Genomic DNA, 72089 nt, shown 5'->3' on the forward strand with positions numbered 1-72089 from the left:
TCACACACCTTTTTAGCCCCTAGGACTCCCCAACAAAACGGTGTAGTTGAAAGGAAAAACAGATCATTAGAGGAACTAGCTAGAACTATGTTAAATGAATCTAAGCTTCCTAAGTATTTTTGGGCAACTGCAGTCTATATTGCAGCTTATGTGTTAAATAGAACCTTAAGTAGACCCATCCTTAAGAAAACTCCATATGAATTGTATAAGGGCAGAAAACCTAGTGTGAGCCACCTTAGAGTTTTTGGGTGTAAATGCTTTGTATTGAATAATGGCAAAGAAAATCTGGGTAAGTTTGATGCTAAATGTGATGAAGGTGTGCACATTGGTTAATGCTTTGAATGGTCATGCATATAGAGTCTTCAATAAAAGGTTGCTCATAGTAGAAGAATCAATGCATGTTGTTTTTGATGAAACTGATCATAGCATATCTAAAACTGCTGCTGATGACCTTGACAGTAATGAATTTAAATCTGTTTTAAATCAATATGAATCGATTCATTTTGATACTGCTGATACACATGCTATGCAAGAATCTACTGTGTCTGCAGGTTTGCCAAAAGAGTGGAAAACCCCTAGAGACCTAACCCTTGACAATGTCATTGGGAACATTGAGAAAGGAGTGCCAACTAGAAAATCCTTGACTAACTTCTGTGAAACAATGGCCTTTGTATCTCAAGTGGAACCCAAGAATCTGAATGAAGCTCTTAAAGACATCAACTGGATTTTAGACATGCAAGAGGAACTGAATCAATTTGCTCTTAATGAGGTCTGGACTCTTGTTCCTAGAATACCTGAGATGAATATAATTGGAACAAAATGCGTATTCAGAAACAAGATGGATGAGCATGGAGTGATTACCAAAAACAAGGCTAGGCTAGTAGCTAAAGGGTACAATCAAGAAGAAGGGATAAACTACGATGAGACATATGCACCAGTGGCTCGGCTAGAAGCTGTTAGATTGCTGCTTGCCTTCTCCTGCATCAAAGGGTTCAAGCTATTTCAAATGGATGTGAAGAGTGCCTTCTTGAATGGTTATATAAATGAAGAGGTATTTGTTTCACAACCACCAGGTTTTGAAGACCATCAACATCCAGAATACGTGTTCAAACTCAAAAAGGCTCTCTATGGGCTCAAGCAAGTTCCTAGGCAATGGTATGAGAGGCTAAGTGATTTCCTCACCTCACAAGGCTATGACAGAGGCCCATCAGATAAGACCTTGTTCATCAAGAAGAAAGGGGATGACACAATTCTAGTACAAGTATATGTGGATGATATCATTTTTGGATCAAACAATGAAGAATTGTGTGAAACTTTTGTTGAAATCATGAAGAGTGAGTTTGAAATGTCAATGATGGGTGAGTTGAACTATTTTCTAGGCTTACAGGTCAAACAACTCAAGGATGGCATTTTCTTGAATCAAGCTAAGTATTGCAAGGATCTGCTGAGGAAATTTGAAATGGACAAGTGCAAACCAATCATCACACCCTTCTCAACTAGCTGTCACTTGGATCATGATGAAGCTGGAATTTTTGTTGATGAAACCAAATACAGAGGACTCATAGGATCTCTATTGTATCTCACTGTCAGCAGGCCAGACATAATGTTTGCAGTGTGCATGTGTGCTCGGTTTCAATCTGCTCCTAAAGAATCACACTACAATGCTGCCAAAAGGATTTTGAAGTATTTGCAAGGAACGAAAGTTGGCTTATGGTATCCAGGTAACATTTCAGTAAGTTTAACTGGATATTCTGATTCAGATTTTGCAGGTTGCAAAATTGATAGGAAGAGCACAAGTGGAACCTGTCACTTGCTTGGATCAAGCTTCATCTCATGGCAATGCAAAAAGCAGGCTTGTGTAACTCTCTCCACGGCTGAAGCAAAGTACATTGCAACAGGGAGTTGTTGTGCTCAAACTATATGGCTAAGACAACAATTAAATGATTTTGGTATCTTACTTAACCATATACCTCTGCTGTGTGATAACACAAGTGCAATCAACTTAACCAAAAATCCTATCATGCATTCAAGAACCAAACACATTGAAATTAGGCATCATTTCCTAAGGGAACACATTTCAAATGGAACATGTGATATTAAATTCATTGGTACAGATTTACAGCTTGCTGATTTGTTCACAAAACCATTGGCTAAAGATAGGTTTAATTTTCTGCTTAATGAATTGGGTATTATAAATGTCAATTGTGCGTAGCAGTGAAAAATTAAATTTGTTTATTCGTAATTGAATGTGTTTATTTTTGGTACCGATATGCATTGATGATTAGGAAAGAGAAATTCTGATCTTTGACTACTTGACTGACTTAGTGGGCATTAACCTCTGTACCTTTGACGGTTTTGGTCATGGTTATGTAATTGATTTGATGGTTTGGGTGCTCAATGAAGGTATGAGTTGTGTGCATCGTGACCGTAAATATTTGCTGCATATTTTCAAAGATTCTCTGCACAATTTCGGAGCATAAAATCTTCATGCATATCCATTCATAACTGCCATATCAACCTATTCATTTCTCAATATAAATCTGTGTGAAAATCTGCTACCCACATTGGCTATCCATTTTCGGTTCTCACCATTTGAAACAAGAGAAAATTCTGGTTCAACCATGGCTTCTTCTTCAAGACAGAAACAGAAAAATAAGGGCAAGCAAAGCACCTTTCAAGGTGTGCTAGAAGGTTGGTTCGCTGGAAATGAAGAAGGTATCAATGCCTACATCCACGAGACAAGCAGAAAGCAGATTAATATACCCAAGGTGCTTGATTTCAACTGGCTGAAATCAAAAAAATTGGCAGAAACAAGGGCTGTATTGAAGCACCAGAAACTGAAAAACCTGCTGGATTTAACGGGTAATGTATATCCTGATTTAGTTAAGGTGTTTTATACTAATCTAACCTTGGATGGAAAGAACATTGTCTCCTATGTGAAAGGGATCAAAATGAAGATCACAAGTGATGTTTGGAATTCTGTGGCTGGAATCAAGTATGCTGGACTGAAAGTGGGAAAAGGAAACACCAGTGGGATTCAAGAATTCAATAAACTGCAATACTACAAGAGCTGTATGAGGAACCCTACCCAGAGCATAAGCAGATTCCATGCAGGTCATTTGAATCTTACACCACGTCTTGTTGCCTACATTATAGCATGGCAACTCATCTCAAGAGGTACAAATCATGTTGTTTTACATGAAGAGGATTTAATCCTTTTATATTGCATCATGAACCAGATTAAGGTAAACTGGGTTTTTATCATCAATGAACATATGCTGAAATCCAAAAGGTTGGCTGATTATCACTTTCCTTATGCTATACTTGTTTCAAAATTGATTGATTTCTTTGGTGTTGATGCTTCAAATGAGAGAAACGAACCCATCAAGGCTGTAAGTGAGATTGACAATTCAACTCTCACAAAAATGGGATTTCACAAAATAGAGGACAATTAGGTGGTTCTCAAAGGCAAGAATCCTCAAGAAGAACATGGAGCCTCAAATCTCAACAATGAAGATGAGGATGAAGCTGTTCTCATGGAGGATGACACAGTTCAAGCAGTAGAACACTCGTGTTATGTTATCCATCACTCCTATGGGAAAGAGCAATCTGCTGGTCATGCTGGAAGTCATAGGACAAGCTCTCCATCTGCAGAAGTCAAAGGAGACTCACCTGCTCCCCAATCAGTGCATGAAGAGGCTGCTGCAACTCATCAGAATGCCATTGTTGCCTATCAAACTCCAGAATACTGAGGTGAACCATTATCCATGTTTGAAAGGCAAGTTTTGTATCGCCTTGATGTCATGACTGCAGAACAGAGGGCATATTTTGAGACCACTCAAGCAAGGTTTCAGCACCTTGATGATCAAATTGAAGGAGTTCAGGCGCAGCTTGCAGAACTATACTACAAGGATTAGAAGTATCTTGCTTTCCATGCTTTCTTTTATTAGTGTTTTAAAATTCTGTAATGCTGAACAATTTGTCTTTATTTTCTAGATTGTTATGGTTATGTTTTTGTTTTATCCTCTCTATGCTTATATGATGTTGGATGAATCCAAAGGGGGAGAAAAATAGCTCACCATGCTAGGTGAAGCTAGATGAAACAGGAAGTTAAATTCTGCACCTTAAAACCATTTCACATGTTATGCAATGTTCTGTTTTTTCTGGTTTAGTATTTGGTGCAGTACAGGTTCTTAAAGCAATAGAGCTATGGAGATTTGTCTCCATCAAACAAGGGGAGATTGTTGAAGATGGTTGCTGCCCCTTCAAGACATGTGTTTGTGTAGTGTTTAGAGGTTGTTTAAGAGTAGGCTTTTTGCTGAGTAACTCACCTCCTAACCCCTGGCCATGTGATAAGAGCAAGCACAAAATTTCTTAAACTGTTTTCCACATGTTTTACGAAAAAACACGTTTACTGCATAAAAATAAATATGTTCTTTTCTAAATAAACAGATTCTTTTTTAAACTGATGCTTTGGCTAAGTCTTGTGAAAAGTAGATTTTGTGCATCAAGTATTTTGACTAAGTCTTCTACCTTTCAAAACGACTGTGTTCTAATAGTTAAGCTTTTTCTGTTATAGTTCTGAAAAATAAATTTGTTCATCTGTAAATGAATGGATTCTTTTTGACTCTGGTGCCATGTCTATCTTAAACGATTTTCAGTTTGTTCCTGCACCAGAATGGCTGACTAAGTCTCCTCACATAACAGATTCTGTAACTGCTTTTGAAAATAAATCTGTTCATTTTATTTTCAATCGGTTCTTTTTATAACAACTTTAACTATTTTTCAAAAATCTGTTATAAGTTGGTTTTCTATAAAAAGAAAACTTGTTTCTGTGCTTAACAATCAATCATACAATTGAGAAAACAAGTTTTGCATCAGAGAATTAAGGTTTTACAAAGAATTAGCATTTGTTCTTGAAAGATTTCGAAAATCAAAAGTGTGCTTGTTCTTGTTTGGTTTCAAAGCTTGGTGAGAGGTGCTGCTACTGTTTAAGCGATCTGTTCTACTGGTTTAAGGCAGATTTCTGCATCCTCTATCAGGTGTATTCGTTTCACATTTCATTTCTTGTAAAAGTGTGGTTGTAAACTCTTCTTGATAGGGTTTCTTGAAGAGTGTGTATGCTGAAATAGGGTTTTTCAGCAAGTGTACCAAAGTTCTTTAGGGTTCAAGAACAGTGGTGTTTGTGTTTGTTTGAATTGTGATTTAGTGAATTTCACCTTGGTTTAGGTGAAGACTGGATGTAGCTCATTGGAGTGAACAAGTATAATTGCCTTGTGTTCATTCTCCCTTAATCTCTGCACTTAAATTTCTGCATATTTGTTAAACTGTCAAGAAATAAATATGTTCAATTAATAATAAATCTGTTCTTTCTGGGCTTGTTTCATACTGTTCTTAATTTCTAGAAAAACTGTTTGATTTTGAAGAGAACATCTATAATCTGTTAAAAGCCACTGGAACAGATTGATTGTGATAGGTTACTCAATTAATTGTCAAGCTATCAATTGAACCTTAATCACTTGCTTAAAATTTAATCTTGTTATTTTGTGATTCATTGTTTTTCTTCCTAATATCAGTGTGTGTGTATCTGGAAAATCAATCTGCATAATCTCGTGATTAACTTGGCTGTATAAACATTTTCAAACACAAACAGTGCCAAAATAAATCTGTTCATTTCCAAATAAATCGATTTATTTTCTGTAAACTGTGATAAATACTGATTCTGCGAGAAACTTTTAAAAGGTCAATTCACCCCCCTCTTGAACTTTGGCACTATTAAACCCAACACTAGTGACTCACCTCTCTTTCCTGGAAAGCTACCTTCACTACTTTCCTTTTCTTTTTTGAGGTAAAATACTTTTAAACACAAAGCTTTAGTCATGTCAACTCACTCTTCTAAATCTAGTGAAAGTGATATAAAGTCCATCAAATCTCTTATAAAACAATTAGGCAAGGACTTTCAATCACTCTCATATAGACAATTGGAGCATGAGGCCCAAATCAAGGAGTTGAAAATGGCTAAAGAGAAGGGTGAAAGCTCTCAAAAATCTAAAAAAATTCGTTCACATGCATCTAGTTCTCAAAATCATGATTCTTTTGGGGAAGAAAGCCATAGGATAAATGAATATTATCAACCACCCCCTAGGAGAATTAGAAGAGATAAAAGAGAACAAGAGAGCCCAAGAGAGGTTAGGGTAGATCTACCCAATTTCCATGAAAAAGAAAATGTAGAAGTCTATCTAGATTGGGAAATGAAGGTAGAACAATTATTTGCTTGCCATAGAGTAAGTGAAGAGAGAAAAGTACCCTTAGCCACTCTTAGTTTCCAAGGGAATGCTATGTATTGGTGGACATCCATAAAAAGAGAGAGACATCTTCATAGGGAACCTCCTATTAGTATTGGAATGATCTTAGGGGAGCTCTAAGACGCCGCCATATACTCTCCTATTATAATAGGGAGTTGATGAACAAGCTCCAAAGACTCCAATTGTTCCGGACGGTTGACCTGGGTCGTCTTTATGAGTGGCTTGTCCCCACGAGCTAGAGCACCTTCGTTCTGCCTTGTCTACGAGTACCTGAAAAAGAAGAACAAAGGGGCGCCCTCGCGGCCGTTTGCACTCCGACGATCAAGTCAGCTAGCGAGAAACACCAAAGTGACTAGAGGCTGTATGATTATCTCAATGACTGGAACTGTGTTGCCCTAATTGCCTTGTGCTCACAGCTGGGTGTGCCGTCAAGAACAACTAGGGTTTAGTGCTTTGTATAACTATGAAAGCGTACCTTACTAGGGCTCTTCGTGCCCTTTATATAGGTGAAAACTAGGTTTTACCTCTGCGTTGCTTGCTATTATCTAGGGTTCCTTGGAGAAGGTCCTTGCGCCGCTATCTTTAGGATCTTAGCATATCCGGCCCATGGACTTCCCTTATCTGGAGTGCAATGTATAACCTTGCGGCCACTTGGGCTTTAACTTAAGCGTCGTATCTCTTGCGCTATGTTGACTATGTTGACTATATGGCGACTATGTTGACTTCTTGACCACCTACCTTTCTCTTGTCCACGTCATCACACCCGATGACCTGGACGGTACACAAGCCCCCCAGTCTTGAGCTGATAACTTGTTTTCAGCAAAAAGACTAAGAAGTTCACTGTTCCATTTTCTTCTTCAATACATATAAATGTGCGCATGGTTTCGCTTTTATCTGCTGTGTAATCATCTGATATAACTGACTAACTCTTGCTTTAAAGAAATCGACTTAGCGCCAACTGGTGCTTAGCTTTGTGAAAATCAACTTAACTGGACAAACTATTAGTTTATAACAATAACATTTAACGCAAAATCACTTACTGTGCAGTAGGCGTGGGTCAGTCTTAGTATCTGAAATCTAGCTCGCCTGATCTGCCAAGTGACATGCGCATTTCTATGTCATCGCCTCAAACTCTGCTAACTTAGTTCTCGCCGTGTACTTCTTCTTTCGAGCTTCAATCACAAAGCCGTGGGCTTCTTTGGATGCTATTTTCCTTTTTATCTGCTAAGGCGTCCTCTGGGGAGCGGCCTCATACCTTGAGCTATCAATTCTGCTCATTCTGGGAGGAGAGCTGCCTTTAACGGACCCCCCTCTTCCTTCCCTGAGCCTTTAATCTGAAACAACTTGATCTGAGTAGTGAGGTGTCTTTTACGAACCTACCTCAGCCACCCTGTGACTTCTTCCACCCTGATAACTTATCTGTTGTGCGATCACCTGATAACTTGGTTGGTTTTTACTCAACCTAATTAACTTAGCACAAACTGATGCTTAATTTCCTGGAAATCAACTTATCTTGAACAAACGGTTAGTCTATAGCAATAACATTTGACACGAAATTACTTACTGAGCAGTAGGCGGGAGTCATTTTTAGTATCTGAAATCTCGCTTGCCTGATCTGCCAAGTGACATGTGTATTTCTAGGTCATCGCCTAAAACTTTGTTGGCCTGGTTCTGTACTAAGGACTTTCGAACTTGCCTCAATTTGCTTAAGCAAAGAGGTCTTGTATTCTGTTCTTGCCTAGCAAATAGGTCTTGTATTCTGTTCTTGTCTGAACTCACTCGAGGGTGAGGCGGACTCTTTCTGGTGCCTCAATTTGCTTAAGCAAAGAGGTCTTGTATTCTGTTCTGGCCTGCACCCGCTCTAGGCGAGGAGAATTTATCTCATAACTATTTAACTGACCTCAGCTTCGCTCGAGGGCGAGGAGGATTTATCTGATATCTGACCTTAGCTTCGCTCGAGGGCGAGGAGGATTTAACTGATAACTATTAACTGACCTCAACTTTGCTCGAGGGCGAGGAGGATTTAACTGATAACTGACCTCAGCTTCGCTCGAGGGCGAGGAGGATTTAACTGATAACTATTAACTGACCTCAACTTCGCTCGAGGGCGAGGAGGATTTAACTGATAACTGACCTCAACTTTGCTCGAGGGCGAGGAGGATTTAACTGATAACTATTAACTGACCTTAACTTTGCTCGAGGGCGAGGAGGATTTAATTGATAACTGACCTCAGCTTCGCTCGAGGGCGAGGAGGATTTTCTCTGGTGCCTCAACTTGCCCAGGGGCTACCTTTTCCCTGGATGCACTGAGGACTTTTAATCTCATCTTGCCTGAACTCACTCGAGGGTGAGGAGGACTTTCTCTGGTGCCTCAACTTGCCCAGGGGCTACCTTTTCCCTGGATGCACTGAGGACTTTTAATCTCATCTTGCCTGAACTCACTCGAGGGTGAGGAGGACTTTCTCTGGTGCCTCAACTTGCCCAGGGGCTACCTTTTCCCTGGATGCACTGAGGACTTTTAATCTCATCTTGCCTGAACTCACTCGAGGGTGAAGAGGACTTTCTCTGGTACCGGGGCTAGCTATTCCTACTTGAGGAGGGGGCGTCCCTAAGGAATCCCTTAACCCCTGCTCAAGGGCTAGGCGCCCGGATTTTAACTCATACTGGACATACCCGTCATCTTGCTCTGAACTCTCGCCTATACTCGTTCTTGGCGAGTAGGACTGCCTAAACTCGTTCTTGGCGAGTAGGACTTCTGATCTGCTCTCGCCTAAACTCGTTCTTGGCGAGTAGGACTTCTGATCTGTTCTCGCCTAAACTCGTTCTTGGCGAGTAGGACTTCTGATCTGTTCTCGCCTAAACTCGTTCTTGGTGAGTATGACTTAAAACTTAACTTTCACCTCTGATTTCCAGGTGGTGACAAGGACTTAAAAACTTTATACTTGTGCCTCTGATCGCTAGGTGGCGATGAGGACTTAAAAACTTCATACTCGTTTGCCTCCGATCGCCAGGTGGCGATGAGGTCTTAAAACTTTATACTTTAAAACTTTGGACTGAATGCATGCGATCTGAATCTGCCCCAAATTACACAAGGACGACAAAGTCTTCTCTTCGAAAACTTAAAATGACAAACATGCAAACTCAATAACTGGGAAACTTTGATAAATTGGATATTGACTTATGATGAACATACATGTTATCTGATTGATTATCTGGCTGCAACGCCTACTTCTGGCGATACTTTGTTCTAGTGATACCTGTTCTTGGCATCGCTATCTCAGCGACGCCTTGTCTTGGCAGTGCCTTGTTCTGGTGACGTCATCTTGGTTCTCTTCTTTGATCTTTGATTTTACATGGAAGGGGAAAACTAAGGAAAATGTATCTTAATCTCTTCTCGCCTACACCCGCTCACGGCGAGGAAGGTCTTTTTAAACTCTTCTCGCCTACACTTGCTTACGGCGAGGAAGGTCTTTCTCAACTTTTCTCGCCTACCCTCGCTTACGGCGAGGAGGACTAAAAAACTTCACACTTGTGCCTCCGATCGCCATATGGCGATGAGGAGTTTAAAACATTATGCTTTAAAACCTTGTACTGAATGCATGCCATAATCTTTAAACTGTTGCCTTAAATCTCATAAAAGCGATAAGGTCTTTTTTCTGAAAACGATAAGCATGCGAACTTAAATAACTTGGAAACTTTGATAAAACTGTTTTAACTGAAACTACTTCTTAAAGAGTGCCCCTTGAAAAACTGCTTTAACTAAAACTACTTCTAATTATTACCTTGGCGATCTGGTCTTGTGTCTCGCCGTCTAAAGTTTTCCCCAGCTTAAACGTCTTGCCGTTGATCTTCTTCTCAAACCACTCCTCGACTGGCTGAGGCCTCTTCTCGTTGGTTAACTCCAACGGTAGACTTTAGCCCTTCTATCTCCGTCTGAGAATCGTATTTCCTTGATCAAGAAACCTCTCACCTGCAAAGACAAAGGGGCAAACAAAAACGGTGGCGAGCGGCGACTTGAGAGTCGCTACGGACCTGTTCAAAGGCTCGAACCACAACGGTGGCGAGCTGCGATCAAGGGTGCCCATGTCCAGATTGTCTCTGAGCCAAGGGTCAGTGCACATGAGTCGTAATGTACCTGTTAGAGGAGTTGTCCTGATGGCTTGACTTTTCACCGACAGGCTTTGTCGTCCAACACTTCTATGACCCTGCATGGTGTAAAAGTTTGATGTTGTACTGCCCTTTACCGTCGAGCTACGGTAGGACATAATAATTTGTCATTCTCGACACACGAGTTCTGCAAAATTTGTCAAAGTTGATCTTTTTTGCATGTTGTAGATCGTGAACTAGTACACCAGGTATGTTCCCAGGAAAGAGAGGTGGGTCACCAACGGACATGCTTAAATACCAAGTCTTTCCTCGCCAGAACTTTCCTAGACATGTACTTTTTCACTACTATGCTCTATGACAAGCAACAAGAATAACTTCTCTACTGTGAGAGATCATGATCATGATAACAATATCACAACAAATTTAAATGATAATTAATTGTTCACGTCATCTTCAGAATAACATGATAAAAATAATAATCATCTATCTTTGGGAATAACATTACAACAGATAAAATATTTATTTATCTTTTATCTCCAGAATAATATCACAATATCTTCATAATAATATCACAAAAGATAAAATATCTTTTTATCTTTTATCTCCAGCATAATATCACAACAGATAAAATATCATTTTATCTCTTATCTCCAGCATAATATCACAATAGATAAAATATCCTTTTATCTTTTATCTCCAAAATAATATTCAACAAATAAAATATTTATTTATCTTTTATCTCCAAAATAATATCTCAACAGATAAAATATTTCCTTATCTTTTATCTCTAGAATAATATATTTCTTTATCTTTTATCTCTAGAATAATATATTTTTTTTATCTTTTATCTCTAAAATAATATATTTCTTTATCTTTTATTTCTAGAATAATATCTCAACAGATAAAATATTTCTTTATCTTTTATCTCTAAAATAATATATTTCTTTATCTTTTATTTCTAGAATAATATCTCAACAGATAAAATATTTCTTTATCTTTTATCTCTAGAACAATATGTTTCTTTATCTTTTATCTCTAGAATAATATATTGCTTTATCTTTTATCTCTAGAATAATATATTTCTTTATCTTTTATCTCTAGAATAATATCACAATAGATAAAATATTTCTTTATCTTTTATCTCCAAAATAATATCTCAACAGATAAAATATCTCTTTATCTTTTATCTCTAAAATAATATATTTCTTTATCTTTTATTTCTAGAATAATATCACAACAAATATAATATCACAACAAATAAAATATTTCTTTATCTTTTATCTCTAGATTATCTTTTATCTTTGGAATAATATCGCAACAGATAAAATATCTTTTTTTTATCTTTGTTACCTTTTCTGGGCTGACCAACATCTGAGTTGAGCTCACGACTCACCTCTTGTGCCCAATCACCGATGACCTCCCCCGAACCCTTGGGTCGAGCTGACGGGCTCTCCTGCATGGTGCTCATGCCCCTGTCTTACTTGGCACTAGGTAACCATTTACTCACGGGGCGGCTATACTCGAGTGGTTACACTGACACCGAGCTAGGTTGACTTTACCTGTGTTGTGCTTAAACAAATCAACAAACATATTAATTCCACAGAGCGCCTATGCTCGTACTTCTACCGAGCTAGGTCAACTTATCATGTGCCAATTCAGATAAATCAACAAAGTTAAATGCATCATCTTCCAAGAACAGATTTATCACACATTGTTCAAAGAGAAAGCATTAAGCACGAATATCTTAGCTGAAATACAACTAAGGTTTGCCACATTCCACGCTCAAGGAATGGCCTTAACTGGTCAGCCTTGGCTTCTTCATTCACTGATTGGAGGGCTTCTCCACGATTTGTTGTATGGTCATCTCTTCGCTCCTAGTGCGTGCGGGTCTCATGTTCGTGGTTTCTGGAAGCCCCCCTTGACTATCTGCGATTTGAGGGCTGGAACTAGGTTGGAAACTGTAACTGGAACTGAAAAACTTGTGTGGTGGGACTGATGTTTTATATCGAGCCCCATAGTGGGCGCCAAATGTTCCGGCCGGTTGACCTGGGTCGTCTTTATGAGTGGCTTGTCCCCACGAGCTAGAGCACCTTCGTTCTGCCTTGTCTACGAGTACCTGAAAAAGAAGAACAAAGGGGCGCCCTCGCGGCCGTTTGCACTCCGACGATCAAGTCAGCTAGCGAGAAACACCAAAGTGACTAGAGACTGTATGATTATCTCAATGACTGGAACTGTGTTGCCCTAATTGCCTTGTGCTCACAGCTGGGTGTGCCGTCAAGAACAACCAGGGTTTAGTGCTCTGTATAACTATGAAAGCGTACCTTACTAGGGCTCTTCGTGCCCTTTATATAGGTGAAAAATAGGGTTTACCTCTGCGTTGCTTGCTATTATCTAGGGTTCCTTGGAGAAGGTCCTTGCGCCGCTATCTTTGGGATCTTAGCGTATCCGGCCCATGGACTTCCCTTATCTGGAGTGCAATGTATAACCTTGCGGCCACTTGGGCTTTAACTTAAGCGTCGTATCTCTTGCGCTATGTTGACTATGTTGACTTCTTGACCACCTACCTTTCTCTTGTCCACGTCATCACACCCGATGACCTGGACGGTACACCAATAAAGAACCATGAGTGTAGAGGAGTATAGGCAAAAGATGGAACTTTATATGATGAGAGCCTCCATTAGGGAGAATGAGTCCACCACCATAGCTAGATTCTTAAGTGGGCTAAACCTTGACATTAGAGATAGAGTTGAACTTCTACCCTACCAAGACTTGAATGATTTGGTTCAACTATGTATTAAAGTTGAACAACAAAATTTGAGGAAAACTTCAAGTCGTAGGGAAGGTTCATACTCTAACTCCTATCCAAGGAAAGACTTTAAAAGGGAAGGTAGTACATCCAAAGAAAAACCAAAAGAAACTCCCAAACCCATAGGAAAAGATATGCTCACTCCACCCATTCGCATTAGGGATGTTAAATGCTTTAAATGCTTTGGAAGAGGACATGTGCAAGCTCAATGTCCAAACCAAAGAACCTTGTTTTTAAAGGGAATAGATGAGTACACTAGTTGTGATGAAGAACCTAGTGAGAAAGAAGAAGGGGGAGAAGATGAAAGAGTGTATCCTTTAGAGGGGGAATTATTGATGATTAGGAGAACCCTTAACAACCAAACTAGTGTAACCATAGAAACACAAAGAGAGAACATCTTTCACACAAGATGCAAAGTTTTAGAAAACATATGTTCTCTCATTGTGGATAGTGGTTCATGTTGCAATTGTTGTAGCACAAGGTTGGTTGAAAAGTTAAATCTACAAGTAGTTCCTCATCCTAAACCTTACAAGCTTCAATGGATAAATGAAGATGGGGAACTAACTGTGGATAAACAAGTGAAAGCCGAGTTTTCTATAGGTAACTACCAAGACAATGTTTTATGTGATGTAGTACCTATGGAAGCTTGCCACATCTTATTGGTTAGACCATCGCAATTTGATAAGAAAACCTTGCACAATGGTCTAACCAACGAGATTACCTTCACCCACAAGAAAAAGAAGTTTGTACTTAATCCCTTACCACATTCCCGAGTGGTAAGAGACAAATACAAATGAAACAAAAGAGGGATGAGGAGAAAAAAAAACAAAATTAGAAAAAGAGAAAATCCTTAGGGATCAAAAGGCGTGGGAGAAGAGTGTTCCTTCCCACAAGGTCATTCAATAAGACAAAAGAATTGAAAATACCTTTGAAAATATGCTTCTTTTTAACAACCTAGCCTTATCTTTTGTAAAGGAACACTTACATGCACTGCCACAAATCTTGAGACTATGATTCTACCTCCTCAAGTAAAAGATCTTTTAAATGAATTTGATGATATATTCTCTAAAGAGAGACCCATAGGACTTCCTCCTTTTAGAGGTATAGAACATCAAATTGATTTGATTTCGGGGGCAAGTCTACCAAATAGACCAGCCTATAGAACTAACCCCGAGGAAACAAAGGAGATAGAATCTCAAGTACAAGATTTGTTAGAGAAGGGTTGGGTGAAAAAAAGCCTAAGCCCTTGTGTTGTACCTGTCTTCTTGGTACCCAAAAAGGATGGCAAATGGAGAATGTGTTGTGATTGTAGAGCCATCAACAACATCACCATCAAGTATAGGCATCCAATCCCAAGACTCGATGATATGCTTGATGAACTACATGGGTCAATCATATTTTCCAAAATTGATCTTAAAAGTGGATATCACCAAATTAGAATCAAGGAGGGTGATGGGTGGAAAACCGCTTTTAAAACCAAATTTGGACTATATGAATGGTTGGTGATGCCCTTTGGTCTCACTAACGCACCTAGTACATTCATGAGGCTCATGAATCATGTCTTGAGAGATTGCATAGGTAAATATGTAGTAGTTTATTTTGATGATATCTTAGTTTATAGTCAAAACCTAGATGACCACCTAAGACACATTAGGGAAGTTTTTCTAGTGCTTAGAAATAATAGTTTGTTTGCTAATAGTGATAAATGTACTTTTTGTGTTGATAACATAGTTTTTCTTGGTTTGTAGTAAACAAAAAGGGGGTACATGTTGACCCCGAAAAAATCAAAGCCATCCAAGAATGGCCAACTCCACAAAATGTAGGAGATGTTAAGAGCTTTCATGGTTTGGCTAGCTTCTATGGACGCTTTGTGCCTAACTTCTCAAGTCTAGCTTCACCACTCAATGAGTTAGTGAATAAAGACACTACATTTTGTAGGGGTGAAAAGCATGAACAAGCCTTTAAGAGGCTAAAAGCTCAACTTACCAATGCACCCATTCTAGCTTTACCAAATTTTGCTAAAACTTTTGAGCTAGAGTGTGATGCATCGGGGGTTGGCTTAGGTGCGGTTTTATTACAAGGGGGGGCATCCAATTGCTTATTTTAGTGAAAAACATCAAGGAGCCACCCTTAACTACCCCACCTATGACAAAGAGCTTTATGCACTTGTGAGGGCCTTAAAGACTTGGGAACACTATCTTGTTTCTAAAGAATTTGTCATGCATAGTGACCATGAGTCTTTAAAATATTTGAAAGGCCAACACAAGCTCAATAAACGACATGCAAAATGGATGGAATTTCTTAAACAATTTCCTTATGTCATCGAATACAAGAAGGGAAGCACAAATATAGTGGCGGATGCTCTCTCAAGGAGACATGTGCTCTTTTCAAAACTTGGTGCTCAAATTCTTGGATTTGACAATATAAAAGAAATTTATCAAGAAGACCAAGACTTTGCATTCATCTTTGCTTAATGTGAACGTAGAGCACAAGAAGGTTACTATGTGTCTGAGGGGTATCTTTTTAAAGAAGGAAAACTTTGTATTCCCCAAGGTACACATAGAAAACTTCTTGTAAAGGAATCACATGAAGAGGGTCTCATGGGCCATTTTGGAGTTGACAAAACTCTTGATCTTTTAAAAGGAAAATTCTATTGGCCACACATGAGAAGAGATGTCCAAAGACATTGTTTTAGGTGTATTTCATGTTTAAAAGCTAAAGCTAAAATAATGCCTCATGGACTCTATTCCTTGCCACAAAGTGGATGATGCTCAAAATATTTCTAAACTCTTCTTTAGAGAAGTGGTAAGACTTCATGGTTTACCAAGGAGTATAGTATCCGATAGAGATCCAAAGTTTATAAGCCATTTTTAGAAAACCCTTTGGGAAAAACTTGGCACTAGACTATAATTTTCAACATCATGTCATCCTCAAACGGATGGACAAACCGAGGTAGTCAATAGATCTCTTGGTACTATGCTTAGGGCAATCATGAAGGGTAACCACAAATATTGGGATGAGTACCTTCCCCATATTGAATTTGCTTACAATAGAGTAGTTCACAAAACTACTAGTGCTTCTCCTTTTGAAGTTGTATATTGTTTTAACCCTCTTACTCCTTTAGATTTGTTACCCCTTCCTAACCCACAAGAATTTGTGCATAAGGAAGGAGCTATCAAAGCTGAATTTGTTAAGAAAATGCATGAGAAGAGTAAAATGCAAATACAACAACAAAATGAGAAGTATGCCAAATAAAACAATAAGGGGAAGAGAGAAATCATTTTTGAGGAGGGAGACTTAGTTTGGCTTCATCTTAGGAAGGATAGATTTCCAATTAAGAGAAAGTCCAAACTTAGTCCCCGTGGTGATGGACCCTTCCAAATCATCAAGAAAGTCAATAATAATGCTTACAAATTAGACTTACCTACTGAATATGGAGTACATGATACTTTTAATGTCATTGACTTGTCTCCTTTTGTAGGTACCAATGAAGAAGATGAAGCCTTGGATTTGAGGACAAATCCTTTCCAAGGGGGAGGGGATGATGGCAGAGGGCCAAGCACCAACCCAAAGGAGAGCCAAACATCAAGACATATTGAGCCACTAAGGCTTGATGAGGATTGGAACACTGCTACTGATGGCAGAGAAACTTACCTCTACATGTTCCAAGAGGTCCAAAATCAAGCGTAGAATAGTCTTTAAATTCTTGTCAAAGTAGCATAGGAATTTCTTTTGTAAAATTGTTTAATTGTAATTAGGTTGAATATTGGCTTCTGAAAACCAACCTAAGTTAGATTAGGGTTTCTAGAAACACCTAATCTAACTAAGGCCGGTCATTTAGACCTAATGGCATCACATGAGACACACCTTGTCACAGTTGCCATGTGAGCTACCATTAGGCGCCAACTTTCAACTCATTAGGTTTTGAATTTCCACCATTTTGTCTTAGCCATTTCCGGTCCTCCTTGGCTATAAAAGGACGAGCCTACCTCATGTTTTCACAAGATTAATTCATTAGTGAAATGCTGCCAATTTTGTGCCATTCTCACTCCTTGCCTAAGACTTCTTAGAATTAGGCTTTTAATCTTCAAACCGTCACCTTCCAAGTGAGATGGCCTCACCACTCACTCTTCATACTTAGCATGCACCTTCAAGGAGTCCAGCTCTCTACGTGAGATCCTTGTTCCACCATCAATCCATGGAGCTTCCGCAAATTCACTCAAAAACCGCAAAGAAGAAGGCACAAATCCATCAACACCACTAAAGAAGTGACCTTGAACACCTCAAGTCCCACACTTCCTTTGGCACACAATCACCACAAAAATCAGAACACCCCTCTGATTCTGCACTAACACACCAATATTCAGAGATACAAGAGATACAGAAAGGATTATACCTGATGAAGATCAAATCAAAAGATTACAGCAATCCTATTCCACTTGTTTGAGAAAACCCAAAAGCTTGAATGCAAATCTTGAATACTCAAATCTGTTTTCACACTTTCACAAAATGTCTCAAAATTGTATTGTTCCGGCCGGTTGACTAGGGTCGTCTTTGCACGTGGCTTGTCCTTGCGAGCTAGGGCACCTTCGTTGTGCTCCGTCTGTGATACCTGAAAAAGAAGTGAACAAAGGGGCGCCCTCGCGACCGTTTGCACTCCGACGATCAAGTCAGCTAGCGAGAAACATCAAAGGTGACACACCCTCTCAAGGTGGTCGAAAGCTATATTGAGTAACTAAAACTGTGTTGCCCTAATTGCCTTGTGCTCACAGTGGGTGCGCAGCGAAAAATAACTAGGGTTCTCTCTGTGTAAAACTGCGAGAATTAGGTTAAAACTCGGATCCTCTTTCAAACGCCCCAAGGTCCCTTTTTATATGCCTCTCGTGTTTAAAATGCATTCAAGCGCATTGAAAGCGTATAAAAATGTGCCTTGAAACATTTGATACGTAATCTAAGTTAACGCGTACCTTGGCAAACTTTCACTGAAACCTTTAATGAGCACGTGTGCATTGCCACGTGCCCTTCTGACTTGATCGTTATTCTGTGCGGAGGGCCTCACAGCGCCATAACCCAACTTAGGGTTAATCCGTTGTGTGAGTCCTCCTTCCTTGAAGTGCATCTGGCGCGTGGGGTGACTTTCTGGGTGCCAACTCATGCACCCCAGGCTCGAGTCACTCGTCTTGGGGGTGTATCTACCTTTCTCTCGTACCATGCACATGGTTCTTCCCTGGTTGTGGCCCTCTCATGGGTCATATCTGTCCTAGGGTCTCCCAGCAGTGGCGTGGGTACTTCACGAGTCAGGTTACCCCCTACTGGTATTAGAACTTATGGCCCTGAGGCCATCTTTCTCTTCTCTTCGTTACTGTTCTGAACTATCGAGGCCCGAAGCCCCCTTGCGATGTCTTAGCTTAGGTGTTTGGTCTTGGCGACGCCTTATCCCAGCGACGCCGTTACTTGGCGATGCTTTAACCTGGCGACGCCTTTCCTAGGCGACGCCTTGTCAAGGCGACGCCCTCTATTGGCAACGCATTAACCCGGCGATGCCTCAGGCGGTCAATCTGTTGACTTTCTTCCTTGGGTCCCATGAGGGGTCCTACCACATGTTGACTTTGACCTTTGATCAATGCCCGGGGACGGGACGGTACATGTATTAATCTTTTAGATAGTATAACAACCTCTTTAAATACTTCAAAAGTTGTTAAAAACATTTAAAGCAGAAGCCTATTCAGTTAGAAAACATTTAAAGTTGATTTGCAAACATAATAGAAATTTTGTTATGGATTTTCAACAAACAATCGGTTGAATCCTCGAAACAACCGATTGAATTGGTTTGACAACAAAGTCAACCAAGTCAAACAGCTTCAAACCCTTTTCAAAAACCTCTAAGTGATAAACAACCGATTGAAACGACAAAACAACAGGTTGTTTTTCCACTTCTTCATAAAACAAACTTTTTCAAAGAGGCGTTGATTCTAAACTGTTTTAGATTCAAACAAAGAGTGGATTACACATCATTCTACCCAAAACGCACCCACACACACAATAACTCCATCCTTCCATCAAACACCATGGATTTGGAGACATCAAAACTTCAAGATCATCCTTGATAAACAGAACTAGCAAAGTTTATAGGCTCTGCCTCAAGGGTAACACTGCTATTCTGCATAGTACTTTGATCATCTTCAGTCTTTGTATAAAAAGACATCATATTAATATCGTACCCTCTCCATGTTATGACATTAAAGTTAGGTCCTCGTGCTAACCATTTCAATTCCTCAATATCATAATCTTCTTGACCAATTTTATCTTTAAACCATTTCAAGAAGGTCTTGTTATGCTCAATCAACAACCATTTCTCATTTGCACGAGGGTTCATTGACTTTAACAATATCTTGTGTGCTTCTATAAGGAAGAACATCATCGGTGTTGTTCAATATATAAAAATATACTTGGAGAACTTCATGTTGGTCTTTTTGAACCACCCTCACACCTCATGTGCCTTTACCTTCACACATTCCTTCATGCCTGGACTTTGGAACTCCTATTGCTTCTACTTCTGACATATATGTTGTACAAAACTCAATTGCTTCCTCAATAATGTATCTCTCAACAATAGATGCTTATGGACGGTACAAATTCTTCAATACCCTTTGAATATCTTCATGCATCGGTCAACTAGGTACATCCAACATAAAAAACAAGACCACATATTCTAATTTCCCTCACTAAATGAACAATTAGATGAACCATGATGTTAAAGAATGAAGGAGGAAAATACATTTCTTGTTGACACAAGATAATGATATCTTGATTTTCTAATTCATCCATGCTATTAGGATCAATAACTTTTCTACAAATAGCATTGAAGAATATGCATAGACGAGTGATCACTTGTCTAACATTTTTTGGTAAAATTCCACAAATAGCAACTGGGAGAAGGCCTTGCATGAGAACATGACAATCATGAGATTTTAAGCCCATAAGTTTCAAATCTTGCATCGACACAAGACTTTTAATATTTGAAGAGTTTCCTTGTGGTACTTTAACTCCTTCCGCGAAAACTTAACTTTTCAGATTTTGACAAAGTGTGACATGCTAGAGGCAAATATGTTTGTTTACCATGTGGTTGTAGTTGCAACTCCAATCAAACACCCATCTCAACTAGATCTTTACGAGCATTTGTACCATCTTTCATCTTTCCTTTAATATTCAACAATGTGCATATTATACTATCACATACATTTTTTTCCACATGCATTACATCTGTGCAATGTCTAACATCTAACTTTGACCCATATGGAAGTTTAAAGAATATGAATTTCTTCTTCCAGATATTTTTCACATTGTTTTTCTTTTGTGTTTTTCCAAAAGTCACATTCACATTACAGACTCGGTTGTACACTTCCTCACTAGTTAAGGGTGGAGGCGCAATTTTGTCCTCCTAAGATCCATTAAAAACTTTCTTTAACCTATGATAAGGGTGATTATGCTTCAAAAACCGTCGATACCCAATGTAAGAAGTTTTCCTACCATGTTTTAGTTGATGGTAACTTGTGTTCTCTTCACATATCAGGCAAGCACTATGTCCTTTAACACTATAATTGCTCAAATTCATATATGCTGGAAAATTGTTAATGGTGCAAAATAACAATGCCTTCAAATTGAAATTGACCTTTCCATATGCATAAAATACTTAAACTCCTTGATCCCATAAAAGCATCAAGTCTTCGATCAATGGACATAAGTAAACATCGATCATTTCTAGGTTGTCTTGGTCCTGATATCATCATAGACAACATCATATATTTTCTCTTCATACACAACCAATATGAAAAATTATAAACAATGGCCATAGACTATGTTTGCTAGTTAAATTACTGTAAGGATTCATAACATCTGTTGCAAGACCAAGTCTAATATTTCTTGGATCACTCCCAAACTTAGGAAACAAAGAATCATTTTTCTTCCATTGCAGTGAATCGACAGCATGTCGTAACAATCCATCAGATTTTTTTTCATTTGCATGCCACCTAAGGTTTTTTGCATCATTAACATTGGCAAATAAATGTTTAAATCGCGGAATGATTGGAAGATACCATAATGCTTTTGCAGGAGGACCATTTTTCACATAATCTTCCTCACTTTCATCATCCTTCACTTTGTATCGTGATACCCCGCATCTTGGACACTTGTGCAATGATTCAAACTCTTTTCTATACAATATGCAATCATTGGGAAATGCATGTATTTTCTTGTACTATATACCCATCGGACACAATATCTTCTTCGTCTCATAATGACAGATGGGCAATGTATTATCTTTTGGAAGCATTTCATGCAACAACTCAAGCAACTCAGTAAAACTTTTATTGGTCCATCCATTTCTTTCCTTAATATTAATTAATTTTAATACTAATGACAAACATGTGAAACTTGAACAACCGGGATAAAGAGGTGTTTTAGAATCATCTTTCAATGAATCACACATATGTGCTTGTTGGAAACTATCTTCTCCAATATCACGAATCATGTCCTCCATGCGATCTTCATAATGTATATTAGAATGTTGACCGTTAGATAGAGATGTTACGTCTACAAACTCCCCATGCCATATCCACTTTGTATAATTCTTCAAGAAACCATCACAAAAAACATGTTCTCTTATCAACCTAATTTCTAATCGTCTACCATTCACACAATTAACACATGGACAAAAGTATCATTTACAGCTTGTACATTCTGTTAAGCAAATTGTAGATATTCTTCGATGCCATTTTCATACACATCACTAATACGACTCTCATTTATCCAACTCTGGTCCATGACTTGTACTATGTAATAGAAAAAACTAATGTATCAATATCAACTAATTTTTAGTTAATGTAAACAAAATACAAATTGTCGAGGGTCAATCACCCCCGAACCCAATACCAAAGCGTTCAACATATAAAAATTAAACCAACACTATATTCCAAACATAATTATAAAGCACATTACAAATTGCCGAGGGTAGATTGTTAGAGTTAAACAGTGTCTAAGTTCAAGAGGGGAGGGGTGAATTGAGCTTATCAAATTTTCGCAAAAGAAACTGATTTATAGTGTAGCAGAGGTGAAAAGAACAGATTGATTTTGAATGTAACAGATTGTTTTTACAGATGACTTTAGCACAAACTGAACTTTATCAACAAGGTTTAGATCAACCAGCAGGAATAGCAGAAACAAATTGATTAACTTTTACAGCTTATAAAGTTGCAGATTTTATCACAAGATTAATCAATTTTACTTAAACCAATTAAACCCCTGTATTTTGATTGATCCACTGATTTTCCTGCACAATCTTGATCCAGCTGACAGCTTGTTGAAATAGGATGCTGATTGCTTAGCATTGATCCATATCAAACTTCTTAAGCAACTCCTTGCAGTACTTTGCTTGATTTATGAAGATTCCATCCTTGAGTTGTTTTACTTGTAGTCCAAGGAAGAAATTCATCTCTCCTAACATTGACATCTCAAATTCACTCTTCATTGCAGCAACAAAAGCTTCACGCATTTCTTCATTTGTGGATCCAAAGATGATATCATCCACATAAACTTGCACAAGTATAATGTCTTCTCTTTTCTTCTTTATGAACAGAGTTTTGTCAGAATTGCCACGATTGTATCCTTGAGAGAGTAGAAATTCACTTAACCTCTCATACCATTGTCTAGGTGCCTGTTTTAATCCATACAAAGCCTTTTTGAGCTTGTACACATGTTCTGGATTTTTGTAGTCTTCAAACCCTGGAGGCTGAGATACAAACACCTCTTCATTAATGTAACCATTCAAGAATGCACTCTTAACATCCATTTGAAACAACTTGAATCCTTGTATGCTGGAAAATGTTAAGAGTAATCTGACAGCTTCAAGACGTGCTACTGGTGCATAGGTTTCACCAAAATCTATTCCCTCTTCTTGGTTATAGCCTTTAGCAACCAGCCTTGCTTTATTTCTAGTGATAGCCCCATGTTCATCCATCTTGTTCCTGTACACCCATTTGGTTCCTATGATATTCATCTCATGTCTTCTTGGAACCAAGGTCAACACTTCATTGTATTCAAACTGGTTCAGTTCTTCCTGCATTGTTGTTATCCAATTGTTGTCTTGTAGTGCTTCTTCCAGACTTTTAGGCTCAATCTGTGAAACAAAGGCAACTGTTCTGCAGAAATTATTAAGTGAATTCCTTATTGAGACTCCTTTCTCAATTTTACCAATTACATTGTCAAGTGTGAGATCCCTTGGAGTCTTCCATTCTTTAGGTAGTCCTGCATTCACAGTAGATCCTTTGACAGTATTTGGATTAGTTGCATCAAACTCACTAGATTTACTCTTTTGCAAAATGGTTCTTAAATCATGCACACCAGGTTCATCCAGAATAGGTTTAGGCACAGTACAATCTGTTTCATCAAATACAACATGTATAGATTCTTCTACTGCAAGCAATCTTTTGTTATACACTCTATAAGCATGTCCATTTATAGCATAACCAATATGTATTCCTTCATCTGATTTAGAATCAAATTTCCCCAGATTGTCTTTACCATTATTTAGAACAAAACATTTGCAGCCAAAAACCCTAAGGTGACTAATGCTAGGCTTCCTACCTTTATACAATTCATAGGGAGTTTTCTTAAGAATGGGTCTAATCAAGGTTCTGTTAAGCACATAAGAGGCAGTGTATACTGCATCTGCCCAAAAATATTTAGGTAAACCAGATTCATTTAACATGGTCCTAGCTAACTCCTCTAATGACCTATTCTTCCTTTCAACTACACCATTTTGTTGGGGTGTCCTAGGAGCAGAATAGCTATGTGTGATCCCATGTTTTTCACAATACCTATCAAATTTTGCATTTTGAAACTCTCCCCCATGATCACTACGAATCTATTTTATTCTATTTTCATTTTCATTATGCAGAACCTTAACTAGTTTCTTAAAGGCCTTATATGCATCATTTTTAGAAGCAAGAAACAAAGTCCATGTATATCTTGAGAAGTCATCTACAATTACCAAAGCATAAAGGTTTCCAGCCAAACTAGTAGTCCTAGAAGGTCCAAACAAATCCATATGCAGAACATCCAAAACTTTATTTGTAGATATCACATCCTTTGTTTTAAAAGAGGTTCTTACTTGTTTTCCCTTTACACATGCATCACACAATCTGTCATTTTGAAATTTTATGTTTGGTAAACCAGAAACAAGTTCCTTAGATTTCAGCTTATTCAAATGATTTGTATGGATATGAGCTAGCCTCCTATGTCATACCCAGGACTCATCACTTTTACACAACAAACACTCATTTTCAGAACAGCTATTCATAATACCTAAGAGATAGATGTTGTTTACCCTTTTCCTGTGAAAAGTACCTTACCAGAAATTTCATTTGAGATTGTACAACTGTTGGCTTCGAAATTAACCTTGTATCCCTTGTCACACAGTTGGCTAATGCTTAGAAGACTATGCTTTAGCCCTTCAACATACAGTACATTCTCAATAGTGGTTGAGTCTTTAGTACCAACATCTCCTCTTCCAAGAATTATTCTTCTATTTTTGTCTCCATATGTGACATGTCCTTCAGCTTTGAGTTTTAGGCTTATGAATTGAGTCAAATCACCTGTCATGTGCTTCGAGCACCCACTGTCCAGGTACCACTGATTTTTCCTGCTATTCTTCTGCAAAACAGATTTAGCACATATGGTACCCCTTTTAGTCTAGGGTCCAACATGATTAATACCTTTTCCTTAGGAAGCCATTTGGCCAATCCTTTAGGAACAAGGTACCTTCTAGCTTTACATGTTCTAGATATATGTCCAGACTTCATACAGTAAAAACAAGTTGCAGAATGCATTGTATTTGAACAACTAAAAGAGGAAAAACCTTTTTTGGAAGGAACAAAAAATCTGGACAGCTTTTTCACATTGCTTTTCATACCAGGATTATATCCTAGACCATTTTTATTAAAAACAGCATTCTGTGAACCTAATAAAGTTTCAATATTTTCTCTTCCTTTGGTGAAATTTGATAGTGTTTTTAACAAATAATCAACCTGTTTTTCCAGCTTCTTACAATTATCACAGTTTTTTATTGATGCATGCAAACATGTTAATTCAAGGCTAACCAATTCAGTTTTAGCTTTGTGCAGTTCTTCCTCAAGAGCTTTGACCTTAGGTTCAAGTACCCTATTTACTCTATTCAATTTGTTGCAAATGACAGCTAATTTGTTTGCTTCATCATGTGTTTCCTTAAAGGCAATTAACAGCTAATCATAATTTTCAGAATCAGTGGAAAAATCACTTACTGAATCAGAGTTAGATTCTTCATCATTCACCATGAAGGACAGATTTGCTTCTTAACTTTCGGTTGAGGAATCACTAGATGAGGATACATCATTTTCTTCCCAGAAGATGTATGCTCTTTTGCCTTTGCTTCTTTCACTCTTCTTGCTTGCTGATTTTTCTTTGTTTTGATTGTTTGGACAATCAACCTTTATGTGACCTGGTTTACCATATCCAAAGAAAGTGTAATTAGAAGAATTTGAATAATTGGATTTAGAATACCTATTTCTTTGTTGAGTTCTGTCACGGTTTTTCTTTCTAAGAAATCTGCTGAATTTTCTGGTGAGCAGACTCAATGTCTCATCATGTTCAGGATTCTCTTCTTCCTCACTTGTATCATGTTCCATGGTAGTTTTCAAGGCAATTCCTTTGGCTCTCTTCTCCACTGTTTCTTGTTCTTTCAATCTTTTCAGCTCTAGTTCATGCTCCATCAGCTTTCCAAAGAGTGCAGCAGTGGACATCTTGGATAAATCTCTGGATTCTGAGATTGTTGTTACCTTAGGCTGCCAGCTTCTATCAAGGCATTTCAGCACCTTTATGTTGAGCTCTTCCTTGTCAAAGACTTTACCAAGGCCAGTGAGGTGATCTACAATATGTGTAAATCGTTTCTGCACATCTGCAATACTCTCTTCTGATTGCATTCTGAACAATTCGTATTCCTGAATGAGTGAATGCTTCCTTGCTCGTTTCACATCATCTGTCCCTTCATGAGTTACCTCTAGTACCTCCCACATCTCCTTAGCTGAGTTACATTGAGAAACTCTAAAGAATTCATCCATATTTAGTGCAAAAGTGATGATGTTCTTGGCTAGAGAGTCATATTGAGCCTTCTTCCTTTCACTTTTACTCCATTCAGACCAAGGCTTCTTTACTGTTTCTTCTTTGACAACCTGCATAGGTATAAAAGGTCCACTGACCACTGCATCCCAAATACCCATATCAATAGACTCCATAAAAATTTTCATCCTAATTTTCCAGAAAGCATAGTTAACACCACCAAACATGGGAGATCTATTAATAGACGCACCTTCAGCAAAAGGCATTTTAAACTCAGACATCACGTATACACTTGAGCAAAATACAAGCCCTAGCTCTGATACCAATTGTTAGAGTTAAACAGTGTCTAAGTTCAAGAGGGGAGGGGTGAATTGAGCTTATCAAATTTTTGCAAAAGAAACTGATTTACAGTGTAGCAGAGGTGAAAAGAACAGATTGATTTTGAATGTAACAGATTGTTTTTACAGATGACTTTAGCACAAACTGAACTTGATCAACAAGGTTTAGATCAACCAGCAGGAATAGCAGAAACAAATTGATTAACTTTTACAACTTATAAAGTTGCAGATTGTATCACAAGATTAATCAATTTTACTTAACACAAAGCATCTAGAGGAATGAACAAATTTCACAGTTCAGTCAAGGAAAACAATTCACACTTTAGCCATATTACAAATTCACACAGCAGCTTGATTTATGTTTAGAAAATTGATTAACAAGCTAGAATGGCAGATTTAATCAGGTCCAGAGTTAACAGATTTAGATTCAAAAGAACAGATTCCTTTCTTGACAGATTATGTGAGAACTCAGAAATAAGTGCAGGGATGAGAAGAGAAACACAAGAGAATTTTTATATTGGTTCACTCATCAAGAGCTACGTCCAGTTCACCTTACTCCAAGGTGGAATCCACTAAAATAGATACAATCAATTACAGCATACACCGCAGTTCTTAAACCCTTCAAGAACTTCAACAAACAAGGCTGAAAAACACTATTTCAGCATGCCTTGCACTCCAAGAAACCCTATCAAAGAGTGACTAACACTTATACCTATTACAAGAATGAATAAGGGAAAGATTACACCTGAAATTGTGTTGCAAGAACATAAACCAGTTGTTCTATTTGCTCCAAGACAATACCAACACCTTCATCCAGCACAAGGTTCTTTAAGAACAAGCACACATCTATTTTCTATTGAAAAACCTTTGCAAAACCTTTCCAATTCTCTTTTCTCACACAAGAAATGTTTTATCTTTGTTAAAATTGTGATTACTCAGCGTATCTTCATGTGAGAAAAGCATTTTATTTTATAGAGAACAGTTCTTAATCACTTTTCAAAAAACAGTTTCAGAGCAATTATAAGAACAACAGATTGATTCTAAAAACAACAGGTTAAATGTTAACAAAACTGTCAGCTCAACTTAACTGAAATAATAGACTGAGCTTTACCTTTGGTGCCCGAACAGAATTTCGAAAAGCCTTTTAACAGAAAAAAAATAAACCTATTGTTTCTCAAGTAAACAGATTTATTTTTGTACTGAATCAAACCTTTTAAGAAAACTTTAAAAACTTTTCCAAAACCATTTAACCTCATTATGTGCTTGATCTTACTACCTTGATTTGGCATCTAGGATGGGTCATGCAGCAAAAGGCAACCTTGAATACACATAAACCTAAAGTACAAGATCATCTAAGACACATTGCAACCTTCAAAGCAAACTTAGCTAAAAACTACATCAAACACACTAAGGCAAGGTAGAGATGAGCTTCATCCATCTTCAACATAGATCACCCCCGGACCCAATACCAAGACGTTTATCATAATACAATATATTTCAAATGCAAATAAAACTAATCATCTATATAAATAATTGTGAACTAAATTAATATTTAAATTTAAAATTAACATGTTTTGAAAATAAAAAAACTAACCTGGAGCGTGAACTGATGAGCTATGGCGAGGGTAGTGAAACCAAGAAACAAAAAAATTATCTATAAAACTAATTAAAACTATATTAATAATTGTAATTAAAATTACAACTAAAACTAACAAAAAAATTAAATTAAAAATTAAAACTAATATTAAAATTAAAAATTAAAAATTAAATTACAAAATTTGAAAATAAAAAACTCACCTTGGAGCGTGAACGGAGGAACTGTGGCCACGAAACAAGGGCAATGGGTGAGACAATGGAGGCGCAACGACGCAAGGATTGGTGGCAACGAAGAGGGAGAACAATGACACCAAAGAGAAAGAACAGTGGCACACCGAAGAGCAAGAATGGTGGTTAGGAAGAAGAAAGAAATATTTTAAAAGGAAGAGTGGTGAACGGAGAGGAGGTTAACGAAGTTGGCGACAACGGTGGAGGAAGAAAAATGGAGGCAAATAAGTATAATGAAAGCGCAAGAATGAAAAAGAAGGCAAAGAAGTAGAATGAGAGCACGAGGAGTAGTGGCGATGGAAGACGAATGATCATAATGGAACAGAAAAGTAGTAGCGCGAATAAACAGTGAGTTCCGAGCTTGAAAATAGGGTAAAAAAGAATATATTACACCAGTTCTTAGTAACAACTGGTGTAATATATTATTATTATTTTACTCATAATGACCCATATTACACTGGTTAAGTCATCTAACAGGTGTAATATAGGCTGCCTAGAGTTAAATTTTTGAATTTTTTTTCCTTGCTCTAGGCACCATATATTACACAAATTAGATGACTTAACTGATGTAATATACCGAACTCACAAATTTTTTTTAAGAAAAACTTAAGTGAGAGAGTGGTATATTACACCAGTTGAATGTATATTACACAGTTGGGCCATTCAACTAGTGTAATATACCACGCTCTCACTTAAGTTTTGTTTAAACTTTATTTTTGTTGTGAGTCTGGTATATTACATCGATTAAGCCATCTAACCAGTGTAATATACCATGTTAACACAAAAAAAAAGTTTTAAAAAAATTTAAGTCTTAGAGCAGTATTACACCGGTTAGATGACTTAATCGGTGTAATGCGTACCAAATATTTACAAAAATACAACCGAATTTTTATTTACACCGGTTCTCGTTTGACCGGCCTAGAATGTCGTTGCACACTAGTGTGTGACCTAATAACACTTTTGTTCAATGGAACATTACTGAGTCCGTTAATGTGGCTGAAGGGCATTTTGGTCCAACAATGAGAATTTTTGTAATTTTAAGGTTTATTGTGAGCGGAAAATGAATGCTTTGCTTGGCAAAGAGAGACAAGAAGAAGCACATACGAAAAAAGACACAAAAAGCAAAGACACAATGTTTTGAAGTAGTGTCAAACAACGAAGAACGACAGTGATAAGATTTACAGTTACCAAATTTGGTTTAATGTTCTCATTTAATCTGCACGAAAACCTCCAATTTATTCCATTAATAACATCAATAAAGTTAGTAGCCCCACAATAGTTATTCATTATTTACACTATAAACATAATTCTTTGCTTATCATGTGTATTATTGTATTTTTTCACAGTGCATTATATGACTATAAATTAATGTGTTGCCATAATTAAATGTGTTCAACACTTTATACAAAGGTCAGTTCATCATACGTTAAAATTTTTACAGTGGTTCATATACTTCTTCATATTTAAGTTATTTTATATTCTTCTTGGTTTTATTTATTTGCTAAACACTTAAAACAATGCTGACTTGTTCTTTTAACAGGTTGTACACCAATTAACATTTATATAGAGTTCTTACAAGTTTAATATTGTTTATTTTGTCCTTATGCCATCTTATTATGGATTATAATTTTCCCATTTTCTCTGTTATTGCTGATGTGCCATCTTATTATGGATTATAATTTTCCCATTTTCTCTGTTATTGTTGATGTGTTGATATAATTTTATATGCTTGACATAAAATACATGTTTCGATTCAGAAACACACATTATTGTTGATCATGATTTGCATTTTTCTTTTTTCTTCTATATATATTGTTTTTTATACATTAAACTGCATTATAGTTACTTTGATGATGTTTAGATTGCTACTTCATACCAATACATGGAGTTGATTCAAAATAATTCAATTGTGTATATAGGGAACAATATAACTTATTGTAGTTGGAATCCGACAGCAAAGCTTCAATTTTAAATTTTGTTTATATAACAATAATTCATTTGTAGTTGAATGGTCTATTTATATTGTATTTGTACTATATTTGCATTTGTATTTATATTGCAGGCATATTGTATACAGTCATGTACTTTTTGGTTGTCCAAATTGTTATTAAATCTTTATAATATAATGTTGTTTACAAATTTGTGGTTCTAAATTTTAGTAATCAATTTTTACAATTTTCAAATGTCTGATGTATAATATTTTAATGGAATATGCAATTAAATTTTGGAATTGAATTTGAAATAACTATTCGAGTTGTCCATAACTAAATAATACAAACAATCTAATTCTAAATCGATAAATACAATGAAGTTAAAATCTAATCACCAAAAACCATAAATCATTAAATAATCTAATGATACTATGTTACATCGCAACATTCAGATCTTTATATTACTCATCTATTAGTAAATACTTCATAACAAATATATACTACTATCAACCTGGATAAAATCATAAACAAGAGACTACTATAAAATTCCTGTTTTGATTAATATATTTTGTTCAACTATATGTTCCATGTTTTTGTATAGTTGCTATTCTCAATGGACTTAAAACACTACAAGAAAATCTTAATTTAGCTACAAAGAAATATTGAAGGCCATAAGTGGACACTAAATAGTGTCCATTAAACCTTCACTAAACCTTCATTATTAAAATAAATTAAATAAGGTGTGAGGAAAGCGTGAGTTATTCCCACGTAAACTTAAAAAAAATAAAAAATAAAAATAAAAATAATGGTTGTGTTGCTGAAATGGCAGCTACTAAAATTATAAAAATAATTAAAATTTAAATATTTGAAGGTTAAACCCACGCTAAAAGTTTTAAAATTAAATTTAAATAATAAGAAATTTAAGCCCTCGCAAATTACATACAAATAATTAATTTTAATTTTTCTTTCATTTTTCAATTCTGAAGAATTCTCTCCTACTCACTTCACTCCACTTTTCCTCATGAGGCATCAACAACATTCTCACATCAGCAACATCGTGTGACGACAGAGAGCACTCAAGCATTGCGACGATGGAGAGCATTCAAGCATTGCGACGGAGAGCATTCAAGCATTGTGCCCTACCGTGTTTTTGATTGTGCCCTAACACCGTAAGTTTCACATTTCCTTTCGTTTTCAATCCATCTCGACCTCTACAGTAGCTAATTCATGTTTCTCTATCAATGAAAGAAGGAGGCTCAAGGCTCCTTGTGGCGGATTGGGATTGCAGAGGAACAAGCCTCGCGGCCACGCTTTCGGCGTTGGCGAACCCTCATTTTTGCTGCCGCAACAGAGTTGTGCCTCGTTCTACTCTGAGTTTTCTCGCTTCGTTTCTATCTTGATTTTTTTCATTAGAGTGAGGAGCCATGGGTTTAGATTTGGCTTCCCCTGCTTATTTCTTCCACTGCTCATTTTCTCCATCGTGATTCAAAGTACACTATTCTATCGATTTTTAGTAGCAGTGATTTGAAGTTGGATAGCCTTAGATAACCATGAAAGGTTTGAATGAGTATAACTAGAGTTAAGTTTTCTTCTTATAGCTATAACAGCGTCTTCTGGATCACTAATACCTAGGTGGATGCTTAGGTAGTGGAATGGTTTTGAAAGGTAGTGGAAGAAGAAGCGTTGGGACATTTGAGTATCTTGCAAGACTAATTGAACTGTAGAATTGTAAGCAAGTCTATATAGCCTTGTTCCAGTCACGGTATTTAAATTGGATGGTTGTGTTCCTGTGAAGTTATAAAATACAGGAGGATTTCCAGGAAAATCATCTGTGAAAACTCCCTTAAGTTTGAAGAAATGTGCTTGGAGAAGAGAAATTTTAGGCATCACAAAGGTAACATTGTTGATATCTGCTACCACCCTGCTATTATTCACACAAGTAGCACAAGGGTTGATACCAAGACTAACAGTGAAGAGCAAGTTTATGTTAATCTTCAAAGGGACTCTGGCTGGATACTTTTTAGAGTTTAAGCTTCTGAGAGAGTCAGTGAAACTGGTAGCAAGAATGGTGGAATTTTTGGGAGGCATGGAAGTGAGGGTGGTGAGGCTGGAACTAAGGGTGCCTGAATAGTGTAATGTGGCAGTGGCAGTCTTGTTGTCTACTGCAATAGGAGCATCCATGAAAGGAGAGGCTGCAACCAAGTATTTTCCAGCTGCATGTTTGGTTGTTAGAAGCACGTTTGTGGTCTAGCCGGGTGTTATGACAATGGTATCAGTTTTGAATGGTTTTGTGTAGACTGCATCAACTTCAACAATAGTGAGTTCATGACCAGCAATTTTAAAGAAAAGCTCTTCATTGAGTGCAACATTGATGATTCTTAGCAAGTAGGTGTTTCCTGGTTGAACATTCAACTTAAATCCTTCTGCACACCAAAGAAAGTTTTTTTGTTTTCAAACATTCTTCTTACAAATATTTGAAGACCAAAAATAAAGAGAAATAATATGTGACTTTTGAGTTTGCCATTTTTTTCCTTTGGCTTTAGGTATTGAGTAGAACTTGTTAATTGCAATTTTTTAGTCACATTGGCTTGGTCTAATCACACCAAAAGGCTAGAGTTTAGTAATCTGACTTTACCTTGTGAAGCACAGCCTTGGACAGGTCCAGGATGACCATTGATTGTGTGAGCATCAGAGACATTAGGTGCCAAACCAGATTTCAAAGCTTCATTTATTACAGCCTCAGTATCTGATTTCCACCATTCACCACATTGAGTTCTTGTCATTTAGGTGTGAATCTCTTGAGAAACTCTTTTATCTGTTATCATCAATGAATGTATTTAGCGGAATGTCTGTAGTGTGTTCCGTAGTTTATGTATGCATTAAGGCCACCTTATAACAACTGGCTATGTTTACTTAAGGTCCTCTTAATAGAAACTACTTTTAAGCACTATAGTCTATAGCACTATTTTTAATAATTCTTCTCTTTTCCTTCATTTATCTCTCTTTTTTTACAATAATGTTCACAATTGATGGTTGAGCTTTATGATGTTATAATTTTAGTTGTATTTGGATGAAGCCCCAACATCATTCTCAACATCTTAGAAACTACTATGGTCTGTGTTGAGCTTTTTGGCTGCAGGAAGTGGTAGCTGCTTACTAGTATCAAATATCAGTAAGTTGACTTTTACTTAAATATATATTCTTGAAAGAGATGGTGGCAAGGCAACTACTCCTAGTTCAAGATCTTTAATTATGAATTTCAGTTCATTGTCTTTTGTTATGCTTCAATATCATTTGATATTTTTAGTATTAAAAGAAAATCAAGTTGAAGTGTTGAATAGGAGAAAACAAGAAATATAACTAATATATAGATATTAAACTCAGTCACAGTTGGATACCCTGTTCCTTGAGACGCCTCTCTATCCTCTTAGGTCTCAGCCACATCTAGTTGAGTGCATTCCAAAACCACCATATCAGCACCGTAGCAATCAAACTAACGATACCACATGTATCTGTGCGACTAAGTGTGTCTGGAATCATGGTCACACCAGCTCTTGCTAATTCAGAGATGATATTCCTAATACTCTCATGGTCACACCAGCTCTGTTCGACTAAGTGTGTCTGTGCCTAGGCCAGAGATAGAAAAGAACGTAATAGCTGAGATGCAGCTAGCTAGCTATCTCACACTCATCAATCCCGCTTCCATTATAACAATATAATGGAAAACATAGAAGGCGTCCCACGAGTACCACGCATGTTATAATATAATAATGAAAAGACGGGTGAACACAACTTATAACATTAATATAGTTTTCCTATGAAAACGAGGACACCCTTCCTTATTAAAAAACACAAAAGTATGGTAGCATGACATCCTCACATAGAGCGTGACATAAATGGCTAATTACAATCTGGGTTTTCCTTCTGCAACCCGATAATTCCTAACTGTGCTTCCATAACTTTTAAAATACTCATTTTACCCTTGACATCATATTTGAAAGCTTGCCCTCCCCTGCTTATTTCTTCCACTGCTCATTTTCTCCATCGTGATTCAAAGTACAACTATTCTATCGATTTTTAGTAGCAGTGATTTGAAGTTGGATAGCCTTAGACAACCATGAAAGGTTTGAATGAGTATAACTAGCGTTAAGTTTTCTTCTTATAGCTATAAGAGTGTCTTCTGGATCACTAATATCTAGGTGGATGCTTAGGTAGTGGAATGGTTTTGAAAGGTAGTGGAAGAAGAAGCGTTGGGACATTTGAGTCTACATCTTAAGGTTCTCAACAACAAAAACTATAACAGACCCTAAACCCATTCATACAAATATCTACTCACAGACACTACTTTTCGAGGACGGCTTCCAACAAACCCACCCATCTCAGAATTGTAGTCTCTAGGCCATCGTGAATGTAGTTGTCTTTCATGTAAACCCATGGCAGGAATGGCAGCTCTAGAGTTATGAACATAAGGACCAACTCCTGGGATCTCAGGACCGTACAACATAGGATCATTTGGAGAAGGGGTATGAGGCGATCTGCTATTAACAAATGCAGCAGGTGACACTGATTCTATTCTTTTATTGTTGTAGCAACGTAAACAAGAGCAAGAAGGTGGGTGATGAAAAGCATTGCGAGCATATAAATCATATGAATCTGGACGAGTATCCGCATAGCGTGTATGAAAGTAGGGATGCATTGGTTTTTGTGGGAACTGGTGGGGTAAAGGATGTGAATCTCTCATCATTGAGGATACAAAAGGATCCCCATATCCAGGAGCATAATTTGGATTATGCATGGAAGGGTGAAAGTTGCGCATAGCCATTTCAGGAGCTGCTGTATAAGCATATGGATTATGATGATAATTGAAATAAGGTGGACCTGACATGTGTTTATTAGGGCCAAAGAATTGTCTTGAGGTCCTGTTCATGGCAGATGATCCATATCCATCGGGAAACCAAGTTTCAGGGCCACTATAAGGATCTGGAGGAACCATTTTTCCATCAGTAAGAACCTTTTCTTTGGGGTTACTAACCATGTCATAATTTGGTTCCATGCAATGCAGTTATGACATGCAACAGATGTTAGGTAGGATAGATGTGAGTATCCTTGAAGCTTGAATACTGGCAGGAGATCCTTGAAGCTCTAGGTTCTTGTATTCACACATATTTTTGTCTTTAACTGGGACTGGCTATTTGAATTTCTCTGGTTTTTGAATTCCTTCAATTCATTAATTCATCTTATCATTAATTCATCTTTCTTAGATTCTTTATCTTTATTACCAATATCCATTTGAATTTAAATGTAGTTCTTAATTTAGATAACAGTGAAATGTATGCTATAACTAATTAAACTTAATTCTTATTATCCTTTATAACATCTCATAGAAAGACACCAAATAATACAAACATCTTCTTTTGTTTTTTAGTTTTTAACTTATAAAAAAAAAATTAATATTTAATATTTAAAATCTAAACTTTTATTTAAAAATGGAGTTTAATAGCTGCTGTTTCTTTTAGTTTTTAATTTATCAATTTATTGATGTTTTTTTTCTTTTTAATGCTATTGCAAAAATAAAAATTAATATTTAATATTTAAAATCTAAACTTTTATTTAAAAGTGGAGTTCAATAGCTTCCAAAAATAGTGCATACAAAAAAAAAATTATGTGTCCACATATCCAAGGTTAAGCCCGTTCTAATTTCATTGTCACTTTACCAAGGTCAAACCCTCGCTTTATTCTAATTTTATTGTGCCCCTATCCAAGGCTAAGCCCAAGCTTTATTTTTAATTTTATTGTCCCCTTATCCAAGGCTAAGCCCACGCTAATTTTATTGTCCCCCTAGCTAAGCCTAAGCCCTCACTTTCTGCCCAAGGCTAAGCCCCCACTTAAGTTAACATTTGTAATTTTTTGTGTTGGCAACTTGTAGGCAAAACCCACGCAAGCCAACTTATTGCGACGCCACCACCCGACATTTTTTTTTGCCACGGGGATATTAGCTTCAAAGTTGTGTGAAGGCAAAGCCCACGTTAATTGCATCTTTGCGTGGGCTTTTTGTGATTAGTGTCCGCCTTTGGTCCAATCTAATAAAAAAAAAATTTAGTGAAATGAAACACATCGAAAATGCAAAATCTTTTCTAATAAAAAACACAATCAACAACTGTAGAATGAATGATTTTTGTTCAGAAATAAATTATTTCATTTTTTATGCTTTCTGTCATACTTTTCTGAAATCAATGTTATATAAAAATACAATTTCATACAAGCTCACGTTTTGTTTAAGTACAACAAGAATTAGAAATGGTGTTGGTTTAAAAATCCAAGATGCAGTTATAATCAAAATACCACACAAAATTGATTTTATTCAAATTTCAAAATAAAACACATGTAAAACAATTTTTCTTGACATATTAATACATTGCTTTATTTTTTTATTTAATAGCATATTATTTAATTCTTCCTTTACTCACACACAAATTCCAAACAATTCACTCTTGGAAAACCAATGACTCTTCAACTGCTCACTCCTGAAATAGTCCACTCTTGGAAGCTGCATTTAATCTAATGCTTCAGTTGCAACACACAAATGCACCGTTTGAATATTTTCAGACCTCACATTTATTACACCACAATACTCCTAAAACAATAATTACGCTTCTATAATCAGTTAAGATTTTATATCCCTTTGTCTCTATTCCTCATTCCTCTGTCCATTCTCTACATTTGTATTCTCTGTGTATTATTTAATTCAGACAAAATGCTAAATGCACAAACAAACGTAAAACACGACCAAAAGGGCTTATTTGCGTGCATGAGTTTTGAACATCAGGTATTTGATTTTTGGTTTTCTCATTCGTTATTTTTTTACTATCAACAACTTTAGATTATTTTTTACCTTTATGCAATACTTTTCAAGAAATTCGCCAATGTAAACTGTGTATTCGCTATCCAGTTTTGACGAGAGCTTACTCACAAATAGATCTTAGAAGATCATAGAGGGAATGTACATCAAGTCATGAATAATATAGACCATTTGAAACCACGGATTACCAATGCATGGTCCGACTTTCCAAATATTTTATGTCTCAAAAGAAACCACCAGATTCTTTTATGATACTTGGGGAACTCTTCTTTTTCTATAACTGTATTTAAAGGACAGTTAGGACAACCTGCACTCTTAGAGTTTGTAGATCGTCTCATGAGGAAAGCACCTGCTTTTGATGGTCCATACCGTCATTTTAAAATAACCCTAACTCCATATAATTGTGAATTGAGTCATCTGGTAATATTTACTTTACTCTTTTTATTTAAGATTTTGTTTTTATAGGCAGTCTCAATTACGTTAATATTACCTTATAAGATTTGTCTCCTCCATATTTGCGTTTTATATACGCAGCTGAAATTCTAATTTTATTAACCTTCATGGTCATCTCAAATTTGGAAAGTGCAAAATAGTAAAAGAAAATGAACCAAAATAAATCAACAAATCTTGGAACGGGATGAAATTTTTTTTGTATGTCGAATGACTTCAAAGAAGGAGACAAGATTATTTTTGAAGTACATGTTAACACACCAAATAATGAAATTTGAGTTATTCGCCTTTTAGGATGAATGCTTTTTTTACATAACTGTTTAGGAAGAAGAATTGTGAGAGATTTCAACCTAAAAAGAGGTATCCTTCTAGATTGAATTAATTCAGTTATGCTAATTACGCTTATTTTGGTTGTGGTAAGCCAAGGCATATAAAGATTGATTTTCCAAACAATCAAAACAAGGATAAGGCAATGAGCAGAAAAACAGAAAAAAGTAGAGGCAAAAGAGCTTATTCGGAAGACAATGACAACATGTCTTCATCAAGTGACACATCAACAGAGAGTGAAGAAGTAAATCTTTGTTTCATGGTCAACAATGAGGGATCAAGCAATGATTCTGTGAGTATATGCTCTACTGATTCAGAAAGTTATGATCAATTGTTGATTGCATTTAAGGAAACACATTAGGAAGTTAATAGACTTGCTATCATATGCAACAAGCTAAAAAGTGCAAATAATCTTCTTGAACCTAAAGTTAAGTCTTTAGGAAAAAAGTTGCATGATGCTAAAACAAAACTGGTTAATCTTGAATTAATGTATTTACATGCTTCAATTAAAAGTTGTGAAAATTACGAAGATTTAGAAAAGAAAGTAGAATATCTTTTGAAAATCTTATCTAAGTTTACAATGGGAATAACAAATCTTGAAATTGTTTTAGGTTTTCAAAATGTTGTATTCAGTAAAAATGAGTTAGGGTATACATCTAGTATAAAGAACAATGTTAAGAAATTATCCAACTTCTTTGTTCCTGCTAAAACAAAATATTCTTCTTTCAATAATGTTAAACAAGTGCATTCGATTTCTTGTTTTTATTGCATGAAGAATGGTCATTGATAACCTTGGGTAATGAAAAAGATAAAGAAGAAGAATACCTTTGAGGTTCAACTTGAGGCATAGCACGAGTCAACATGATTGATTTAGTGGATAAAGTGGTGTGACTCGGTTTAGTACTTACTTCTTTTGCTTTCTCATTTTCTCTTTTAGTTTTCATTTTTATTTGGTCCTCATGAACCTCTTTGGGAGAGAGGGGTTTTAAGATAACCTTGCGCCCTTGAAAGGAAAAAGACATTGTATTGGATAGGTCATCATGTAAAACATGTCTATCATATTGCCAAGGCCTTCCTAAAAGAAGATGAGTTATTTCCATGGGCACAACATCACATAAAACCTCATCTTTATACTTGCTTATTGCAAAGTTAATGAGGACTTGTTTGTTAACCATGATTTCACCTTCCGGTACTTAACCATTGCAATTTATAAGGCTTGGTATGAGAGATAGTGGGTAAGGCTAACTTCTCCACAACTCTTGTACTAGCCACATTAGTGCAACTACCCCCATCAATAATCAAGGAACCTAACTTGTTGTTGATAAGACAGCGGGTGTGAAAAATATTTTCTCTTTGGGTATCATCCAAAGATTTTGGAATTGTTCCCAACATTCGCCTTATCATCAATAAGTCACCTTCACAAGGACTTTCGCTTTCAATCACACTTGATGGCTTAGAAGGTGAAGAATGCCTAGATGAATTGGAATCATGCTCACTAACTACTACCCCATTATGCACAAACATATTCCTTTTAGAAGGGCAATTAGAAGCTAAGTGACCATATCCCAAACATTTAAAACATTTCTTACTAGACGATTTGATTGGTGATATATGAGTAGAAGTAGAAGGCTTAGACTCTTTAGGGTTGAAAGAAGAATCTTTAGAAGGAAGGTTTGAAAAAGTTTTTTTTATTTTTCCAAGAATTGTTGTAGTAGCCATCATTGGGAGAAGTTTTAAAAGTATTTTTCTTTGCAAGTTGGGATTCAACCTTCATTGCAAGGTGAACCAAAGATCCCAAAGATGAATACTCTTGAAGTTCAACAATATCTTGAATATCCCTTCTTAGACCACTCACAAACCTAGCTATCATAGCTTCCTCACTTTCTTTCATGTTTACTTTAAGTAAAAGCGTTTCTAACTCCTTAAAATAAGCATCCACACTTAGCGTGCCTTGTTGAAACTGTTGGAGCTTCAACATTAGGTCTTTCCTAAAGTGTGGTGGCACGAATCTAAGGCGCATATACTCTATCAAATCGTTCCAAGAGACCACGGGAGGTCTCTTGTTATAGCAAATGTCTGTTGCAATACCATGCCACCATTTCATGGCATAATCTACAAATTCTAAAGAGGCTATTTTCACCTTTTGGTCCTCATCAACCTCATAGGCTTTAAAAATTTGTTCACATTTAGCCTCCCACTATAAATACAAATTAGGATCACTATCACCACTAGGTACATTTACAAAAGGAACTTGAGGCTTTGCTTCTTGGTGATGTCCTTGTTCACTGTGGTGGCTTTCTCCATGTGAATGATGATGATGCCTCCTTCTTCTATAATCCTCTCCATGGCCGTGAGCATTGGAAGAATCTTTGGAAGAATGCCGAGAAGAATGATGTTTGCCATGAATGGAATGTGAAGATATTTGTTGCTTCAATTCAACTTTTGCTAATCTTTCTTCCAATCTTTTCATAGCTTCATCTTTGAAAGCAATGGCTTGTTTTGCTTCTTTTAACTCATTAAGAACATAAGCCTTATGAGTAGAATGGGGCTTGGAAGATTCAGCACTTGAATATGTATCCATTAGAAAAGGAAAACAGCAAACACAAGAGCAACCAATTTTAAGAAAACAAGGTTAGCAAAAAGAACAATTATAAGAATGTGCTGAAAAGTAAAAATCACTCAAGTCACTCCAAGAAAGAATACTTCCCTCAACCAATCTGCTCTTGAGGCCTTAGTAACCTCAAATGAAATATGTCAAAGAAAAAATACTTTATCTCAAAGCCAAAGCACCACAAAACTTAAAGAACAATAAAAGACAAGCAACAAAAGGTGTAAACAAGAAAGGCTATAGCAAAAGGAATACAAGATATATGAAAAACACAAAGAATAGTGAAGAAAAGACAAGCAAGAAAAATAAGGTACTCAATTAAAGGATGGCACACAAAAGAATCCTAAAGAAGAGCACTAGAATAGATGAAGAAAACAAAAACAGAACTACTGGAAAATATTTTTGTGCAAACGTGCGTGACTTCACAGATTTATTTGGAATTGTATAAAGCGAACTGGATTATGAAATTGAAACCAAAGAAAGTTCAAGATCTTATCTCAACAATGGCACTAGAATTACACAAAAACAGTAAACCAATCAATTGTGATAAATTTTGCAAAATCACTGCCAGATTACCGTATTTTTTTTCGGCAGAATTACACACTGATCATATTTCATTTATCATTTTTTTTGTACTTGGAATTTTGATGTACTTATTTTTTCTACCTTTTTATAACACTTTGAAGAACTCAAATCCAGAATTTCAGAAATTTCCAGTAAGCAAATAAATTGCAATAAATCGAAACAGTCAGCACATTTTCAAGAAAACAGAGGAAACCTAACAGGAATGAAAAACAAAATTAAGAACTACAAAAGACATAATAGAAGTGATGTTTAAGAACTTGTATAGGTCTATTACACAAGTATGAACTCAATACTAAAAAGAAAATGCACCAAAGGATTAAGAAAACAAACACATAAATCTGTACTCAACACAAAATCAAGAAACCAAAATTATCAAGAAAAGGACCACATAGAATTGATAACATTTTTTGGAGAAACTTGACTTTGACAAAACTTATAAGGATTCAAAAATCAAAATGACACAAACACAATGTAATAACAACAAGAAAACAGCAAGAAATACCCAAAAGTAAACCTAAAACAGAAAGGTAACAATAAGAATGTAAAGTTCTTGAATTAAAAGTTCCAAAACAACTCAAACACAAACAAGAACAAACCTAAGACTCATGATACCACATGATATGATTCCAATAACATGATAGAGATATTTCAAGGACATGTTATGGATTCAACTTGAGTTGGAATATGATTAGGCACTTTTCTAGAATTGGATCAATATTCTTTCATTCAAGAACTCACCAAATCATAAGCAACCAAGCCAAACTCATATGGAAACCCATTTTATGTCAAAGGAACCGATTAGAACAAGCAAGAAAGCAAATGAACCGATTATAACTACCTAGGAATCAAATTAACCAAACAAAAACAAGATAGGAAGAAAATGAACCGATTAAAAACATCCTAAAAATCAAATGAACCGAACAAAAGTAAGAAAATATGCAAATGAACCGATTAAAATGACTAGAAATACCTAAGACATCTTTTAGAGTTTATTTGGGAATGGAAATGGATGAATAAGATGGAAAGGAGAAGAGAACTTATGTGGTTGGAGTCCTTGAGAGGAAAACGCCACTTGAAGGATGCAAAGCTTCAAGATGAGTGTAGATGCCGCCACTTGAGGTTCCAAGAGTGCTCTCAAGATAAGACTAGAATAAGAGAAGATACAAGTCTCTCAATCACTCACCAATTTCAAAATATCAAATTTGTATTAGAAAGACTCAAGCCCTCCTTTTATAGGAGAAGAACCGGTCATGAATGTACAAGAAGCTTACAAAGGAAGCTATCTAAGGTTACCTTGCAACTCTTCCACTTCTAGCGCCTAAAGTGGAGAATAGAAGGGATACCTTCTAGATTTTTCTAAAGCTAATATCTAAATATGCTTTACACAAGAGGTATCTTTAGGTTTCCCTCTTAGCACCTACCTAAACACTATTCTATATTATTTACAAATTTATACAAAAGAAACTATAAAGAGAGATATTAATTGAAGCCCATTTTTGAAAGCTTGTAGTATTCTTTTGGCTTTAGGCTTGGTCCTCTCTTTATTTTAATTCTTCTTTAATTTTTTAGAAGACTAGAAGGAAAAACTTCAAATGTTTGGGTGAATGACCTCTTCTTCCATTAGTAAAATCCTCTCTTGTTTGATCTCTATCAGTCATACATCTAGGACCTGCAGACATAGAAGTTATCTTGTTCCAAAAGGCTAAGAAAAATGATTACCTAAGGAAAGGTAATAATCTGTTTGGACCTGATGTGAGTTGATTTTAGGATTCCACGTTTATTGGGTTACTCTTTTGTTTATGAGTTTTGGGATTAGCAATTGTGGTGGTAAGATCAAAGAATATTGTCATTAGACACGAACTTAACCAAGTGGTTAAGTAACTGTGAAGGTTCTCTTCTAGAGAGCAAACGAAAAAACACAATTATATGGTGATGATTATGATGATGATGAGTTGTGGAATTTAAGAAGAAAAAGATAAAGAACAATATAGACCGAATAAAAAAAGAAGATAACAAGACATAAGATGAAGGATGATGGCGCAATGAAGAAAAGGAAAAAAGAGAAAAGATAAAAGAGCTTAGGTGAAATGAATGGGATGATTACGCCACTTGGAAGGTGAGGGAATTCCAAGATGAGTGGTGAGGAGCCGCCACTTGAGGTGCAATACTCTCAAGATAAGAACCAAGAACAATTTAGGGGAAAAAGCTCACTAGTCACTCAAGCAGAGTTTCTCTTCATATTTCAAATTCAAGTGTGATTTACAAGAAGGGAGGCACGTTATTTATAGAGATAAGTGCCTTGGAGAGGAAGAGAGGAAGGGTAAGGGTGTAATTGACTACAAACTTCTATAAACTAGGTCAAATGTAAGCACATGGGGGAGTCTTCTAGAATCTAGGTCAAAGGTGAACACATGGGTGTGTTTCTAGAAGCCAGGTTAAGATGGGATTTGGCACAAGCCCAATTTATACTAAGTACACCCTAATCTAGCTTATTCTTCTATTTGAACCCCTAAAGTGAGTCCAATTTATTTAGTTAAACTTGTCTTGTAAAAAGAATAGAAGGAAGAACAATTGATATTCTGGTCCATGTCTGGTTCTTCTTCTACTCAGGCTCTTTTGAGGTTTGGTGGGGTCTTGTCTTGTATGATGAGATGACTGCCCTAGGTGTCCTTGGTCCTCTGCTTGTCGAGTTGGGTTGTATCAGATCCAAGACTAAGGGTCCCATATGTATTGAAGTGAACCATTGTTCACTTTAAGAGATGATTTCACAACTTCAGTTTATTCTTCCTCAAGGTCCACTTCAAAATAATTCAAGAATTTAGAAATCAATACAGCATATGGATAATGATAGTCACTTAACCTCATTGATTTCTGCATGTGTTCCTTGATGATGTGGATCAATTGATCTTGACTTTGTTCATAATGCAATACATGTAGACAAGATGATATGATTCCAATAACATGATAAAGATATGATATGGACATGTTATGGATTCAACAAGAGTTGGAATATTGTACCGTCCCATCCCCGGGCGTTGACCAAAAGTCAAAGTCAACATGTGGTAGGACCCCTCGTGGGACCCAAGGAAGAAAGTCAACAGATTGACCGCCTGAGGCATCGCCGGGTTAGTGCGTCGCCAATAGAGGGCGTCTCCTTGACAAGGCGTCGCCAGGTTAAGGCATCGCCAAGTAACAGCGTCGCTAGGTTAAGGCATCGCCAAGTAACGGCGTCGCCGGGTTAAGGCATCGCCAAGACAAAACACCAAGCTGAGACATCGTAAGGGGACTTCGGGCCTCGATAGTCTAGAACAGTAACAAAGAGAAGAGAAAGATGGCCTCAGGGCCATAAGTTCTAGTACCAGTAGGGGGTAACCTGACTCGTGAAGTACCCACGCCACTGCTGGGAGACCCTGGGACAGATACGACCCGTGAGAGGGCCACAACCAGGGGAGAACCACGTGCATGGTACGAGAGAAAGGTAGATACACCCCCAGGGCGAGTGACTCGAGCCTGGGGCGCATGAGTTGGCACCCAGAAAGTCACCCCACGCGCCAGATGCACTTCAAGGAAGGAGCACTCGCACAACGGATTAACCCTAAGTTGGGTTACGGCACTGCGAGGCCCTCCGCACAGAATAACGATCAAGTCAGGAGGGCACGTGGCAATGCACACGTGCTCATTAAAGGTTTCAGTGAAAGTTTGCCAAGGTACGCGTTAACTTAGCTTACGTATCAAATGTTTCAAGGCACATTTTTATACGCTTTCAATGCGCTTGAATGCGTTTTAAACACGAGAGGCGTATAAAAAGGGACATTGGGCATTTGAAAAAGGGATCCAAGTTTTAACCTAATTCTCGCAGTTTTACACAGAGAAAACCCTAGTTGTTTTCGCTGCGCACCCACTGTGAGCACAAGGCAATTAGGGCAACTCAGTTTTAGTTATGCAACATAGTTTTCGACCACCTTCTCGCTAGCTGACTTGATCGTCGGAGTGCAAACGGCCGCGAGGGCGCCCCTTTGTTCACTTCTTTTCAGGTATCGCAGACGGAGCATAACGAAGGTGCCCTAGCTCGCGAGGACAAGCCACACACAAAGACGATCCCGGTCAACCGGCCGGAACATTTGGCGCCCACCGTGGGGCCGATATAAAACATCAGTCCCACTACACGAGTTTTTCAGTGCCAGTTCTCAAAGCCTAGATAAGTTAAGAAGGTTTCCAGAAAAGCCATGAACACGAGGCCTGCACATTCTAGGAGTGAGGAGATGACCATGCAACAACTGGTGGGCATGATGCGAGGGCTGCAAGAGGCAATGGCAGCATCGAGAGCGGAGCAAGAACGCATGCAGGCGGATCTTACAGCATCTCAGGCAAGAAACGATGAGCTCCACCGCGCCAATGAGGAGTTACGTCGTGGCTGGCACGACGTAGACGAACCTGAGACTGCCTCCCCACCCAGAGAATTCACAAGACCATTCTCACAGGCGATCCTAGAGACAGCGATCCCCAACACGTTCACAGATGATGTTGGTTGGCAGTTCTGATGCTGTAAGGTGCAAGCTCTTTATGAGCACTTTGACAGGGATGGCTATGGATTGGTTCATCAGCCTCCCAGAGGGACACATCACGTCTTTCGCGCAGCTCTCACGACTATTCAGAGAGCAGTATTTAGCCAACAGGGCCCCAGCCCCAGTTTCGTACGACCTTTTTGACGTGAAGCAATACCAAGGGGAAACCCTGAAAGAGTACATAAGCTGTTTCGGGGCACAAGTGGTGAATTTGTGTACCACTGACGAGCCCATGATCGTGTACGCATTCAGGAAAGGAGTGCGCCCTGGGTCTTTTATCAAGTCACTCAATCGCACCCGCCCCAAGACTTTCGCTGAAATAAGGCGTCGGGCAGTGGAACACATTGCCTCGGAAGGCGAAGCATACGAGAAGTGCATAACAGCTGCGCCTACGCGCCCCAGAGCACAGATGCGTGCGCAACTTCGAGACAAGGAAAGCTCAACCTAAGGGTCGATCAGAATTGTTCATTAAGAAGAAAGGGGATGACACAATTCTAGTACAAGTATATGTGGATGACATCATTTTTGGATCAAACAATGGAGAATTGTGTGAAACTTTTGTGTAAATCATGAAGAGTGAGTTTGAAATGTCAATGATGGGTGAGTTAAACTATTTTCTAGGCTTGCAGGTCAAACAACTCAAGGATGGCATTTTCTTGAATCAAGCCAAGTATTGCAAGGATCTGGTTAGAAAATTTGAAATGAACAAGTGCAAACCAATCAGCACACCCTTCTCAACTAGTTGTCACTTGGATCATGATGAAGTTGGAATTCCTGTTGATGAAACTAAATACAGAGGACTCATAGGATCACTACTGTATCTCACTGCCAGCGGGCCTGACATAATGTTTGCAGTGTGCATGTGTGCTCAGTTTCAATCTGCTCCTAAAGAATCACACTTCAATGCTGCCAAAAGGATTCTTAAATATTTATAAGGAACTAAAGAAGTTGGCTTGTGGTATCCAGGTAACATTTCATTGAGTTTAACTGGATATTCTGATTTAGACTTTGCAGGTTGCAAAATTGATAGGAAGAGCACCAGTGGTACCTGTCACTTGCTTGGATCAAGCTTGATCTCATGGCAATGCAAAAAAACAAGCATGTGTTGCTCTCTCCACTGCTGAAGCAGAGTACATTACAGCAGGGAGTTGCTGTGCTCAAACCATATGGCTAAAACAACAATTGAATGACTTTGGTATCTTACTTAACCATATACCTCTGTTGTGTGATAACACAAGTGCAAACAACTTAACCAAAAATCATGTCATGCATTCAAGAACAAAACACATTGAAATTAGGCATCACTTTTTAAGGGAACACATATCAAATGGAACATGTGAGATTAAGTTCATTGGTACAAATTTACAGCTTGCAGATTTGTTCACAAAATCATTGGCTAAGGATAGGTTTAATTTTCTGCTAAATGAATTGGGAATTATAAATGTCAATTGTGCCTCTCAGTAAAAATTAAATCTGTTTATTCGTAATTGAATGTGTTTATTTTTGGTACTGATATGCTTTGATGACTAGGAAAGAGAAATTCTGATCTTTGACTGACTTAGTGGGTATTAACCACTGTACCTTTGATGGTTTTGGTCATGGTTATGTAACCGATTTGATGGTTTGGGTGCTCAATTAAGGTGTGATATGTGTGCATCGTGACTCCAAATATTTGTTGCCTTTTTCAAAGATTCTCTGCACAATTTCAGAGCATAAAATCTTTGTGCATATCCATTCATAACTGCTCCATCAACTCATTCATTTTACAATATAAATCTGTGTGAAAAACTGCTACCCACATTGGTTGCCCATATTCGTTGCTCACTATTCAAAACACAAGAAAAATTATGGTTCAACCATGGCTTCCTCTTCAAGACAGAAAAAGAAAAACCAGGACAGGCAAAGCACCTTTCAAGGGGTTCTAGAAAGCTGGTGCGCTGGAGATGAAGAGGGTATCAATGCCTACATTCATGAGATCAGCAGAAAACAGATTAACATACCCAAGGTGCTGGATTTCAACTGGCTGAAATCTGAAAAATTGGCTGAAACAAGGTCTGCACTGAAGCACTAGAAACTGAAAAAGTTGTTGGAATTAACTGGTCACCAGTGAAGTTTGGAATTCAGTGGCTGAAATCAAATATTCTGGTCTAAAGGTTGGAAAAGGGAACACAAGTGGGATTCAGGAGTTCAACAAAACTCAGTATTACAGAAGCTGTATGAGGAACCCTGCCCAGAGCATAAGCAGATTCCATGCAGTAATCTGAATCTAACACCACGACTTGTTGCCTACATAATAGCATGGCAGCTCATCCCAAGAGGTACAAATCATGTTGTTCTACATGAAGAGGATTTAATCCTTTTAAACTGCATCATGAATCTGATCAAGGTTAACTGGGTGTATATCATCAATGAACATATGCTGAAATCCAAAAGATTAACTGATTATCGCTTTCCTTATGCTATACTTGTTTCAAAACTGATTGACTACTTTGGCATTGACACTTCTAATGAGAGAAATGAAACCATCAAAGCTGTAAGTGAGATTGATAACTCAACTCTCACAAAAATGGGGTTTCATAAAGTGGAGGATAGCTGGGTGATTCTCAAAGGCAAGGATCCTCAAGAAGAACATGGAGCCTCAAACCTCAATAATGAAGATGAAGATGAGGCTGTTCCCATGGAAGATGACATGGTTCAAGCTGCAGAACATTCATGCTATGTTATCCATCACTCCTATGGGCAAGAGCCATCTACAGATCATGCTGGAAGTCAAAGGATCAGTTTTCCATCTGTAGAAATCAGAGGAGATTCACCAGCTCCACAATCAGTGCATGAAGAAGCTGCTGCAACTCATCAGAATGTTATTGTTGCCTATCAAACCCCAGAGTACAGAGGTGAACCATTATCCATGTTTGAAAGGCAAGTTCTGTATCGCCTTTATGCCATGACAGCAGAACAAAGAGCATATTTTGAGACAACTCAAGCAAGGTTTCAGCACCTTGATGATCAAATTGAAGGAGTTCAGTTGCAGCTTGCAGAGTTATATTACAAAGATTAGGAGTATCTTGCTTTTCATGCTTTCCTTTCATCAGTTTATATTTCTGTAATGTTGAACAATTTCTATTTTCTGAACTAATTATGTTATCTTTCTGTTTTATCTTTCTCGATGCTTAAATGCTGTTTGATGAATCCAAAGGGGGAGAAAAATAGCTCACCATGCTAGGTGAAGCTAGGTGAAACAGGAAGTTACATTCTGCACCTTAAAACTGATTCACACGTTATGCAATGTTTCAATTTTCTGGTTTGGTATTTGGTGCAGTACAGGTTCTTAAAGCAACAGAGCTATGAGGTTTTGTCTCCATCAAACAGGGGGAGATTGTTGAAGATGGTTGTTGCCCCTTCAAGACATGTGTTTGATGAAGCCTTTTGTATAAATTTCATTTGTATTTGCTTTTGCTTTAAGAATGTCTTAGGTAGATTTTAGAGGTTGTTTAGAGTAGGCTTTTTGCTAGGTAACTCACCTCTTAACCCCTGACCATGTGATAAGAGAAAACACAAATTTTCTGAAACTGTTTTTCACATGTTTTGCAAAAACATCCTTACTGCATAAAAATAAATTTGTTCTTTTCTAAATGAATGGATTATTTTTTTAACTGATGCATTGACTAAGTCTTTCGAAAACTAGGTTTTGTGCATCAAGTATTTTGACTAAGTCTTCTCTCTTTCAAAACGACTGTGTTTCAATAGTTAAGTTTGTTTTGTTATCGTTTTGAAAAATAAATCTGTTCATTTGTAAATGAATGGATTCTTTTTAGTCTGGTGCCATGTGTATCTTAAAAGCTTTTTTCGTTTTATCCTTGCACTATAATGGTTGACTGAGTCTCCTTCCCATAACAGATTCTCTAACTGCTTTTAAAAATAAATCTGTTCATTTTATTTTCAATCTGTTCTTTTTATAACAGCTTTAACTGTTTTTTGAAAATCTGTTATAAGTTGTTTTTCTATAAAAAGGAAACTTGTTCCTGCGTTTAAGAGTGAATCATACAATTGAGAAAACAAGTTTTACAACAGAGAATTAAGGATTTACAGAAAATTAGCATGTGTTCTTGAAAGATTTTACAAATCAAAAGTGTGCTTGTTCTTAGTTGGCTCTAAGGCTTGGTTAGAGGTGCTACTACTGTGTGAGCAATCTATTCTACTGGTCTAAGGCAGATTTATGCATCCTCTATCAGGTGTATTCGTTTCATGTTCATTTTTTATAAAAGTGTGATTGTAAACTCTTCTTGATAGGATTTCTTGAAGAGTGTGTGTGCTGAAATAGTGTTTTTTAGCTAGTGTGCCTAGTTTCTTGTAGGGTTCAAGAACAGTGAGTGTGTAAGTGTGTTTGGTACGTTTTGTTTAGTGGATTTCACCTTGGATTAGGTGAGACTAGATGTAGCTCATTTGAGTGAACCAGTATAATTGTTGTGTGTTCATTTCTCTTCATCCCTGCACTCGAATTCTTGCTTATCTGTTAATTTGAAATTGAATTTGTTCAATTAAAAATAAATCTGTTCTTTCTGGGCTTGTTCATACAGTTCTTATTTTATGGAAAATCAGTTTGGTTCTGTGAAGAAGATATATAATCTGTTAAATACAACTGAAACAAACTTTTAAAAAGTCAATTCACCCCCTCTTGAACTTTGATACTATTGAACCCAACACTACTGAGCTATTAAAAGTTCAAGAAACAAAAAAAAGGATACTTTTATGCTCAGAAAGGTTAAGGCGCCATATATATCCAAACACATGAGAAAAAATTTGGCATGGTTTTTATTGACTGACCATTTGGTTGGTGAATAATGATGGAAAAGTAAGAATTAAAAAAAATCACAATCTAACATTAAACAAAAGCTAAACACAAACTCAACCTACACAAAAAAAAATGAAATCTATGTGAATTTTGACTTACAGAAACAAGTTACAGCATGCAAACCTGGTAAGAACATAATGAACTAGCCCAACTGGCGGTGGGTTTGATTCACCAATGGATGCAAAAGCTATTCTCTGTCACTTCACTGCTACGACTTTCGCAGTTAGGGTTGGATGTGAAATCTGTGTGCTCTCAAATGGGGAAGTTTCGATCTCAGATTTCGATTTCAGGATTTGGGCTTTGATTTCGCAACGAGGTTCATACATTGGATTTGGAAACTAATTAGTTCTAGGATTTCGCTTTTGGATTTGGGAACAAGGTTTAGAGCTTTAATTTGGGAAAGCTTAGATTTAGGAACGTAGTTTAGAAGTTTAGCTTGGGAACAAGGTTCAGAGGTGTGCTTTGTGTAGTATTTGGAAGGGAGCGTTGCGCCTTCGGAACCAGCATCACACAATGGTGGTGGAGTTGTGAGGAATAATAGGGTTTCAAAGGTTTTAGAAAACTTTGGAGGATGGAGGGTTTTGAAAAATTAAATGGGTTAGAGAACGTTGAAATTACATATGGATCCATGTAACGCTGACATTACATATGGATCTAAGGTTTAGGGTTTAGGGTTTCAATACTTAGATTAAATGACTAATAATGAGATGATATTTCCAAATATTTAAGAGGATTTAGAAAATTGTTGAGTTTATTAAATTTTATTCATGGGCTATGTAAAAAAGTAGGAGGGTTCTAATGTCGTTTTCTAATTGCTCAGGAAGTATGTATGAGATAAGGTCATGATTTTTATGAGCAGTGTGAAATTATAGTAGTTGAGCAGAGACATTGTTTGAGTGTGAGGCTATATCACGTGCATGATGGTTACATGGTAGGTTATGAAGTTGATATAGAAAAAAAAAAGAATAAAAATATATTATACAATTCTAAAAATACAAGAAAGGAATAAAAATATATTATACATTATCAGAAAAAGAAATAAAATGGATGTTATAGAACATGTACTATGCTCATATGAACCAAGGTTAAGATGGACTGAAAACTAAAACTAATGGTTAACCCGTTTATTCTTTTATGTTAAAACTTTTTTTTTTTTTAAACTATTAATTACATGTTGATTTCTTGTGTATTATTAATTTTAGATATTAAAAAAGATACAATAGTTTATTGAGCAAACTAGTCAGGGAGATAATATATCTAAAGAGATCATTAATAAATATTTGATACATTTTAATTTTATATGCGTATTACAGAGACATTTTAACGATCTTTGAGTGTTATATTATATACTAAACAAATGTTGAAGTATTGGAAGGGCTTAAATGTGTTACTTTAATTACCAATGTCAATTTCATATTGATATGCAGTCTTGACTATTTTTATGAATATTTACTTATTTTAATTAAACAAGGGTGACATCAATAAAATTATTTAAAAAATATCCATTGAAAAAAAAATTATGGTTTGTTGTAAAATATAAATTAGACTAAGTTGTAAAAAATTGTTAACTTGAAGTCATGCCGGACATCGTGATTTGACGGTCCTTAACACTAAAGATTTGCTTTATAAAATGACTATTAATATTATTAATGAAAATATGAATATTAATTATTTGAAAAATATTCAATTCAACATGACAATTTATAACATTTTTTTCACTAAAACATCTTAAGCAACAACCCTCCATTCATCCATCTTGGTTATAATTCATCTTCCACAAAATTAGGAAAATAATTTAGGTAGGAAAAGAAAAACAAAATATAAGGGAAGGAGATAATATTCACCAAAATCATCCACCTGTTTAGAGTTTGTAGAGTTTGTCCTAACAATTCTTTTAGACTCTTGATCAATTTGAATAACAAACTTATGGCCTAACGAATAATGCCTAAATTAAGCCAAAGCTTTGGTAATAACATAAGATTCTCTAGTATATGGAGACTACTTCTGCATTCGAGGAGATAATTTCTTTGAAAATAAATGCTATAGGATTAGGATTTTGACTCAACACATCTCCAATACCAAAGCCTAAAGCATCAATCTCCAATATGAATGGTTCAAGAAAATTAGGAACAGGGGCATTGGTCACAGCCTTTTTAAGAAGTAAGAAAGTTGCAGTAGCATCAGTAGTCCATAAAAAATATCCTTCTTCAACAAATCAGTCAAGGGAGCAAATATATAAGCATAATGTTTAACAACTATATGATCATATTTTATTATATATAGACAGTACGTAAGGTCACTTTTTCGAAATCATATGTTACAGTCTGTAGGACCAAACAAATTATATGTTACAATGATTCATGTCATACCAAAGTAAAACTGAAAGGTATTCCTGAATCAATCAACATAATGCAATGTACACTCTTATGCACATCTAGAACTCAATAATTATCTTCCCAGTAGCATGACCATCAATACTCTTGGCCCAAGCATCTTCAGCCTTGGTTAGAGAGTATTTGGAATCTACAACGGTTTTAAGCTTTCCTTCCCTGACTAAATCGATAAGATATTGAAGGTCCTCACCCTTGGGAAATAAAAACAATGGCACAAGTTGCTTTTTGGAGAAGGTAAGCTTCTTCAGAGCAAATGTCAACATTGAAGCAGAGCTTGGAGTTATGTCCACAACCTTTCCATTCAAGGTTAAGTTAGGCTCAAAGGTGGACCAAGGAAAGCCCACTGCACAATGAACCACAGCATCGTATTTCTTACCAGAGGGACTCTTCAAAGCAGCACCATCTGGGGTCTTATAGTCAATTACCTCATCAGCCCCTAAGCTTTTGACCAATTCAATGTTGCGAGCTCCACATGTTGCTGTCACGTGAGTGTTTCCTAGCTTTGCCAGTTGGATGGCATAGTGACCTACACCACCTGATGCAGCAGTAATCAAAATGTTCTTCCGTTCACCACTCCCATCAAGTTTGATCCCTATGGTTTTAGTGATTGCCTGGAGAGCTGTCAAACCTGCTACAGGTAAACCAGCAGATTCTGATGCTGAGTTTTCTGATGGTCTTGATGCAGTTATGCTTTCCTTAGCAACAGCATACTCAGCCAGTCCTCCGCCACTCTAGCATGATAAATTTGCATGATTTATAACACATGTCTTTTCTTTCATGAAGCTGCTTGACACTGGTAAATTCTATCATGCGTTATCAAATCAAATGCAGGAATCAGATACCTTCATTTAAAAAAAGGTATGCGTTTTTGTCTCCTGATTATTGTTTAATAAAGGACAGGTGAGTATAGATATAAATTGAAATAACTTCTGCAACAAGTCAAATGTTTTCTGTTACAAAAAAGTCAGAATTCTACTTGCACGGTATGATGATAAATAATTTTTGACAAACACCTCCCTCAAGTACTTGTGTAATAAAGAGGATGATCTAAGATTTCATGGGATATCTCTTTTTAAAGTCTTCAAAGTAGTTATCAACTGCTAGGAGAAATTAAACCCTAGTAGTATTCTTTTGAAATGGACAGGGGCTACAATATAATAATGCTTGTGATGACTTACGAAGGGGTTGACAAGGGCTACAACTTTGTCTCCAGGTTTGAACTTTTGTACACCCTTACCAACCTCTATGACCTCTCCTGTTATATCAGTACCTACATAATGTAGTAACTTCAACGTAATAATTGCATAAGGAGATAGAATACATGAGACAAAGTAAAACTGTAAATGATTTGGTAAGCTAAAGTTGTAAACCATATTTAATCATCGGAAGACTGAAATATCAAGTTCAACGTGTAATGTGTAATTAAAGAAAACCAGCTTCATGTGTTGTGCTATTGATTCCTCATCTTTGATATGAACAGTAATCACAAAATGATAGCTATCTAAATCTAAATAGATAATAAAGCCTACTAGTAGCACAAGTAAATGCTTCAATATAGCTGTCATACATTGGAATAACTAGTAATGGGCTATGAGATTGAAAGAAACAATTGGCATGTAATATAGTCAGTATTTAAGAGAACATAATATCATCAGATACAGTTCCTCATAAAAAGAGATAGATATTAATCAAATTCTTGTCAAAGATAGTTGCTAGAAAGTATCACTGTAAGGACTTGGCTTAGACTTCCTTAAGTGAGAACATGTCCAGCTTAAATCTAAAATACTAAAATGTATGATAAAGATGAATACCTAAACAAGAGAGAGGGAAAGGAGAGCTACCAGGTATATATGGGAACTTGCAGGGCAAAAGTGGCCACAACATGCCTTTCTGTACTTTCCAATCAAATGGATTTAGACTAGCTGCTTCCAACTTAATCAAAACCTCACCTTTACTGGGAGTCGGCAAGGGAACTTCAACATGCTGAAATAGATATAAAAAATTATGAAAAGCATTCTTAACCTAGCTAAACTTTTTTATGTTATTGGTTCTTTCTAAACACATAAATTCAAATATCATGCATTTCCTACATCATATTGAACTTTTTCTCAGGTAACAAAGCACATACTGATAAGTCCTTAGAAGGTAAGTTAAAGATAAATCCACAGGGAAAGAATCTAATGGCCGAGGGGCAAGGTGAAAGTGCCGGTGGAGATTTATCTGATTTGGTAGTTGATGTCATGTCAAAATTTTTTCCATATCCTCAATAAAAGATGATAGTTTACTAAAGAGAGGAAAAGGATACAAGTTCCTTTCCTTCCAAATAAGTCACCAAGAACATATTGCATTTGATGAATTAGTAGATATCAGAAAATGAATTTAAATCTAACTCATCCCATAAAATTGACTTTTTATAAGTAAGGATTGTCTCTGCTTATAAACTGTATATTGATCTTATCTTTAATCCATGTGAAATCGCGGAGAATAGAAACAGACGATAACATTCTTGTCCAAGGAACATCATATAATCTAGCAAATTTTGATGACCAAGTACGTAATCTCAGGAGAAACAATATTTTAGATGAAATCAGATTTTGGTTAGGAGAATATATTCTTATTAGATTTCATTGGACTCCATGTGTCATAGTTTGGTCCATGATTATGAAATTGTTCACCCTCTCACACACATCTACTCTGCTGTCTTTATAAGAATTATTACTCTTTGACTATCTAATAATTCACCTGAGTCATTATTCAGAGACACGCTCGGTACCAAACGCAAATTATGTCTCAATCTCAACAACTGGGAAATTGAAATTGATAGAGTGATGCTCTTATTATAAAGAGCTTAATAACAAACCAAACCAAATAACCAAATCCTCTTTTAACTATCTGCTATTAACACCACTCACATCCAGTAACACTAGAGTCAGAACTCACAATCACAAACCTTTTTTTCAAAACCTCCAGGAATATTAATCGAAACCAACCCGAATATCAAAGAAATAAGAGTAAATTACTAATACCCTACGAGGTTTCATCAAATTTACCTGACACCCCTCTCATTTTTATCGTTAAGTTAATTCCTTGATTGTTTAAAATATTACACTGACACCGACACCGACACCCCATGTTACCAAAAAAGCACAGTAGAGTGTACTGGTTGCTTTAAAAAAATGTAATCTATAATATCAAGAAACGTCAATGTCAATGGTGAGTGTTGTAATGTGCAACACTCAGTTTAAAACAAAAAAAAAGAAGTGTTCAAGCATTATGCAACAACATGGCAATCGGAGAGAGAGTTGAAAGAAAACCCTTAAGGCAGAAGGTCCTCCACCGTAGCTGTTGTACTGAAGCGCATGCATGAGCTTTCCCATATCCACAGTTGAGAAGAAGGAAGAAGGGTGTGGAGTGTGTAAGTGTGTAAGTGTGAAGTAGAAAGGAAAGAGGGAGTAGGAGAAAGGAAAAGAAATATGCAAAAGGGTAACGCGTGGATAGGAAAAAGACAAGTGGTCGCATCGCATCCATCGCCGTTCTTTTGCCTTGTCGCATAGGTTTTACCATGATTAAGGAAATTGCATTTGTAATTTAGTTTTTCCCAAATCTACTTTGTGTCTACCCAAGTGTCTCTCTTTCTCCTACGTTATCATTCCAATGTATATGGATTACTGCAAGCAACGATAGAGTCAGAAAATATTCTAGGGAAGATACAAAATCATCATCACATCATAGGTAAATTAATAAAACCAACCTCTACTATTAATAATTTGTTTAAAGCCGTTTGTTTCCAAAATAATGCAATTTAGTTTTGAATTTCTGAAAATGGACAAATAAAAAATTTATTTCTAAATTGGAGCAATCGTGTCTTAGAATTAGAGCTAATTTTCAAGAAATGGTATTACACGTTGGTAATTTCCAAAATTTTAAAAGAAATCATATTGCTGCAATACGATTTTCGTTTATCAGATTTTCTAAAAAAAAATTAGTTTCTAAAAATACTTTTTCTTAGTTTATACTGTTGGGTTTATTAGTATCTAAGTTCAAGAGGAATGGGTGAATTGAAGTTATAAAATTTTTACAATCACAAACTGATTTACAACAATTCAGAAACATATTGATTTTGAAAAGAACAGATTTATTGTTCAACACACTTTAACAAAAACAGAACTTGTTCATATTAGTATTGAGATCAAACTAAGAAATCTCCATAACAATTGAGTTATTTTCACAGCAGCTATAAGAACAATATTTGCACCAATAGATCAAGGACAAGTTCTTTTGATTTAATTCTTTTAAAGAAAGTGAATCTTTAACAAGGATTTTATAAAGAAACTGTTTGTCCTTAAACTAGTCAATACACAGATTCAGAAAGCTTTGTTTGTGATTAAAAGAATCTTTCAAATCAAAGAAGAACATTTTGAGCAAGCCCAGAAATAACAGATTCAATTTTAAATGAACAGATTTATTTCCTGACAGATTATCCAATTAATCAGAAAAGAGTGCAAGGATGAGAATAATGATGCAAACACACTTTATACTGGTTCACTCATAACGAGCTACATCTAGTTTCACCTCACTCCAAGGTGAAATTCACAAAAAAAAAAAACAGTTCCAGACAAATACAACGCATAACGGTTCTTGAAACCTACAAGAACAACTCAACCAAAGCTGAAAAATCATATTTTAGCACTATTTGCACTTTAAGAAACCCTATCAAGAAGTGACTTACACAAACACCTTTACAAGAATGAATTAAGGAAGGATAACACCTGAAAGAAGATGCAAGAACTAAAAACTAGTATCTCAAATTGCAGCAGAACCACACTTTCACATTCACCAAGATCAATGCTCACTAGGAACAAGCACTCTTCAAGATCTTTTTGAAAAACCTTTCAAAAACTCATTCAAATCCTCCTTCTCTCACAGAAAACGTTTTATCTCTATTTAAACTGTGATTTCACAACAACCTTTCATGTGAGAAGTGTCTTTCTTTATATAGAAATCAGTTTCTAACAACTTTTCCAAAAATAGTTAAAAAGTTGTTATAAAAAGAACAAGTTAAATTCAAAACAAAAAAATTGTTTTTTTGAAAGACTACCACCTCATCTTAACTGAAAACGTTTTATCTCTATTTAAATCGTGATTGCACAACAAGCTTTCATGTGAGAAATGCCTTTATTTATATAGAAATTAGTTTCTAACAACTTTTCCAAAAGCAGTTAAAAAGCTGTTATAAAAAGAACAAGTTAAATTCAAAACAAACAGATTGTTTTTCTGAAAGACTATCAGCTCATCTTAACTGAAATAACGGACTGAAACGAACTTTTTGGTGCCCTAACAGAATTTTGAAAAACCTTTCAGAAGTTCAAAAAAAAATCTATTGTTTCACAAATAAACATATTTATTTTTGTGCATTAACCTGATTTTCTGAGAAAACTTTAAAGAGCTTTTTGGAAAAAATTGAATCACTTCTTGTGCTTGATCTTACCACCTTGATTAGGCATATAGGGTGGGTCATGAAGCAAGGCAACCTTAAATTTACTCTAACCTATATAAAAGATCACCTAACTACACATTACAACCTTCAAAGCAAACTAGCTATTTTCTTCATCAAATACACACTAAGACTTGGCAGAGAAGAAGCTTCATCTATCTTCAACAATCTCCCCATTTTTTATGAAGACAAATCCCCATTGCTTTGCATAGCTTTGAAGGAAAGTCATGGTCAATACTTATACTGCACTAGATTCCAGAATATGCACAGAAAAACTTTTTAAAGATCAAATAGAACAGAACAGATTTGAGAAGTGTTATACCTCTCTGCAGTTTAATACCTGAACCACATCAGCAACTTACATGAGTTATTCTTCAACTAACACAACCTGTATCAAACTATTCTTCTCCCTCTTTGGATTCATCAAACAAAATGGGAGCATAGGACAAAAAGAAACACACCATAACCATACATGACAGTTTAAAATAAAACACCATAAACTACTATTACAATCCATAAATTAAAACACAACCAGTGCAGAAAATTAAAAAGCAAATTGTTCAACAAGAGATAAAAGTGAAAGATTTGAAAATGATCACTTGTGCTTGTAGTAAAGTTCAGCTAGTTGCTCCTAGACTCCTTCAATTTGATAGTCTAGGTGTTGAAACCTAGCTTGAGTCATTTCAAAATAGGTCTTTTGATCATCTGTGAGAGTATTAAGTCGGTCAAGTACCTTCCTTTCAAACATTGATAAAGTTTCACCTCTATATTCAGGTGCTTGGTATGTAACCAGTGCATTGTAGTTTGTGGCAGCAACATCTTCATCTATGCATGAATGGACTGGTGATTCCTCCATGTGATGCATAAATGGTTGAACTGGTGATTCCACCCTGTGTGATGATGAATGATGCATCATATAGTATGATGCTTCTGGAACCTACACAGTTTCATCTTCCATAGGCACTCCAACATTCTCTTCCTCTGCATCTCCATGATTGGAGGCTTCATGTTCAACTTTGTGAACAACATTCCTTCTGAAAACCCAACTGTCTTCCTCCTCATGAAAACCCATTTTCATGAGAGTAGAATTGTCTATCTCACTTGCTGCTTTGATAATATCATTTCTTTCATTTGTAGTATCCACTTCAAAATAGTCAATTAGTTTGGATACAAATATTGCATATGGAAAGCGATAATCAGGGATCCTTGTTGATTTGAGCATATGTTCCAGTATAGTACTCACTCAGTTTACCTTGAGTTGATTCATTATGCAGTAAAGCAATATCAAGTCTTCCTCATGAAGAACAACACGATTGCTACCTCTAGGAGTGAGTTGTCATGCAATGATGTGAGCTAAGAGTCTTGGAATTAAATTCAAATTAATTGCATGAAATCTGACCACTGGTTCAATAGGATTCCTCACACAACTTCTATACAACTGCATCTTGTTAAACTCTTGAATCCCAACAGTATTCCTTTTGTTCACTTTCAGCCCTGAGTACTTGATTCCACCAATGCTACTCCAGATCTCTCTTGTGATTTTCAGCTTCACTCCTTTCACATAGGACACAAGATTCTTACCATATTGAAAAAGGTTGCTATAGAACACCTTCACTAGGTCTGGATAGACATTTCCAGTCATTTCCAGGAAGTGTTTCAGCTTTTTGATGCTTGAGAAAGGTTTTTGCTTCTGTCATATTTTCACTCTTAGCCATGAAAATTACAGCACCTTAGATACATCGATTTGCTTCCTGCTTGTCTCATGTATGAACTTTGTAATAGGTTTAGAATCTCCAGCAAACTAGTTTTCTAGAATACCTTGGTTGCTGTTAGGTTGCTCTCTGGATTTCTTCTTTCGGTGTGAAGAGGATGTCATTGCTCAATCTATTTTTATCTGCACCTATTCACCAAGAGAGACATTTTCAGCTAGGAAGAATGTTAGTGCAAAATTCATATGATGAAAAATAGAAAATTGATGAAGTAGAAGATGTGAACCTAGACAGCTTGTAGTAAATTAGTAAATAAGGAAAAGTGTGAGTTACAATTTATTTAAATCAGATTTATATAGAACACCAAATCACATTTTAGGAATCATGAGTTTGAAAGAAAAGTCAAGAAAACAGATGTAGTACAGATTTGATTTTGTGTAGTATAGTAGAGTGCAGTTTTGAATTATGCAAGAATATATTAAAAACATGTTTCTGCTAACAAATCAAATATGTTGCACAATAAATGTATCAAATCAGTTAGGATTTCCACACATGAATGTCATAAACCTACTGGTGAATAACCATAAAAGCAGTCAATGGCCAAGGAGATATATATATATATATATATATATATATATATATATATATATATAGAGAGAGAGAGAGAGAGAGAGAGAGAGAGAAAGAGAGAGAGAGAGATGGAGAGAGTAATCATATCTCTTTCCTAGTCATAGTTGTGATTCTGAAATAGGAAAAAACAACACATTAAATCAGGAGATAAAAATTTAAAATCCTACTGCAGTGGACAATTTAAGCTAATAATACCCAATTCATTTAATAGAAAGTAAAACCTATCTTTAGCAAGAGGTTTAGTAAACAAGTCAGTCAATTGAAATTCAGTACCAATGAACATGATATCACATGTTCCATTAGCTATATGTTCTCTTAGAAAATGATGTCTAATTTCAATATGTTTAGTTCTTGAATGCATAACTGGATTCTTAGATAGATTTATGGCACTAGTGTTATCACAGTTGATAGGTATCTTATTTAAAAGAATTCCAAAATCACTTAGTTGTTGCCTTAGCCATAGTGTTTAAGCACAGCAACTTCCAGTTGTTATGTATTTTGCCTCTGTTGTAGAAAGAGTAACACAGGCTTGCTTCTTGCAATGCCAAGAGATTAGGCTTGATCCAAGCATGTGGCAAGTTCCAATTGTGCTTTTCCGATCAATCTTGCAACCTACAAAATCTGAATATGAAAAACCAGTTAAATTCAGGGAAACATTGTTTGGATTCCATAGTCCAACATCTTTGGTTCCTTGCAAGTATTTTAGGATTCTCTTAACTTCATTGTAGTGTGAATCCTTTGGATCAGATTGATATCTAGCACATAAACATACAACAAACATAATGTCAGGCCTGCTAGCAGTTAAGTATAGTAAAGAACCAATTAAACCCCTGTATTTTGATTGATCCATTGATTTTCTTGCATGATCCTGATCCAGTTGACTGTTTGTTGAGATTGGAGTGCTGATTGCTTTGCATTTATCCATCTCAAACTTCCTAAGCAATTCCTTGTTGTACTTTGCTTGATTTATGAAGATTCCATCCTTGAGTTGTTTAACTTGCAATCCAAGGAAGTAATTCATTTCTCCCAACATTGACATCTCAAATTCACTTTCCTTGCCTTGCCTTGTTTCTGGTGATAGCCCCATGTTCATCCATCTTGTTTCTGTACACCCATTTGGTTCCTATGATGTTCATCTCGAATGTTCTTGGAATTAGAGACCATACTTCATTGTATTCAAACTAATTTAGGTCTTCCTGCATAGCTGCTATCCAATTGATGTCAAGTAGAGCTTCCTCTAGATTTTTAGGCTCTACTTGTGAAACAAAAGCCATTGTCTAACATAAATTGTTAAGAGAATTCCTAGATCCTTTTTCAATTTTTCCAATCACATTGTCAAGTGTGAGATCCCTGGGATTTTTTCACTCTTTAGGCAATCTTGCACTCACAACAGATTCTTTGATAGCACATGTATCAGTTGCATCAAAATCAATAGATTGATTCTTTAGTAGAATGGTTATTAAATCATCTACACCAGGTTCATCCAGAACATATTTAGGCATATAACAATCAGATTCATCAAACACCACATGCATAGATTCTTCCACAGTAAGCAATCTTTTGTTATACACCCTGTAAGCATGTCCGTTAATAGCATAACCAATATGTATTCCTTCATCAGATTTAGGATCAAATTTGCCCATATTATCTTTGTCATTATTCATAATAAAGCATTTGTAACCAAAGACACTAAGATGACTAATGCTAGGCTTTCTACCTCTATAAAGTTTTTAGGGGTTTTTCTTAAGAATAGGTCTAATCAAAGTTTTGTTAAGCACATAAGAAGCATTGTATACTGCATCTGCCCAAAAATATCTAGGTAGGTTAGATTCATTTAGCATGGTCCTAACTAATTCCGCCAGGGATCTATTCTTCCTTTCAACTACACCACCATTCTGTTGGGGTGTCCTAGGAGCAGAATAGCTATGTATGATCCCATGTTTTTCACAAAACCTATCAAACTTTGCATTTTGAAACTCTCCCCCATGATCACTACGAATCTATTTTATGTTATTACCATTTTCATACTGCAGAACCTTAGCCAGTTTCTTAAAAGCTTTATATGCATCATTTTTAGAAGCAAGAAAGAGAGTCCATGTATATCTTGAGAAATCATCAACAATTACCAAAGCATAGAAATTTCAGCTAAACTAGTAGTCCTAGAAGGTCAAACAAATCCATATGCAGAATATCCAAAGCCTTATCTGTAGAAATCACATCCTTTGTTTTAAAATAATTTCTACCTTTTACACATGCATCACACAATCTGTTATCTTGAAACTTTATATTTGGCAAACCATAAACAAGATCCTTATATTTCAATTTATTCAAGTGATTTGTATGGATATGAGCTAACCTCCTGTGCCACAGCCAATACTTATCACTCTTTGATAAGAGACATTCATTTTCAGAGCAATTATTCATGATATCTAAGAGATGGATGTTATTTAGCCTTTTACCTGTGAACAACACCTTACCAGAAGTTTCATATGAAATTGTACAGGTGTTGGCTTCAAAATTAACCTTGTAGCCCTTTGTCACAAAGTTGGCTAATACTTAGAAGACTATGATTTAGTCCTTCCACATATAAGAAATTCTCAATTGTGGTTTAATTTTTAGTACCAATATTTCCTCTTCCAAGAATCCTTCCTCTATTATTATCTCCATATGTTACATGCCCTTCATCTTTAAGTTTCAAACTTGTGAACTGAGCCAAATCACCAGTCTTATGTTTTAAGCATCCACTGTCCAAGTACCACTGGTTTTTCCTATTGTTTTTATACAAAACAAAATTAACACACATGGTACCTTTTTAGTTTAGGGTCCAGCAAGATTAATACCTTTCCTTAGGAAGCCATTTGGAAAATCCTTTAGGAACAAGGTACCTTCTAGTTGTACATGTTCTAGAGATATGTCCAGATTTCATACAGTAAAAACAAGATACAAAATTCATTGTATTTGAACTGTTAAAAGAAGAAAAACCTGTTTTCGAAGGAACAAAAAAACTGGAGAGCTTTTTAACATTGTTCTTTATTCCAGGATTATAACCCAGCCCATTTTTATTAAAAAACAACATTTTGTGATCCCAACATTGTTTCAAGATTTTTTCTTCCTTTGGTGAAATTTGATATTTTCAGCAAATATTCAACTTGTTTTTCTAGCTTCATACAATTTTCACAGGTTTTTATAGATGCATGCAAACATGTCAATTCAAGATTAAGAATTTCAGTTTTAGCTTTGTGTAATTCTTCCTCAAGTGACTTAACCTTAGGTTCAAGTACTTTGTTTGTTTACTTTGTTCAGTTTGTTACATATGACAACCAATCTGTTTGCTTCATCATGTATTTCCTTAAAGGCAATTAACTGTTGAATCAAGTGTGTTCAAGCTTTGAAGAATCCAAATCCTTTGAAGTTTGATTGAAGGCTGGATGTGCTTGATGTTGCTGAGGTGTTTTAGAATAGGATCTGGGGTAGATTATCTGTGTTAATCCACTCTTGATTGAATCCAAAGCTTAAGCATTTTCAAACCTTTTAATTGAAAGTTTTTTCAAACTAAGTGAAAAACAACTTGTTGTTTTTCGAAAAAACCGATTGTTTTATACTTAGGTGTTTTTAGAAAGGTTGAAAACTGTTTTTGATGGTTGACTTGCTGTCAAACCAAAACAACCGATTGATTAGAGCATTCAACCGATTTTTTGTTTTGGGACCATAACAGAAAACTGTTTTGTGCTTTGACTGAGCTTTAAATGATTTTATAACTGAATACCTTCCAGTTTTAAATGCTTTGACCAGTCTTTGAAAGTAATAAATAGTTTGCTCAGATTATGTAACAAACAAGAACTGAGATTTAATCAAAGAAAAATAGATTTGAGTTTTTCACTGATTTTGCTTTTGAAGAGTTGAAGATTGCTTTAATCAAGAGAGTGTGGAATAGGATTTTCATCTTGTATTGATTTCAGATCTTTCTGTAACAAGTGTAATCCTTTTGTACTTTGTGTGAACTCTGTGTGTGAAGCTGAGAAGTGTTGTGTGCTCTTGAGGTTGTCAAGATCAGCATTCTTGGTGGTGTTTGTGATGAGCCAAAGGAAGTGTGTGTCTTGAGGGGATCAAGGTCACTTCTTTTGTGGTGTTGTAAGTAATCTAGGGTTGATTGCTTAGTGGATTCCCCAGTGGTTTCTGGGAAGACTGAATGTAGCTCTTGGTTTAATAGTGAACCAGTATAAACCTGTGTGTGCAATCTCTTTATCCCTTGAACTCTTTAATTTCAGTTTATATTTGTGAACTGGTATAAACAACCGATTGTTTCTACGAAACAACCGATTGTTTTTCTGGTGCAGCGCTAAATTGCTTTGTGTTTTTGGAAAACTGAAAATTTGTGAAACTCTTATTTGTGAAAATTGCGAAAATCTTGAAAAAAAAGTTCATTATCTTGTTAAAACTGTGGATAAGCTTTTTAAAGGCCAATCCAACTTTGAGAATGTCTTGGCATCTCAAAACTGTGTTTTTGGAAAAGTTGGATTGGGTTTTAACCCACAGAACAAGCAAGATAGATTTTCAAAGTCATTTTCGAAACTGCCAGAAAAACAACTGATTGATCTGTCGAAACAACCGGTTGTTACATGCTTCTACTGCATGAAAAGAGACCATTCTGTCAGATTCTGTAAAATTAGAAAATATGTTGTTCCTAGGGGCTTTATGAAGTGGATTCCTAAGTGTAGTAAAGGTTCAAATGATGAATATAAACCAAATGGACCTACATTCATAAGGGGACCACATCTTTGTACTTGAAAATCTTCTTTGTAGGAAACCTTGGAGGAGAGCATGCAGCAATGGTACCTGGACAGTGGGTGCTCAAAGCACATGACTGGGGACAAATCAAAGTTTGTAAGCATCTCCTTTAAGCAAGAAGGGCACGTTACCTATGGGGAGAACAACAAGGGGAGGATTCTTGGAAGAGGATCCATAGGAGACAAAGATATCTTGGTCATCCATGATGTTCTCTATGTAGAAGGTTTAAAGCACAATCTGCTAAGCATTAGTCAATTGTGTGACAAAGGATATCAGGTTATCTTCAAAATAAACTCCTGAGAAATTTGTCTTCCCAACACAAAAGAGGTAATGTTGATTGGTAAGAGAATCAATAATGTTTATCTTTTAGATATCTCTTCTTCTTGTTCAATTGGTTGTCTTCTAACCAAGCATGATGAGTATTGGCTTTGGCATAGAAGAATTGCTCACATTCACATGAATCACTTGAACAAGTTAATTTCTAAAGATCTTGTGATTGGGCTGCCCAAGCTCAAGTTTGAGAAGAACCATATTTGTGAAGCTTGCCAAAAGGGGATACAAGTGAAAAACTATTTTAAAATAAAAAATGTTGTTTCTTCTTTAAAACCTCTTGAGCTACTTCACATGGATCTTTTTGGACCTTCAAGAACATGAGCCTTGGTGGCAACTATTATGCTCTTGTTATTGTGGATGATTTTTCTAGGTTCACTTGGACTCTCTTCTTGGAATCAAAAAGTGATGCTTTCTCTACATTCAAGAAGCTTGCAAGAAGATTGCAAAATACAAAGAACAACAACATAGGCTCAATAAGAAGTGATCATGGAGGTGAATTCCAAAATGAAAAGTTCAACAAGTGTTGTGAAAAGATGAGAATTCTGCACAATTTTTCAGCCCCAAGAACTCCACAACAAAATGGTGTAGTGGAAATGAAGAACAGATCCCTTGAAGAACTAGCTAAAACAATGCTAAGTGAATCTTCTCTTCCTAAGTATTTTTGGGTTGATGCAGTTAGCACCTCTTGCTATGTGATGAATAGAGTGCTAATTAGGCCAATTCTAAAGAAGACTCCTTATGAACTCTTTAATGGAAGGAAACAAAACATCAATCACCTCAGAGTTTTCGATTGCAGCTATTTTGTTCTCAACAATGGAAATGAAAACTTAGGAAAATTTGATGAAAAAGCTGATCATGGTATCTTCATAGGCTATTCTCTAACTAGTCATGCATACAAAGTCTACAACAAGAGGCTAATGACTGTAGAAGAGTCTGTTCATGTTGTTTTGATGAAGTGGATTGCAAAAGCATTCAAATCTCAAAGAACAGTGCTGAAGAGGATGAGTAGAACATCAGTTTGGAGAAACTGGACATTTGTGCAGAAAAACAACTGGTTGATTGCTCGAAACAACCGATTGAAATTCTGCAACAAAGTGAGTTGCCCAAAGAATGGAGGATTCCTAGAGATCCTTCAGTGGAGAACATCATTGGGCAGATAAAGGAAGGGGTCTCTACACGTAGCTCCATCTCAAACTTCTGCAGGCACACTGCTTTTGTCTATCAAATTGAACCAAAGTCAATTGGTGAAGCTCTCAAGGATGAAAAATGGGTTGATGCTATGCATGAAGAGCTGAATCAGTTTGCAAGGAATGAGGTATGGTTTCTTGTCCCTAAAACAGCTGAGATGAACATCATTGGTTCAAAGTGGGTGTTCATAAACAAAGTGGATGAGGATGGTCTGATCACAAGGAACAAAGCAAGGCTAGTTGCCAAAGGCTACAATAAAGAGGAGGGAATTGATTATGGTGAAACCTTTGCTCCTGTTGCAAGATTGGAAGCTGTGAGGTTGTTGTTGGCTTTTGCATGTATGAGTGGTTTTAAACTCTTTCAAATGGATGTCAAGAGTGCTTTTTTAAATGGCTACATCAATGAGGAAGTGTACGTGGATCAACCACCGGGCTTTGAAGATCATCAATATCCCAATCATGTCTTCAAGCTGAAAAAGGCTTTGTATGGGTTGAAGCAAGCTCCAAGGCAGTGGTATGAAAAGCTTAGCAACTTCCTTTTGTCTCATGGCTATGAAAGGGGAATGATTGACAAGACTCTCTTCATCAAAAAGTCAAATTCTGAAATTATCCTTGTGCAAATCTATGTTGATGACATCATCTTTGGTGCTACACAAGATAGTTTGTGTGAAGAATTCGTGGCTGCTATGAAAGGTGAGTTTGAAATGTCTATGATGGGAGAATTGTCTTTCTTTCTTGGATTGTAGGTTAAGCAAACAAAGGATGAAATCTTTCTATGCCAATCAAAGTATTGTAAAGAGATCCTCAAGAAATTTGAAATGGAGAGTTGCAAGGAAGCAAGCACACCTATGCCATCAAGCTGCTACATGGATGCAGATGTTGCTGGAAAAAGGGTAGATCAAACAAAATACGGAGGTTTGATTGACTCTTTGCTTTATCTAACAGCAAGTAGACCGGACATTATGTTTGCGGTATGTCTTTGTGCAAGATATCAAGCAAATCCAAAGGAATCCCACTTCAAAGCTGCAAAGAGAATTCTGAAATATCTCAAAGGAACATCAACTATTGGGTTAGGGTATCCTTCTCACTCTCCCATTCATTTAATTGGCTATTCAGATTCTGATTTTGCAGGATGCAAGCTAGATAGGAAAAGCACAAGTGGCACTTGCCACCTTCTTGGTTCAAGCCTCATCTCATGGCATAGCAAGAAACAAGCATGTGTGGCTCTCTCTATTGCTGAGGCTGAGTACATAGCTGCTGGAAGCTGTTGTGCACAAATCCTATGGCTCAAACAACAACTTGCAGACTTTGGATTGCAAATCAACAAGGTCCCTTTGATGTGTGACAATACAAGTGCTATCAGTCTTACCAAAAATTAGATTCAGCACTCAAGAACTAAGCATATTGAGATACGTCATCATTTCATTAGGGATCATGTGAGCAATGAGGACTGTGAAGTGAAGTTTATTGAGACAAAAATGCAGCTAGCTGATATCATTACAAAACCATTACCAAAAGAGAGGTTCTTCTTTTTGCGAAATGAGTTAGGTATCCTTGACCTTCAAAATCTTTCCTAAATCTGTTTTAATACCTGTTAGAGTCTATTTGTGAAGACAAATAGGGGGAGAATTGATTGGTTCTTGTGTATCCTTCTCTAAAATTGTTTAAAACTGCTAAAATCTCTGGTATCAAAACTGTTTATGCTTCTGCTGATAGAAACAACCGATTGTTTCGTGTCAACAACCGATTGTTTATTTGGAATATTGTTTTCAACATGTGAAAATCTAACCTGCTTCAGATTCAATCAAAACCAACACAAGCAACCAGGGATTTGTCTTCCTCAAATAGGAGGATATTGTTGAATCAAGTGTGTTCAAGCTTTGAAGAATCCAAATCCTTTGAAGTTTGATGGAAGACTGAATGTGCTTGCTATTGCTGAGGTGTTTTATAATAGGATCTGGGGTAGATTATCTGTGTTAATCCACCCTTGATTGAATCCAAAGTTTAAGCATTCTCAAACCTAATAATTGAAAGTGTTTTTCAAACTAAGTGAAAAACAACCTGTTGTTTTGTCGAAACAACCGATTGTTTTATACTTAGGTGTTTTTAGAAAGGTTGAAAACTGTTTTTGATGGTTGACTTGCTGTCAAACCAAAACAACCGATTGATTCGAGCATTCAACTGATTTTTTGTTTTGGGACCATAACAGAAAACTGTTTTGTGCTTTGACTGAGCTTTAAATGATTTTATAACTGAATACGCTCCAGTTTTAAATGCTTTGACTAGTCTTTGAAAGCAATAAATAGTTTGTTCAGATTATGTAACAAACAAGAACTGAGATTTAATCAAAGAAAAACAGATTTGAGTTTTTCACTAATTTTGCTTTTGAAGAGTTGAAAATTGCTTTGATCAAGAGAATGTGGAATAGGATTTTCATCTTGTATTGATTTCAGATCTTTTTGTAACAAGTGTAATCCTTTTGTACTTTGTGTGAACTCTGTGTGTGAAGCTGAGAAGTGTTGCGTGCTCTTGAGGTTGTCAAGATTAGCATTTTTGGTGGTGTTTGTGCTGAGCCAAAGGAAGTGTGTGTCTTGAGGGGATCAAGGTCACTTCTTTGGTGGTGTTGTATGTAATCTAGGGTTGATTGCTTAGTGGATTCCCCAGTGGTTTCTGGGAAGACTGGATGTAGCTCTTGGTTTAAGAGTGAACTAGTATAAACCTGTGTGTGCAATCTCTCTATCCCTTGAACTCTTTAATTTCAGCTTATATTTGTGAACTGGTATAAACAACCGATTGTTTCTACGAAACAACCGATTGTTTTTCTGTTGTTGTGCTAAATTGCTTTGTGTTTTTGGCAAACTGAATTTTGAATCAAGTTTTCTCAAAGTAATTTCATTCTAGACTTAAAAGTTTGTGAAAACCCTCTTTAAACCATTCACACACACCCCTCTAGTTTAAAGCCATACATTCTAACATTAACAGCTGATCATAACTTCTAGAATTAGTGGAAAAATCACTCACCGAATCAGAGATTGATCCTTCATCATGCACCATGAAGCACATATTTGCTTCTTTACTTCCTGTTGAGGAGACTTCATTTTCCTCCCAAGAGATATATGTTCTTTTTCCTCTGCCTCTTTCACTATTTTCTTGCTGGTTGGTTTTTCTTTATTTTGATTGTTTGGACAATCAATCTTTATGTGACCTGGTTTACCACAGCCAAAGCAAGTATAAACTAGAAGAATTTGAATCATTTGATTTAGTGTACCTTTTTCTTTGTTGATTTATGTCTCGGTTCTTCCTTTTTAGAAATCTGAAACTGATTTAGAGCAGACTCAAGGTCTCATCATGTTCATGATTCTCCTCTTCCTCACTTGTATCATGTTCTATGCTAGTCTTTAAAGCAGTTCCTTTGGCTCTTTTCTCCACTGTTTCTTGCTTTTTCAATCTTTTGATTTCAAGGTCATGCTCCATCAATTTCGTAAACAATGCAGCAGTGGACATCTTGGATAAGTCTTTGGATTCAGAGATTGTTGTTACCTTAGGCTGCCAGCTCCTGTCAAGGCATTTCAACACCTTTATGTTGAGCTCTTCCTTGTCAAACACCTTACCAGGTCTAGTGAGATGATTTACAATATGTGTAAACCATTTATGTACATCTGCAATGCTTTCTTCTGATTGTATCCTGAAAAGTGTTGAACAAGATGCTTTGATGTCTCCAAATCCAAGAGGAAAGCTAGAAGACCTTGCTGCTTAGTGTGTGTGTGTTGTCTAGTTGTTTGAAACTTGTTAATTCACTCCTTAAGATGATCCAAGTTCACTTGAATCTTTAACCTTTTGAAAAGATGTGTTTTCTAAAAAGCTGTCAAAATTTCAACAGGTTGTTTTTCAAAACAACAGGTTGTTTTACCTTAGCTGTTTTTGAAAAGATTTTGAAAAACTTAGTTGACTTTGCTGTAAAACCAAAACAATCGATTGTTTCGACAAAACAACCGATTGTTTTCCTGAAAACCTTAACAGAATTCTGTTAAGCGGTTTTAATATGTTTTAAATGATCCTAACTAACTTGGCTCCTTTATTAAATGCTTTTGACCACTTGGTGGGTCTATATAAAGGTAGTTTTACGCTCCTAATCTTGGAGTAAGAGAAAGAGTTTATCAAAACAGTTTTTCCAAGATTTAGTGCTTTGGATCATTCTTAAGTGTGTGGAATACGATTGGGTTGTTATTCTGAACTTTAAGCTTTGTAATACCCAGGTGTATTCTATTCCCTTCTTCTTTGATTACTGTATTTTTGTAGTTGTGTTGCCAATGAGTGTTGTGTGTTCTTGAGGTGTTCAAGATCAACATTCTTGGTGTGGTTTGCCAAAGGTAGTGTGTTTCTTGAAGGGTTCAAGGTCACTACTTTGGTGTGTGGTGTTTGTAATCTGGTTTTGATTGCATAGTGGAATACCCTGTGGTTTCTGGGGACTGGATGTAGCTCTTTGTGTAAGAGTGAACCAATATAAATTGCTTGTGCGCTTATCTCTTACCCTTAACTCTTTAAATTATGTTTTTAAGTTGTTTTTATAAACTGGTGATAAAAACAATCGATTGTTTCGACAAAACAATCGATTGTTTTTCTGATATCATCTTAAAACAGTTTTGGGTATTTGTTTCGTTGATTCTTTTCTCTGTAATTCAGCATTGATTTTCATTATACCTTCAAAAGTTTGCAAAAATCCCTCTTAAACAATTCACCCCCCTCTCGTTTAAGGCCATATATTTTAATAATTGGCATCAAGATCTTGGTTCTTGAAAGATATTCAAGTTTGATCCTAAATCTTTTTTCTATGGTTCAAAAACTACCT

General features: G+C 36.4%; 2 protein-coding genes across 3 annotated transcripts; both read right to left on the bottom strand.

The window, feature by feature from the left end:
* Window positions 1–31068: 31068 nt before the first annotated feature.
* On the bottom strand, window positions 31069–34133 carry LOC137822168 (laccase-4). The gene is given in 3 exon segments (XM_090294329.1): window positions 31069–32883; window positions 33096–33275; window positions 33859–34133. Coding segments are annotated over 2 exon segments (1071 nt in total). The 5' UTR covers window positions 33244–33275; window positions 33859–34133; the 3' UTR covers window positions 31069–31960.
* An 18823-nt stretch (window positions 34134–52956) lies between these two features.
* LOC137825775 (chloroplast envelope quinone oxidoreductase homolog) lies at window positions 52957–56632 on the bottom strand. Of its 2 annotated transcripts, none has more exons than XM_090294501.1 (4): window positions 56414–56632; window positions 54941–55082; window positions 54278–54369; window positions 52957–53902 (listed from the first exon to the last, which is right to left on the bottom strand). In XM_090294501.1, exons 1-4 carry the CDS (start codon window positions 56621–56623, stop codon window positions 53831–53833), a joined length of 516 nt encoding a protein of 171 aa, XP_090150627.1. In that variant the 5' UTR covers window positions 56624–56632; the 3' UTR covers window positions 52957–53830. The 2 variants fall into 2 exon arrangements, with proteins under 2 accessions (XP_090150627.1, XP_068487655.2); XM_068631554.2 differs by having other exon boundaries at window positions 52957–53830; window positions 56414–56484.
* Between the last annotated feature and the right edge of the window lie 15457 nt (window positions 56633–72089).

The sequence above is a fragment of the Phaseolus vulgaris genome, chromosome 8 (genome assembly GCF_051622355.1).
Source record: "Phaseolus vulgaris cultivar YP4 chromosome 8, ASM5162235v1, whole genome shotgun sequence".
NCBI lineage: Eukaryota > Viridiplantae > Streptophyta > Magnoliopsida > Fabales > Fabaceae > Phaseolus > Phaseolus vulgaris.

What these genes read in the sequence shown, in the direction of transcription:
- LOC137825775 (XM_068631554.2), bottom strand. Translation starts at nt 56,476, where the DNA reads ATGGGAAAGCTCATGCATGCGCTTCAGTACAACAGCTACGGTGGAGGA. An exon ending in GAGGACCTTCTGCCTTAAGG is followed by an intron (nt 55,083 to 56,413) that starts GTTTTCTTTCAA and finishes TATCTATTTCAG; the next exon opens with CATGTTGAAGTTCCCTTGCC. An exon ending in CAAGTTCCCATATATACCTG is followed by an intron (nt 54,370 to 54,940) that starts GTAGCTCTCCTT and finishes TACATTATGTAG; the next exon opens with GTACTGATATAACAGGAGAG.